Source organism: Strigops habroptila, chromosome 2 (genome assembly GCF_004027225.2).
Source record: "Strigops habroptila isolate Jane chromosome 2, bStrHab1.2.pri, whole genome shotgun sequence".
Lineage (NCBI taxonomy): Eukaryota > Metazoa > Chordata > Aves > Psittaciformes > Psittacidae > Strigops > Strigops habroptila.
The window spans coordinates 95,588,963-95,661,051 of record NC_044278.2 but is presented as its reverse complement, the minus strand read 5'-3'; the positions used below and the strand labels follow the sequence as shown (position 1 = coordinate 95,661,051).

General features: G+C 42.8%; 3 long non-coding RNA genes across 4 annotated transcripts; 2 read left to right on the top strand and 1 right to left on the bottom strand.

Annotated features, from left to right (window-relative positions):
* Window positions 1–20,425: 20,425 nt before the first annotated feature.
* On the bottom strand, window positions 20,426–48,536 carry LOC115602838. Its single transcript, XR_003989720.1, has 3 exons — window positions 48,240–48,536; window positions 24,767–24,931; window positions 20,426–20,488 (listed from the first exon to the last, which is right to left on the bottom strand). It is a non-coding gene; the product is annotated as an uncharacterized LOC115602838 (long non-coding RNA).
* Window positions 34,367–39,419, top strand: LOC115602827. Of its 2 annotated transcripts, XR_003989719.1 has the most exons (4): window positions 34,367–34,618; window positions 34,844–34,967; window positions 36,204–36,847; window positions 39,320–39,419. It is a non-coding gene; the product is annotated as an uncharacterized LOC115602827 (long non-coding RNA). The 2 variants fall into 2 exon arrangements; XR_003989718.1 differs by lacking the exon at window positions 34,367–34,618 and having other exon boundaries at window positions 34,656–34,967.
* A 6,685-nt stretch (window positions 48,537–55,221) lies between the features above and the next one.
* Window positions 55,222–56,146, top strand: LOC115602818. Its single transcript, XR_003989715.1, has 2 exons — window positions 55,222–55,292; window positions 55,871–56,146. It is a non-coding gene; the product is annotated as an uncharacterized LOC115602818 (long non-coding RNA).
* Window positions 56,147–72,089: the final 15,943 nt, after the last annotated feature.

Below are 72,089 nucleotides of genomic sequence, written 5' to 3'. Positions count from 1 at the left end.
CAGAATGAAAATCAATATCTGAGAGCTTTGCCACCCACACCTGACAGGCAACCTCCCTGGTTCAATGAGATTTTAATGTAAAGGAGAAAACACACTAAGCCCACTGCATCCAGATTGGTGTTTGCTGGACTCCTGAAGTCCTATTGCTAAAGAAATCCCAAGATTCAACTATAATTGTGCTCTTTTTTGGTTCCCAACGCGCTTTCTATGAACCAGCATGGGATGGAAAGAGGACCACTGACTTTTCAAGCTTTTATTCAGTGTGCTGGAGACAAGCTATTTTTCAAAAAATGTTCACAGCCGGGATTGCTGTGCAGTCCAGGGCTAGGACTACAAAAGAAAGCAGCAAAGCTTTTATGGGAAAGTCATCAGCACAGACCTGGAACTCAACAAAGAGCAGCAGCAATCATGTCTTTGCTCTGGTGGCCTGAAATGAAGGTCCAGCACCAGAAAGCAAGGAAGCCCAGACCTTGTACCACAGAAAACAAGATCCCTTTGTGCTCCTTCACCCGGCAAGGACCTGGATTTCCCCATTCCCCATGGAGCCAGTTCCTGAAACAGTGGTAGGTTGACATCGGTGAACAAAGATCTGAGACTACACTGCAATAGGAGCTCACCTAGGGATATGCTTGCCTCCACCAAGACCTATGGCCACTATTTGTCTGCACACCCATAGCAAGTGGCAACTTAGGTCAAAATGGGCATTTCCACCAGGTTGACTTTGGGGAAGAAAGAGCAGCAAGTCCTGCTCATGTCAGGCTTCCTCTTGAGCCAAAACAAAAAGGTCCTTGTAAAGAATAACTTCAATAGCCCCTCGCTGGTTGTGCCTATGTGCACCACAGCCTACTCCAGTTTGGGATGCTAGATGCCCAGTAGAACTCTCAAAGAGGGGTGAGATGAGCCAAAGTGCCAAAATAACACCTCTATGCAAGCAAGCCTGCATTCAGTGTTAAGGCAGCTACGTTTTGCAAGGGGAGGTTAAATGTATGGGAGGAGGTTAGCCTGTATCATAAAATGTCAGGAAGTTTTTTATACAACCACCAGAAAAAGCCTTTTTGGGTTTGGTTGGTTGTTTTTTTTTTACACCTACAGAGTCTATACGTTGTCTTTTAGACGCCCCAAAAATTCCCCTTAGCACTTTTATCGTTCAGTATCACTCCAGAGTTTAGTCAGCCAAACCATACCCTTTTCCAGTTAGATGAATTGCATCTTGAAAACAGCACAGACACTAGTATCACATCGTCCTAGAACTGAGCCACATGTGAAATCTCTATCCTGTTTTTCTACAGAGATGAGTAAGACTTTCCTGTGTAATTAATATACGATATCTTTCCGTGTATTTGTGTAAATATATAGAACAAAGATACCACTGTAAAGATAACAATTTGCCAAAATGCTTTTCACATTCTTTCAAATGTGGTTGTTTTATTTGAAGTTTACTGCATTTTAGTCATGTTTTGACATTTGAAGAATTTTCAGTGAAAATAGACCTCGTACTAATAACAGAACCAGACATAAAACTCATAGTAATAAGGAGTAGCAGATTTACTTTTATTTACTATTTACTATTATAATCTTAAACAACAGATTTACTATTTATTGTATACATTATTATTTAATAATGTAAGAGAGTATTTGAGTAAAATGGAAATAATTCTAGTATTTTTTTTATGAGGTAAAAAACATAATTTACTTGCACATATTTAACAGTAATAGTAATTATCATGATAAATATTTTTGACAGATTATGCCACTTTCAAACATGTCACCCTCTTAAAGACAACAGATCTACTTCTATGAACAAGTCCTGGGTATTGCAAGGAAGGCTGCGGATTCTCTAGTGACACAGAGGTGAAGAATAATTTACAAAGACATAAGATAAAGTCCTGACTGAAAGAAGCCTAAGTGTTTAGACCCAATTTTCTATTGTCCGCTAGGTCGTTATCACTGAGATCTGGATGGAATTGGGAATTCTGTCAGTCTTGGATTTTATCCTTAATAATCCAACAATTAACTTCAAACAATCAAGCAGACCAAAATATTCAGTTTATCAAGTGTTTTTACAGAATAGGGGCCGCCTCATGATAAGCTGAGATATAGGACCTTATGGAATTTCATGCTCTTGACAAACAGTGGGATAAAATTGTCACTGATTCATGAGCAGCAAATAAGGGGCATAGAAAGAACAGAATTTGCAGAAATATGGACAACCAGCTTGATCTATACCTGTTGATTTTGGACAGGAGGCATTTGTTCAAATGAATTAATTTATAGTGGAAGTCTTTTCCTCTTCCCTGGGCTTTCCTGGAAGTGTGATACTTCAAACCTCTTGCAGCAATAGCAGGTTTTTCAGCAACATCTGAAGCTCTGCAGCAGGGGAGGTCACGGGGAGGCTGTTTGGCTGCTCAGTGTAGTCAAGCCACGCTCAGCCAGCGAGACGCTAACTCAGCACCACTGCTCTGAGCACGCCTAGCACAGACCTGCCTCCTCTTCCTTCCCCCTTTTAGCCATCCCTTGTGCCTTCCAGCTTGAAGTTTTCATATTCAAAATAAGGCTGCTTGCAATTGCAGCTGCATCTGCAGTCACGACGACACCTGTTCCCAGCAGTGCGAACCCTTTGCTTTCTGTTCTTTGGGTGGCCTTTTGCAGAATCATACAGCCCATTTATGCCCCCTGGTTTCTACTGTCACCCTTTGCTAACTGTAGGACACATTAAAGTAGTGTATTTTATTAAGCACAGCTTTCTATTAGCTCTAAAACCTGAGCAAAACAGTTGAGAAACGTACCATTACTTTTGTTCTCGCCCTCTCTTCTCACCTTCTTGGGATTCATTTTATTCTTCATTAACAGACACAGACAAAAACCGTCTGCATGCCCGATAGATGCAGCCCATGTGTGCCAGCAGGTCACCATGTCCCATAGCACACTCCAGCCACGAGTGCCCCATCAAGAGCAGGTTCAGGCACAGGGGTTAACTGGATCTGCCGGAGAAGCATGATGTGGAAAGGCAAAGAGAAAGGATATCTCCTGGGAAAGGTTTGGGAGTTTGATTTTTTGTCAGCTTTGCTTCGAATAATTAGCACTGCTTGGGAATGCAAGCTGTGCAGTGAATAGGGAGTTGTCTGGTTACACACACTGAGGTTTGCTCCACATCTGCCAGCAGCATCCAAGATCCCACACAAAGCACTGCTTTCCTGCACACAATGAGGGGCTGTGGCCCTTCCATGAGGCTGGACCCTGCCCTAGGGCTGGGCAAAAGTGCAGCACTTTCCAGGAGAGCAGTGAGCAGGGACTAGCTAGGGAACAGGTAGGAACATGGAGTGCCCACTGTCCTCCTGCCACCCAAATATATTTCATCATCTGTCACACTTTGCCCGTGCAAAAAGGTCAAATCCAGAGGAAAAAGCAAAATAAAAACCGGCCATTTATTTCAGAAAGGCAGATCTAAATATTTTCTTTTCCCCTTCTCCCCCACCTTGGCACAGCCACATCCTCAGGGCAAGGGTGAGAGTAGGGGTCCTGTGTAGTGGGACATGCTGCAAGAAGCATGGGCACGACACAAATATCTTCCCAATGAATGGCATCTGCCCTACTCGCACCGCACCATCGCACAGTCAGATGTGCCTGTGTCATATGGAAACTAGGTTAAATGAAAGGGGTGTAGCTCTGTGAACCTTCACTTCAGCATTGTTTTGCACCTTCTGGGTCAAGACCTGAGGGTTTTGGTCAGTTCTGGTCTGGATAGGAGTAGGTCCACAGGAGATTTGCCTGAGTAAGAACTAAAGTAGGAATTTGAGATTTCAGCTGCTGTGAGGGAAAAAGACGCTTGAAAAAGAAGTTTTATCAGCCTAAAAGTGCTACTTTGTGTGTTTTGTAGTGGTTTTAGCTGGCACACCAAAGCCAGCCTTCCCGAAGAATGCATTGGAGCCTCAAGCCACAAAGCTGCTAATACCCCACCTTTCCAAACACTCCGAGTCTCCCTGTCACGAAAATAAAGCCCGACTTAGCACATTGTGCTGTGAGCAGGTGATTGTCCCCTGCCAGTGCAGGCACAGTCCCTATCCCTTACCCCCTTCCTCCCTGGGCCAGTAGCAGCTCTCACATCCCCTTTCCACCCAGGGACAAGGACCACCTTCCCCAAAGCCTCCAGGGGCATGATGCACTCCAACATTAAAAATACCATTGCGTTAAAAGATGTGGGAGAGCCGTAAGCAACCTGAATCATAACTCTGGGCAGGTTACTCATGACTAACTCCTACACGGGCCAGATCTTACTCAGCAAACACGGGGCTGGGGCCTAGGCTATGCTTTCACAAGCAGCTCAGCCCACTGAGAGTGAAAAAAGTGTTTCATTCCTTGTGGCAACAAAACAGTAAGCAGCTTTCTCTGGTGATATCGTACCCACCATGCTTTCTGCATTCGCCATTTACCCGGGGAGAGAGGACTTGTGCAGCCCTGGGTCCCTCTTTAAAAGGAATATTGCCCTGAAAAAGGTGATCTAAAGTTTAACTAAACAGAATTTAATCTAAAAAACTTACAGTGTTCCAAGCCAATTTGCAATTATTAAACATCATTATCAATCCATTTTGCTCTTCAGACCATCAGGAGATACTCTCCTACTGACTTTCACATGGTGTGTATGAGCTGGGTCAGTAAGTTGATTTACGCTGTCTGTAAATTTAAGTTTTGTTACAGGTGATATATTTAAATGCTTCTTATTCGTGCTGAATGCCGATGATGTTGTGTTGCGGTATTTGTTGTTCCATGTGTATCCATCTGTAGTATGGCCATCAGCACCGATTTTTCTTTCCTCATCCAAACTGTGCCTGCTGATACTAGTGGCTATTTAAAAACAAGCCCATCAGCAGATTCATAATATTCTTTCACCTCTGTTTCCTTCTTTTTTTTCCTGAAAACCTCCTCCTAAAATGCTGTTTAATACACCTAGAGAACAGCAGAAAATTAACATCATCCATTTGTGTTCAAAGCCCAAATACCAACTGAAAAGATTCTGAGATATTAAAAATTATGTTTACAATGTGATAACAGCATTTTCCTAGTGTGAATGGTACCGGTAATCATAAAAGCAAACACCTTAGGCCATCTCTATTGAGCACAGCTTACAGTATTGGTCCCAGGGGAGCGCGAGTACTCCAGTGCTCAGCGGAGGAGCTCTGGTGTAACATATCCACTGACCTGCACTTGAACCTACCACTTGCTGTTTTCCTCTTATAATCTAAATCTGGAAATGTGCTGTCTGGTCAGTAGCGTACTACCAAATCATTCAGCGAAATGCTCTGGATGCCATAAAAGCGTGCCTGTGCTTGCAGCGCCATAGAAAACCAACTTGTAAAATATAGCCGGAGCACGGCTCACAGCCGCCACCGGTATCACAGGCAGCCCATGTGCTGCTGCAGAGGCACCTCTGTAACGCAGCCAGGCAGCAGCTGTGTGCATTGCAGACATTGCAGGCGGTGGGTGGCTGTCTGTCTGTGTGCTCAACAGCTGTCCCCGCCGACACGCCGAGCCAGCACCCGGCCTCTCCAGAGAGCACCCCGTTTGCCTCAGCCAGCACCAATTCCAAAGCACCCCATGGGAGTGGTGCCACTGCTAGCACACATCCTCCTCAGTGGGGTCTGGGGGAATGCGGCCACCTCTGCCAGCCTCAGGCACAGGGAGAGCCCAGTGCAGCGTTCACCTCTGGATAACTCGATCGGCTGCCACAGCCGTCTTTGTAATAAATGACTGCAGACACCAACTATTTAGTGGACAGATTTGTGTTCAAAAATACCGGGCAGTAAACTGCAGCTTTGGAATTTTGCCCTTTTTATTCCCCAGCCCTGAAGTTTAGTTGAATCCATTCACTTTGGTGAGCCCACACGTTTGCTGCCTTTCAGCAAATCCTGTGTGTTGACCCTGGTTGTGTTAACACGTGCATGTTTATGACATTTGTAAAGGATGCTATTAATCCCTCCACAAACCTTCTTACTTTATGCCATTTGGTAAGAAAAACAGAGTTTGGTATTTGTTACCAAAAAAAGTCCAAAATCTTTAATTTCCAGGTCTATTTGGCCTACCATCAGCAGAGGGATGCTCTTGGCCATGTTTGCAGAAGCCCCCAGCTCACAGTGTGAGGGTGCTGGGGCAGACCAGTATCTCAGAAACATGAACCTTCAGAACTGCATCTTCTCACTGCAGTTCAGAAACTGCTGTAGCAGCTGTAGAGACCACCAAAGGCTTGGATGGCAATGAACACTGAGGATGCTGGCAGCCGGAGGGAGCCAAGTGCGTGACCTCACCTAAAACCGCCTGAAATCACTCTGTGTCTTTCAATTGACTTCAGTGATCTTTGCCTCTCTCCCCGAATGAGTAACAAGGATCCCCACAGATTAGGCAAGTGAGATGCATGCACAGACAGCCATACAGTTTTAAAGGTGGTTACTTATGTTTAGATACTTTAAACTTTCTTGAAGAGGCTGACATGCTCCATGAGTCGTCATGGGTTTGCTTCTGGGGTGTTTTCCAGTTTCATAGCAAAAATCCCCACCAGCCATTTCAATCACTCCTAGGAGAAAGGAGTATTTTTCAATGTAAAGTGGGGTTTTTTTCAGGCTGTATATTACATTGATACTTAAATAACATTAAGCAAACTGTTGATTCTTCTTAAGCTTTAATGTGTCACTTTTAGAAAACTTTTAAGCAGAACCATACATTTTGCTCATTCTGGCTAAAATACTGGATTTTTTAAAGCCATACAATATGCAGGAGAGCACCAATTGTGCAAGCAAAACCTTCTTTATCCTTCCCAGGGTAACTGGATGAGCTCTACCGAAATTTCCATGGTGATGCGCTCTGGCTGCAGAGGCAGGGCTGTGACTGTTATGGGCATGGGAGGTGACAGGGCTGAGCACACAGACATCTGAATCTTCAGGACTATTTTGGGAGTGCACAAAACATGAATGTAGGGCCTGAGTTTAAAAATAGCTTCTTCTTTACAACTGAAGCTCCAGCTCAGGACACAGGGATTGCAATGAAGATTGCAATGAAGATTAAACAGCTTCAATACAGGACTTGGAAACCATAGCTCTAAACCATTCCACAACATAGTATCATAGAACCATAGAATGCTCAGGGTTGAAAAGGACCTTAAGATCATCTAGTTCCAACTACCCTGCCACGGGCAGGCTTAACGTCATACTGAAGAGGATTTTTCTAGGCTTGGGAGAGCAAAAGAAGATGGAAAAATGAACGGGAGTTGTAAAAATCATTTTCTGTTGGATTCTTTGTTGTTTTTTCACATCAAAAAAATTCATCCTCCTTCTTTCAGCTCTTCTCATCTGGCAAAGCAGCTCTGCTGCCTTCAAAGAGGGGCAGGCACAGGTGAAGTATCAGGGCCAGTTGGACAAACCTTCCACATTGCCAGGCTGAGGTCCTTTCTCAGCTATAAGGCTGCTCTACCTTATGCAGAAATGCTGTTTAAAAGCAAACTGAAAAGGGGAAAGGAAAACTGAGTTGTACAAAGAATTTCTGTCCCTCTTGCTCCATCTGACCAAGCAGAATGGAGAGGCAAGCAGAAGAGAAAACAAGCTCAGAGGATTCTCAGCAGATGCTTATCTGCTGCCTCAAAAACCCCTTGTATTTCCTGGTGCACCAAAGACACTCTCAGAGCTCACATCCAGTGGCAGCACAAACACCATGTGCCTCAGCAAGCCTGACACTCTTGCACAGCATTGTGATATTAGAGTTGCTCCACTTAGGTAACAGCAAACAAAAAGCACTGGTACCCACACTTCTCAGCAGGCCTTCAGGGCTTGGCAAGGGGACATGGAGCCTCTTCAGGACCTCTTTATCCTTTGAAGAAACCGGCTAAGAAGCCAAAGGAGACAGGTAGATCTGTTGTTTCCAGTGCGGCTGTGGCCCAATACTAGAAGCAAACCTAAATGATAAACTGCATATTGCATGAAATTATTAAATCTTACACTGTATAAAGAAGCGTATGTTAAGAAATGTCCAGAAACAGTTATTTTCATTACCCACTGAGGACCATCTATTCAGCAACTGATAGACTTTGGAAGTTGTTTCATCAGCACTTGCCAGACACCCACTTCTCTTATCAGACCTCTGCTCCCAGGGAGCGCGGGCTGAGAGAGCTCTCCTATGCTCACAACTTCTTGGATCACAATGAAATCTTTATATTTACAAAATCTTTATTAGCCTCTGGAGGCCTCAGATAAAGACAAAAGACCATAAAAATGTCCATAGGAGGTCAGACCAAAGGTCCCTCTAGTCTAGTATCTAATGCTGGCAATAGCAGATGCCTAGGGAAGAGTACAAGACTAGGGCAAGCCTATAATAAAACTTTCATGATATATTCTGTCAACCTCCAGTGATTTGGAGGTCAGGGACTTCCTGACCCAGATATCGTATGTTTGTGTTTGAATGCAGAGAAGGATTTGAACCTCTATTCCAAGCATTTGAATGCTACGGGAAAAAAACACTTATCCCAGCTGGTGAGAGAAATCAGTGTTCACTGTAAACACAGAGCTGGTGGACACAGACCAAAAGTGCATTTCCAAGCCCAAGACATTACCTCTAAGCAAACACTCAGCCTTCTGAGGCCAAGCAGCATCTTTTAGCCTAAAACACTCCAGCTGCTCAGCATTCCCAGGGCAGCACTCACCCAGACCCCTTCTTCCGTCAAGCTGATCACCCAGGAGAAAAAGGGGAGGATGAAGAACTCTTAGCAACATGTAGGACCAAGGCATCCAAAGCCTTCTCATTAAACAATTCAACTAGATGCTAAAGGTTTTTCCCAGGAGAAATTATGGGTTGGATAGGTGTTTCCTTCAGGCATCGAAACAAAATGATATCTCATACTGGAATGTGGTGGGCAAGTGAATCATTTACTGGCCAAGCACAGCTATCCCAGATGGAGTTAATGTAAGGAAGTAGTTGTGATGTTGAAGTCAAGGGGTTATCATGGTGGCCTGGGCGCAGGCCAGATCATCGGGCAATGCCCATGCAGTAGCGCGCATGTGCTGATGGTGCCTCAGGACAAAATGCTGCACATCATGAGCTGCAGCATTTGGACCCAGGTCACCAGGACAGATATCACAACAGGTTTTGGTAGCAACAACAACAAAAACAAGCACGGGTCCCTCCGCCGCATGAAAGTCTGCACAAACATTCATTCCCCTGCAACGTTCTGCAGGGACCCTGCGCTCACATGAAAGAACAAGTGCACTTCAGACATACTCCACTTTTCTCTGTCAGCCACCACATCCCCTATTGAAATAATTTCCTGTTTCATTTTTAAGATTGCTGCTCTCATAAGCTGTTGCTGGGGCAGGGGTGGGGATGGGAAGGTGGTGCCTGACTGGAGAGCACAATAGCTGGCTGGATGAGAGGTCAGCTCAGCTACTGCTCCGTGAGGCAGTGCGGTGGCAGAGGGAACGCCATGAGGAGCAAGGGTTGGATGCTCATCGCTACATAGCATGTCTCCTGGAAAATCAAGGAAAACAGGCTTGATAGGGCACAGGGAGAAAGCGTCATCAATGTTTTGAGTACAGAGTTGATGTTTCAAGGCCTTCTGGTGGAAGAAAAAAAACCAGCTGTGTGGGACAAAAGTACCTGTTTGAGGTTGAGTTTCTGTAACTAGAACAGAGATACAACACACAAATCCAAATTCTAGTATCAAGAGCTTGCACAGCCATCCCCTCTCCTTATGGTAGGCATAGCAGAAAAAATGAAAAAAAGGGAACTTCAAACCAAAAATGGTGCTAAATGATGCTGTTAAGCTACAACAGCTGCATTATTGCTGGTGTTACCTTTGCCTCTGGGTCCCAGGTTCATGTTCCATTTACACCGGGACAAGTCCGTTGGTCCACTATAGCCTCCCATTGTTTTTTTTTATTTGTCTTAAAAATGCACAGAGTGAGTGGCAGTTTGAGTGAGGTGAGGGTCAGACGGGAAGGCAGGACTGAAATTAGCAACAACCCAGCTGCTGGAAATTATTTTGCAGGCTCTGGAACAAACTACTCAGTTTCACTTGGGGCCACTGTGCAGCACAGGATTGGCCCTTTCCACGGGGCTGGCAGGAAGGACCAGCGTCACATCATGGGCACAACGAGAGAGGGGGAGGAGGATGTGTTTTGGTGCAACAAATTGATTTGTGGAAAGCCAAGATTTTCGCTCAAAGGAACTTTTTAGAAATTCACCAGTAATCCCTTTCCAAAGCCAGAGAAACTACAAAATTCAGCTTTTTTTTCTTTTTTATGCCAGAACACAAGTAATTTTCACGGCTGTGAATCAGAACATCTTCATTCTTGTGGCATGTTTTTCACTTTTATGAACACTAATTTCACTACATTTTTAGAGTGGTGACTTTAGCCACAGCGTGGCTGCTGCTAAGTTCCCACGGCTACCAGTAGGACTTTTATGTGGGAAATCTGTGGGCAGCAGGGAGCCTCCCTGTTTGTATCAATATGAACTTCCCAAGCACATCAGACTGACATTTTCTCAGCCCAAGAGCCGGAGCACACATGCTCTCACTTAGAGCTCTTCTCCTAAGCTGAAGGACATGTGTGATCATTTTAATTCTGACAGTTTTTCTAGGAGCCTTTTGCACACACAGAAGTCCTGCGCAAATGAAGGTTTTTTTCTTTTCAGCCGGGCGAAAGCCCAATCCTACAAACTGCTGAGTGCCAGTTATAAGGCACTAAAGGACTCAGACAAACCCCAGGAGATGCAGGAAGCACCCTTCCAAGCAAGCCGGAGACCCCGAGCACTGCAGAGGAACCCATGTTCCCTCTCCACCACCAGAGATGGGGCTGTTGGTGCTGGCAGGTCATCATCGGCACAGCCGTCCCGCAAGAGTTTCCCAGCCTTTCACTCAGTGGCTACGCATTCCAGAGATGACCAGACACATAAACACATCTCCTGCACTTGCATACTGGAGTGCTTTCTGCAGCTGGGTATTAAGTTGAAGAGCACATTAAAAGCATATATATTATCTCCCGAAACTGAAAAATAAAGGCTGATTATTTTTTGTTCTCAGAACATAAAAATGCAGTGGGAGGGCAATGGGTGAATTGTACAGCTTCAGCTTTATTACAGATAATATATTGCAGGAAAAAATCAGCTGTGGCGAGACACTGTGTTTAGTCAACGTTTAGAGAAAACACACAACCCACAGACATGACAGGACCATGCTCAGTGATTCTAGCTCACTACTGCTTCCTATTTGCACGACTGCAACCACATTAACTGTGGAAAGTTTTCAGGTCCATAATCGCTAATGATAGACATCCATACTCAGGAATGTGAGGCACTGGAAAGCAGGGAAGCAGAAAACCTCGCTCAATTTTTATCACTTCAGTCACATCTATCACTTCAGTCAAAAAGGCTGATTGTCAGTGAGAGATGCTCCAGCTTTGCAAGAGCTGAAGCCAAAGGAAATTTCCAAGCCCTGATCCTTCAAAAACCTCATAGCTCCCCACTCCCACACTCCCAAAGTCTTCAACTACTTTATGAACCCGTCCTTTGGCAGCCGCTGCAACTTTCATTCCTTGTACCTGGCTGCAAGTGAAGTCCACATGACACTGCTCTGGGCATATTCCTCAATGTCATGCCATGTGTCCCACATGAAGACAGGAATATTGTCAGATATACTGCTCTTCAGCTAGCAGTGAGAAGGTCAACATAGAATTTAGAAGGCTTGAAATGGAAAAGAAAATAAAAAGCTGAAGGTACTTTCACTGTTGTTGCAGCCAGTATAGTCTAGGGCTACAAATGTGGTGAGGTTTATGGAAAGAGGTAATACCTTTCCTGAGACCAACAGATGCATCTAGGGGAAAAATAAGATAACCTTCCTCTAGATCTAAGCTATCACTGCTGGGCTTTAAAGTTCTCCAAGTCTGACTGCTAAAACCTGGAAACTGTTTCCCCAAGCAGAATAGGGCCTCCCCAGCCACTCACTAAATGGTGACTTTAGAGATGTTACATTTTGGCAGTGCTTTATTTTAAAGGCCCAGGCCAATGAGATTTTTCTTTTAGGAGGAGGAGCATTGCGGAGCGCACAGCAAAATTCAGAAACTGGGAGGTGCACAAGGAAGATTTACCAGAGAAGGTTTGTGTACTTCTCTGACATGAGGGCAGTTTTGTAATCTGCCTGTTAAAAGATGCACTGAGCCATCTGCAGTCTCAGATAATGAGACCAGTAGCGCATCCCCAGGCCTGTTTCAGTCATCTTTCAGTGTAAGTCAGAAAGAGAAACATGTAAAGACATCACAGCTGGGCAAAATCCTGCTGAAAATACTCGCCTAAGGCTAGTGTAACCACTAGTAAAAGAACACCCAAAAGATTTCTCTGTTGTCTGTAACTTAGTCCCATTTTGTAAGGCAGTTTCAGTGTCTGTGTGTGCACATCTGTGCCTTTTCCCTTCGAAAAGTGGCTGAACTCCCTGGCCAAAGGAGCCAAATGTGACAAAGGTCTCAAAGTCACCAGCATTTCTAAAAGCTGAATGAAAATAATTGGGCAAGAAGAAGAGAGGCGATCCATACACAACCTCTACAAGCACTCGCACTGAAAGCGGGGCTGTGGTATGAACCTGTATGTTTTTATGCCCTCCAGCACCCACTGTAGGGGGGATGATCTGTAACACTTCAGTAGGAAAAATGGCTTCAGCACCAGTTTGTACTCACCCATTACACAAATCCATCGGGCTTCAGTGGTCCTGATGTTCAACTGATTCCTTACTGACATTAAGAGCATGTTCATTTGCAGGGTACGGGGCTGGAGATGGGGTTTTGCTGAGGACCTCATGGCTTCACCCCATTGAGTCTGCGGGCACTCTTTACTGACTCCCTGGCCTCAAATGACATCAATCCCACCAGAAGCCTGCAGGCAGGAGGCATGTGTGGAGGTGACCTGAGTGTCATGCTGGTGAGAGGGGCTGAAAAATGAGAAATGTGCAGAAGAAAAGCAGAGAGCAGCAAAAACAGGGCAGAAGATAAGATGGAGGGATGCAGGAGGTCAGTACTTTGGTCTCATTCTGCAAAACTGGTAAGGACTTTTTGGTGTCAAGTCATAAGAAGGGAAAGTGGGTGGCTCTAGAAACACAGTAAGAATGAGATTAACTTGCCTACCAAATTCTCAGTCATCCTCCTCTCATAACCACTGCCAGGAAGTATGAATAACCCATCTAAATTTAAATAGAACAAAAAAGAAAATACTATACAGTGTGACTCGACCACGAAGAAACCATGAATTTGCTCTTTTAATAATTAAGTGACCCAGTAAATTTTCCAGAGCAACGATCTCTAGTTCATGGAATAAAGAGTTATCTTCACTGCCCATGCATGCAGAGTGTGCTGCATTATCTGCCCAGATAATTGCATCATTTTGCCTGTTTGGATGAAATTATGTTTTGTGAGAGTGACAAAGTAATTCCCCATGCCTCAGTTATTTTTCTGCTTAGAAAATACCATGCAAAATTATTCCATTCATGGAAGAATTATAATGCTTTAACTACCTACTTGCTCATATTTTGTAAATTATAGAAGCAAAAAAAAGTTCATTGCCACTGCCAGCATGAGACAAATATTTCACTGCATATGACTAGGGCTGACAAAATTTCCACCCCAAATCCTTTTGAGTTCAGCCTGGGACATGACTTACAGACTTCTGTTTTAACTTTCTGCTGTGCAGAACCAGTGTGTTCCTACAGCTCAGCTAGCGCTGCATGTGCTTTGACCTTCAAAACCAGATTTCTAGATCATCTTCACCCTTGGACCTTTTTAATGCATCCACTTCACTGAATATGAGAAACACCATCAATATCTGTGTCTCGAGAGTTCTCCACCAGGTAATTTCTGAAATGTAGCTCTCTGGGAGCTATTTGGAGAAAGACTTCACCGCTTTTAATCCCTTGCAGCACAACTGCTTCACACACGCCAGTGAGAGTAAATACTGTGCAAAATGAGTAAAGGTGGCAGGAGTGAGTTTGCAGGCAAAACGCACCATGAGTCAAACTGTCCCCCAGCCAACACATTAAATCATGCTGATAGAGGTGAGATTGCATAAATGCCATGAAGACGGCTTCAGTTCATTAACGTCTGAGAGAGTTTTTCTCAGACATGAGTGTGGTCCCAGATCTGAAGTCCATTAAAGCCTTGAATCATTCCAGATCTGGCTTTGAGGAAGAAGGGCAGTTTCTGGTGTTGACTGTGACTGCGACTGCATGTATTCAAGCAACCCAAGTCACTGAATTTTCAGCACTGCTGCAATGGAAACAAAGAAGGAAGCAGAGCTGAAGGGACTTCTGAGAAATGTTGCAAACCAGTTAACCGGACAGGAATTGAACAACCTATTAAGCAATATGGAAAGAGGCTGGTTCCTAGAGATATGCCACATACAGCCATTTTGTTCATACAGCGTCTCTCAGTGCTCCAGTAATCAGATCCATATATAAGTGTTATGCTACTGAACAAGAAAAAAATATCCTTTAACAATATGTCCATAGATTAAAAGCATAATTGAAGTAAAAAATTGCATTTGTTGCTGTACCACTATGCACAACAGCTTTGACTAAAAATTAATAATGTATTGCGTACTGTGCCTACATACCGCATCTCAATGAGTCTAATTTCACGTTAAAATCACTAGCCTTTGCCTTTTATCAGATAGAGAAAAGGGAAATTAGCACTCTGTCATGTTTCAGAACAAAAGTATGAGCTTTGAAGTTCTGCATTTGTGAAAGAAACCATCGTGGCCTGTTAAAACAACCTTTTGGTACTGAAAAAGTTAACTAATTTTGTTTCGCCAATAAGTTTATCTATGATCAGAACTGAGTCATACAGAAAATACTCCTACAAGATCTGACCTTTTACTTGTATCCCACACTGAGATAATATTATACTTAAAATGGATATCAATAAGAACTTTGTTTTAAAAAGTATATTTAAAATAAATTACTTTTAAATAACAGAAACTGTTTTCAATTAGCCCTGTTAAAGGAAATCAACTAGAAAGTTATGTATGCTTTTTTATTTTCTTTATATAAATTATACCCAGGAGTCCTATGATAGCAGCACTGTACAAACTATGCACTACCTTTATATTTATTTCTTATCAAAATAAACTTAACAAATTAGATTTGTTTTTACAGCACTTTATATCCAATAATGACAATGTTGTATTGGTCCCAGGATAAAAACAATGAAAGTAGCAGCTGAATGGTATTTTTATTAAGAGTTAACAAAAATGTCTTATACAAACAGAGCGTATAAAGAAAATTAATTCCATAATTCCTCATGATGAAGGCGTCCTTCTCTTTTTTCTTTTTTTCTCACAATATCAATCTCATTTGGAAAGATCATTCTGAGGGGAAAACTTTAAGTTTTAGCATGACTTACTCAGCAAAATGATATGGCTGAACTTAAACATTGCTGACTGCGAGGATTTAATATTAGGACCTGGCAAATGTTTTGATAACTTAATACTTTTTAAAAGAAAACTTGTTTGTTACTAAAGATTTTGGGAGCCCAGAAGAAATATAATCTAAAAAATAACAGAGAGCACTAAAGATCCAAAGAGATATTTCTTCTTTTTCCCATTTTTTACATTTCCTCCACCTTGAACTGGTATTATGCATACAATACATGCTAGCATTTTAGAGGCCTTTTTATTGGTGGCAGATTCAAATATCTCTGAGATATTCACAGTACAACTCAGCAAGAGTCCACGTTTTCCTCCAGAAGTGGAAACATGGCAAGGCTAATAGTTTGGGGTTTGTTACTAAAAATGAGTCCTTACACAGAAAAAAAAAACCAAAAAACAAAACAAAAAAAAAAAAAAAAAAAAAAAAAAGGGGGGTGAAAAAAATTAAAACATTGTTTAAAACATGTGGTTTGCTGCTATTAAGTTAACAGGGGAAAATCTCATTACTTTTAAAGTTAATTTTATTTTGTGGTGGGATTGTTTTCTAGGCTGAAGCAGATTTTCTCTTAAGCAGAGCCTCTAATCCTACCTTACAATCTTCTGTTCAACAACTTACTCTCTGCTTGGCCAGATGTATGTTTTAAGTCAAAGTGCTGAATTAAAAGGGAAAAGAAGAAGAAAATGAACTTTTTCCCACACGTGCCTCTAGGGCTGCAAGGAGGCACTCGTGTACCATCTTCTCCAGCTTTTGCTCTGGCTGGAGGAGTTTTCCAATAAAGATCTCGGGTTAAAGGTGCTCTTTGAGCAGTGCTAACAAAGTTTCAACCTCTAATGAAAGATTAGATCCTGCTGAGGGCTCTGATGGGGTCAATTAGAGGTTGCACAAATTCTGATGCCAGCTCCATGCAGGAAGCACCATAGAGAAGCAGAGGTGTAAGACAGGTGTAACACGGATGGAGCCGTTGGAGCCATGGGTTCTGAAAATCAAAGTGGCCAAACAGAGAAGAAAATAGAAGACTGTAACGGTTTCTAGTTCAGGTTTCTTTTCAAATTTTGGAAGCATCTAATCTGACTTTTCATTGAGGCTATAATGATTTACAATAACTAAGAACCAAATCTGCAATTTGAGAGGAAAACAAGCCCAAGGCAGAAGCCTTGCTTACAGTCTGCGTGCTATATATGCCTATATATATATATATCCTACTTACAAGTTACTATGACTCAAATCTGACTCTCGTGGTTGAAAATACCAGTGCGATTCAGAGTCATCTAATATTTGTGTTCCACCAACAGCCCAATATTTTTTTCAGTTACATATGTTCACACCATATAAAATTTGTTCTTGTGCAGACGTGAGCCATTATATTGTAAATTCCACTCACAATAATCCTCGTGCAATTCAGCCTTTGAGCTGTATTTCAAGATACCCTTAAACCTTCAAACTCAGTCATTCCCCTTTCACTCTGCACTTTCCTAGGTACCAAAATTTTGACATATGAATAAGCAAAGTATAAACACCACACACAAGATCACTGATTATCTGATGATTTTTTTTTTCTGAACATCACTCTAGCTCTTCTCAACAAAGTTGCTTAAGCCTGAGATCTACATCTAGACGCTGACTCACTTAGCTCCACTGCTGCTATGGTCTTGCTTCTCCCTCAGTGGTAATTCTGGAAGCTGGGGAGTTCAGTCCCTCAATATTTTGGAGAGAATGAAAATGGATCAGCTGCCCAGCAAACAAAGGAGCCCTGACCAGTCTGAACTCATACACACTCAGCAATGACTGCTAAAAGTAGCTCTGTCTCCCTGCAGTTCATAGGTTTGTTTCAAGCCAGTTGCACCAAGCTTTAGAAAAAGTGAAAGCACAGCAGAGGGCTGCTCATCGCTTCACTGTAAATAAGAGTACCTCTGGAGGAGAGGTCTGATCTTCAAAGGGCATGAGCACCTGCAGCTCCCATACCAGCTCGGAAGAGCAGCAGGTGTTCATCATCTCTGAAATACCACGCTTTGAACTTAAAACACATGAATGCTTGGATAACCTCCCAGATATGGGGTGACTCCCGCCATTTAGAGATTTAAATAATTAGTTCAGAGCTGGATACAACTATAAAACACATACAGACCAGGATTGGGGTCTTCCCCCAGTCCCTTGTTTTTCAAACAAACAAAAGCCAAATGTAACCACCCTGCGACTGAGAAAATTTCATCTCTTGGCAGATGTCTGAAGTGTCAGCTGAGATGGAGAGTGAGACCTTGCTTGGGCAGAGGGTGATGATTTAGAACTGCTGTGTTCATCTGTTGGTGTAGTGAAACCAACTCATTTTTGACATCTCACACATGTACAATTGAAAAGTGAACTTGTAACAAGGGCTTATTGCAAGAGCTGAGTGAAACTAGCTTGTTCAGTTTGCAGAGTTTTTGTGTTAACCTTCTTATGTTTTGCTTCATACAGTCCTATACCCCAGAAGTTTTGCTTTGAGTTATAGCTTCAAACAAAGCAAAACTGATTGTAAACCACTGTATTTTGATTTTTCATGTTGAAACTGCATCTCTCCCAGAAAGTTTCAAAAGCCAAAGTGCAGAGTGCTGGTAGCCTGGGGTTTAGCTCAGCCCATGTTCAAGCTGTCAAACTGAGGGTCAGAGACAAGCTTTGCCTACATGCAGTGATGCTGAGACCTGGCTTTTCTGTGCATGTCTGCCACGAAACTCCACAAAACCACCTGATTTTATTCACATAGTTTCTTCCAGGAGTAATAGGCGAAGCCATTCCGGAGTTGTCAGATTAAACTAACATTAAATAGTGGCAAATTAGCAATTGTTATTTTTAATAAATTTGCTTCCAGCTAGGTCCACTAAAATTGTTATAAACATTTGCTTAAACAGAAATCCAGAGAGACAGATAGCACTATTTAGTGCTAAATGAATGCTGTTTGCTTACCTTTATCTTAACAGACATGATTTGTCAGAAGCAGTATGGTAGTGTCCAGAAACACCTTCCTGAAGGAAGCTTTGAAGAAACACTTACTTAAACATACTTTTATCCTTTATTTTATCCACTTCCCACATTTATTTTCTTAGCAGCCCATCAGCCCAATGGTTAACACATTGGATTATCATTCTTAATGGCCACAGGAAACCATTTCTGTCTAATTTACAACAGCACTTATTATCATATTTCCATGGTCATCATTTAACTTTCCACGATATTAATAACCAAGACCAATTTTACCTAGCAAGCAACCTAAACCCTCTAACTTGACAAAAATATTGCATGCTTATTTCTCTTTCTAACCATCAAAGAAGGTCACTACGACTCTGGGTATCAGCATTTTTCCTGAGTGATTCACTTACACCAAGAAAACCCTCTAGACATATATTCCTCTTTTGAACTTCAGCTTAACCAAGAGGATCAACAGGTCCCCTTCTCTGTGGGTGGTGATAATGTCAGTACACCACTGCCCAAATAACCTTTCTCTATAGGGAAATGCTAACATTTAATTCTTTAAATTTAAACCACATGTATTTTGGTCTCATAACTGCACTCTGTATTAACTGCCTTTTGTTATTAATTTGTATCACTAAAACTCCTAATGAAACCAGTTATTTAAAATTGGAAGTGTTATGTGCAGTAGACATCTAAAATTCACGTATGAGCTATAATACATCAAAATATTTAAATAGTAACTAAATATTTTACCTAACCATGGTAAACTCATTTTCAGAATTAAAAATGACACAGCTCTGCATATGTTCAGTGTAAAGCTGTGTCTCAGAAGAGCTGTTCTTTTTAGCCCATTTCAGGAAACATAAACAATGGCTTCCAAATGGTTTCTATCTTTTACCTTCATCTTATTCAGAAACAAAACGTGTCATTAAAGTGCTGTCTGCATGAGACCTCCACCTAGAAAAGCAAATTACGTATGGGTTGACCACATCCAGTTTTCCTCCTGGTACTCTCTGGAAGAGGCACTGCCACTGTATACATTCTTTGCTCATACTGCTGTAAGGTGACCACAAATATACAGCTACCAGTGGAGTAAAAATGTTGGTATTTGGGACAAATACTCAGGGAATTCTTGTTCAAATGACACGAACCACAGTTAGGATAAAGTGCAACAGTTTCCCCAAACTGAATTGTTCCTCAGTAAAATTTAACACAACTGCAAATATTAAGAAATGCATAGATAGATTAGCTCTAAAACTGCAATTACATTAAAAACTAGTGGGGGTAGAAAGACTGTATAAAATTTGTAAGTATTCTCTGTAATGTCTGGAAATGAAACAGTTTATTTAATGTTTACACATATGATTTAGATAATATTTACATAGTTCTATACTTATAGTCATTATTTTAATTATACATTTCACGTTTCATCATATAGATGTCTTAATACATATAAACCGTAAACCTTTACGTTGCAGATAGCAGAGTTTAGATATAAGCACGTTATCTTTTGAACAGCATTTTTTGAAACATGTACCACCTCCCAGCTACAAGTTCATGCTGCCTTTTTTTTTTTTTTTAAATCTGAATTGTATAGCTAATTCCATAAACTACATCTTTCACTAAACAGAGCGCACTTTAGTCTCCTGGACTAGAATTCATAAACGCATTTTCCCACTCTGGCTGGGGAGCTTACTGGGCCTGCTAAATCATATCAAAAATAACAGTCATCTGAGATGGTTCCAATAACTCAAGAGGTATTCTCTGGGCTTGGTCGCAAATGTCAGGGTGCTTAGGTTGTAGCTCTCTGAGGTTTCCCATAATGCACATTCTTTCCAATTTCACAATCTTTCAATTAATTCCCAGTCCATAAACTTTTATCACATGCCCTCGTATTTGGTAAAAACATTAAAAATGCCATTATACCCTTCTTAAGGGACAAACCATTCCCAGTTCTCTGTAGGAGCCTTCCTCCACCTTCATTCAGGCTCAGATTCCCAGCAATCAGTGAAATGAATGACACCAAGAGGGTATCTGTTCCTTGTTTCAAACCACCACTGCAGCCATGCCTTGGGGCTTCGTCCTGAAGAAGCTTGATAAAGACTTTAAAAAAAAAAAAAAAGAGTACATGAAAACAGTTGTTCTGCTTCATTTGCAAATTATAAAATTAATAGGGTACACTACTAAATCAGATTTTATGACTGCTTTGTAAGTGACCCACTATCTTGCATTTTTCTGTAACAATTTCATTTTTTAAACTTCTACAAAAGTAGTCCAAATTCCTATCGCTCGTAATGCTAGTGACTGATTAAAAAAAGTTCATGGGAAAGTGTTCTCTATTTATACAATCCTAATTAATGCCCATGGTGAGCTTTATCCAGAATTTTCTATCTTTCAATAGGTTTAATTTTATGTATTTTATACATATACAATGTATAATTGTTATATATTGCATACAAAAAAATTGTTCTTTTTATAGAGCAATTGAGTACTTCTGAACCCCACATTTACAATTCATATATAACTACATTATCTAATATATTCACGGTTTTTAACTTCCCTCTGATTCAGCAGACCATCAAAAAAGGGCCTGATTAACATAGGTTTCTAATTGCCTATGTAATTAATGCAAGCATTTCACTAATTACCTCTATCTGAGTTCCCTGGTACCTGAAATTACTGCTTTCTTCATTGAAATTAGTTTGCTGCATCATGCCTGAAAACTGAGGAATTAAGCTTACTTTTGCGAGACTCTCGACAGTTTTGAACATCAGACTGCTATGCTCCTGATGAAAAGCCCCAGATTTCTGGCCAGGACCTTTCATGGCGCGTACCCTCAGCAAGAGCAGCTCCCAGCTCACACACAGGTTCAGCTCAGACACCATAATTCAAAACAGATTCTTGATAACATCCCATTGAACACAGTAACTCTGTACTTGTTAGACACAAAATTACTTTCCTGCCTCTATGTCTTGTTAAACTTAAATAAAACACCTCAGATGGAATTACCTTCACAGCTGTGCTATCTTTAATTTTGTTAAGCATTTGTAGAGGCATATTATCTTTAATATCACTTATCTAAATGACAAATTCAACTGCCTAAAAGAAGGTACCTAATGTCTGCTGGAATACCCTGGAGTATACAGGGTATCTATGCAAGGCTGGAAGAGATGATGTGGGACCTACAGGAGACCCACACCTTTGAACTGGCAGTGAGAGGCCAGGTGGGATCCCTAGGGGCTCTGGAATGACACAGGTCTGTGTTTAGACACATGCATTTCTTCTAAAATTAATAAAACACTATTGAAAACTAAAAAAGACAAAAAAATTTTTATATTATTTCACTTAACTAAAAACATGACAAAAATTGTAAAAACTCCAAAGAAATGATTTTGTCTAAATCTCATACCTTACTGCATAAAAACCTGTTAGAGATCATCACCATTTGCTATCTAGGTCTTATAAAGCACATAAGGAACTGGTCACATTCACAATACTTTTATACTTTCTAATTTCAAATTTTAGTATACCACTACATTTCCAAAGTTAAATACTCAAAAAATCAGAAAATGCTATTGCAGGTTTCAAGCAAACCCAAGACTACAGCTTTTAGCTATTTTAGAGTGAAGTTATTAATTCTAAATTTATATACTTTTTTTCCTCATTCTGCAACCAAGTGCTTGATACGCGTCACAAGAAAAGCGTTGTGACATTGGTAGTTAAATGACGTCTTGAAAAACTTATGGCTGACTACAGTACAATCATTTTACATCACTTTGTTGGGATGACAAATTCTAAAAATGCAAAATTAATTCCCACTTGAAGGTGCTCCTCACAGCCAAGCCTTGGAGCTTGTTCTCGTGTTTTTCCTCAAGCAAATTTCCCTTTGATTCCAGGAAGAGTTTTGGTGGAGCATCATATCAGAGTAGCAAATAATCCTTTGTAGTAACACTTCTAGAAATGGCTAAAGAGAAAATAAGCCTGGCTGGACTAGTCAACTGGAAGACGACTGCGTTGAAGGTTCAAGAAAAGTAGATACAGCACTAAGAATCAGGTGAAATATTTCTAGTAGAATGTGAAAGCTGTTGCATTAATATCGTATGTAAGGCACTTATGAAGGATGCACACTTCTGCTTGCTCTTGTTTAAAAACAATCAATTGAACTTAAGATAATGCTGGGGGATGTAAAACTAAACTTCTGTCAGAAAACTGAGCAAATTTCATTAGTTTGGTCTGGGATCCTCAAGCCCAAAGTTCCCAGCTACATGCTGATGCAAATGGTAAAGAACCACATGGGCCCCACAACCCCTCCAGCCCACAGCCTGCTCCTGGGGAAAGGCAATGTTGGGTGAGATGAGACATCCTGGCAGGCTATGAAAGGCACATTGCCCTCAGCCTATCACCTCTGGCTTACTGAAAACAAGCCTGAAAGACAGTGTCATTGATTTTTCTAAATACATCAGCATGGAGAAAACCACAATAAAGGAGAAAAACCTATTTCATATAAAAGGACTATATAGACGTGTGGGCCCTGGATAAATTTAGGCTGAAAGACTTAAAACATTTATAGTCATCAGAGCTGTGGTGGGTTGGAACAAACTTCCAGTAGGATATAGGGTGGGCAAGACACCTTCTGCATGGATTTTCACTGCCAAAAGACTAGACTCGGTAGACCAAGAGCCCTCAGCAATGAACCAGCAGGACCTTGGTTCTTTATAACTCAGCCATAGCTTTCTCACTGTGATTATGAGACCTCAAAAAGAGTCTCTTCATATTAAAGGAGGCTGCAGCTAATACCCAGGTGGACACTTAAAGGAAAACATAAATGTTCTAATAGACATTAAAATGATTATGTGATTATTTTCTGCTTGAGGCTTATTTATGGAGTAGAAAATGAAATACTACTTTTGGTTACTTTAGACTAAGTCCTAAGCAATTCTACCAATTTTAGTTGCTTCAATGAGATTACTTTAAGTTAACCTTGAAGTAAATTGAGATCTAAATTCAACATATTAATTCCGTGTTTCCTTTGGGGGAACTAAAGCCAAAACCCCATCATATAGATTAATGAATACCATTGATTTTATAGTCATGGGGGGGCGAGTAAGCAGTGGTGAACGTGACACAGAGAACAGTAAAAAACAGAAGACAGCTTTAACTAGACACTGGTTTGCTTTACCAATCATCTGCCCTTTCTTGGCTATACATCAGGATTACACACTGTACAAAAATTAATGAAAAATGCAGACCAGCCAACTTTCTTTTGGTTTTTATTTGGAGTAGAGTATCCTTCAAAAGCTATATTTTAAGCAAACATATTTTTTTTCTTCTTTGCCACAGCCAAATTCTCCAGTTCAGGAATTTACAATATTTTCCTTTTTCCAGAATGACACCTGCTGGTGGGAGAAGCATGGATGAATTGCAGATACTTTATAGGTTTGATTGCAGCTAACCTGACATATTCTCAGAGCATGCTCAGCACCTGTGTCCTGGCAAACTATTGAAAATAAGGATTTGGAAACTGTAAAGGTGATATAAGGAGTATCTTGTAAAAGCAATAGTTTTCCAATCTGATTTAAAACCCTCCCATCTTATGCAAAAAGCTGCTGAGCTGCTTCAAGCCCTCAAATGCAAGTAAAACCAGCTGCTAATGCAACTATTGGTGCTTAACACCCCAAAAGATTAGCATCTCAAAGAGAAGTATTGTGCACATGTTCCTGACTTGGTTTAGGAGGACATAGCTAGGAGAGACAGAAAGCAAGTTGTACCTTTGCCAAAACTGTGACAAATACTCTTCAATACACTATGCAGCATTAGGCTCTGTAATGGGCTTCCATATTCATAGCACCTCTGTTGCCTGGGTCTATTGGCATAGCCTCCCCTCCAGCTAAACTGGAGCCAGACTTGAGATCTTGATGCTTTCAACACATTTACAGCAATATTTCCAAAAGTGATTTCCAATGCTAATAACATCCTCATTAGGAACACAACTTTATTTCCTCTTTCTGAGATGCCAACCATCTTCTATAACAGCAAGCTGAGGAGTAGATGCTCAGGACCCTGAAGAAAACCCTGTAGTTGGACTCTAAAATATCTAGAAATATGAATTATTGAAGCTACTCTGGGATATTTTTGAACATTAACTTGTGGTAGTTTTAATAAATCGAATTTTGAGAACTGTATGTTTTAAACATGACTTGCAAAGAAATATTTGCGGGAAAAAAGATGCCCACTTACAAAGAAAACAGTATTAGAAACTCAATTCAGAATTAGAATTCAAACAATTCCTTCTAATTATTTAGAAGAGCATAGGCAAATATACAGATTCAAATGTGTTCCCTTTGGGTTAATTATTAATATATAGGTATTGCTATGGCATACCTCACTGTAACATCAGAAGGCAAACTGTCTTGTTGATCACAGTATTCAATGGCATTAGGCTGCAACTCAAGAGACTTGGCTTCTATTCCTCGATTTGTCACTGGCCGCCTTTATGGCTTTAAGCAGATGCATAGCTTCATAATTCTATTCCTTCAATTCTCCCATCTGTGAAAAGAAGATAACATTGCTTTATTATGATAGTTAAGTGATTGATTTCCAAAGATTCTTTTTTATTATTTTTGTAAATGCAAACATATGAAAAGGGAGTACATTGCTGTAAACTAGTAAATACAAGGCACATAAGACTATTTCAACAGATAGTTTAGATCTGGAGAGTTTCTTTAAACATATTTCTTGTGAAGTTCATCAAAACTTCAGTCCCACCTCTGGTTGTACATACTTCTGTTTATAGAGTCCTTGTTTATCACACATGATTGGGACTATCAAAAGCTGGAACCTTATCATAACTTCAGTTTATCCTCCTTAACCTCCTGAACAAAGCAATGACTTCATAAAGAGCCCAGCTGCATCCCAATGTCTTCAGAGTGGGACCTCAGACCAGGGTAAGCACTTTGCTGAGAACAGAAGCAGGCTGGAAGCAGAAAGACTGATATAATCCCTCAACCTATGATAGCTTGGCCATCCCCACAAGGTTTGAGCTAGCTGAAAAGCAGATAAAATTGCAGAAAAGATGCTTGTGCAGATTATGTTCCTACATTTTACTGCTGGAGCCTGAGGAGACTTACTGAAAATGTGTTCTAGGAGTGTCTCCTTGAGCATGTCATTATCAACAATTGACTGACAACTGTGCTATAATCCAGCAAAAAGACACTTCTCATCCCAAAGTGATAGCACTGCTTTTCTTGTCAGAGTAAAGGTCAGCTTGAGTTTTGAGCTTAGGTTACTGCTCACCCTTAAGTAGTCTTTCCAGTTTTTAATGCCATACTTGGCAAATGAAATACATGCGTGGCATAGAAAAAGCCTGGGATTCAAACAAGCCTCTGCACAAGGATGAGAGCTCTGAACTTGGCTAAATTTGGCAGAATTTTTCTGCTCCCTCAACTCCACTTATCTAACTCACATGGCATGGAATAACCTTGCTGTTGAGATTACCTTCATGTCCCATTCTTTTTATTTCACCTAGGACATTCTTAACTTCAAGCTTTTAAGCCTTGCTCGCCAAATCATGAGATATGCATCATTGCCACAGACCCATCCCACTTCTTACTAGGGAGCTACTAGGAAACTGGTTTGGATTGAAGCACTGCAACTACAGTCTTTTTAAGAGCTCTCATCACTTCTGGTAATGTGTTACCAGCATCATTTCCCATAGAAATGGTCCCATCCTTTCCTCCATCAACCAACATATGCCCTATGACCAACTCATCCAAACTCCCTTAGCTGCTAAGCCATGCTATGACCAAAAAGGCTCCTCCTCAAAGGCCTTCTGGCTTGAGCTGACCTCCCTGGGGATAGCCACGGGCTCTGCAGAAATGATTTCCAACATCAGAATTAAGCATTACTTTAAATTGATCCACACGGAACAAGAAATAACAATATATCATGCCATGGTTTAATTTTCTCACTAGTTTTGCATGCGTAGCTTTTCCTCTGCATGATGGACATGCTTTTCTTCCTCCTGTAACCAGCTTCCTCTAGCTTCGGTTGATTCTGTACTTCAAAGAGTACTTTCTTCCCCAAAAAGATTATGTCCTTATCTTTCTCTCTTTTGTATCAAGTTTTCTTTTTTTGTCTTACCCACATAATTTCTGTATTTGTAAGGGACTTTATCAGCATGTACTTTTTTGTGGCCTCTCTCAGAGGATCACAGAATCACAGAATGGTTGAGGTCGGAAGGGACCACCGGGGGTCATCTAATCCAACCTCCCTGCTCAAGCAGAGTCATCTAGAGCACATTTACTCAGGATTGTGTCCAGATGGCTCTTGAATATCTCCAGGGAAGGAAACTCTACAACCTCTCTGGACAACCTATCCCAAGGCTCAGGCACCCTCACAGTAAAGAAGTTCTTCCTCATGTTCAGGTGGAACTTCCTGTGTTTTAGTTTATTGCCCCTTGTTGTACCACCTGGCACCACCAAGAAGAGTCTAACCCTATCTTCTGGACATCCTCCCTTCAGATACTTCTATACATTGATCAGATCCCCCCATAAGCCTTCCCTCCTCTCCCCTCCTCTCTTCTCTTCTCTAGGCTGAAGAGGCACAGGACCCTGCACTTGCATTTGTTGAATTTCAGAAGGTTCTTCTCTGCCCACCTCTTCAGCTCGTCTAGATCTCTCTGAATAACGGCACAGCACTGCAGGGGATAACAGCCACTCCTCCCAGTTTTATACCATCATCAAACTTGCTGAGGAGGCACTCTATCCAGGTCACTGATGAGTAAGTTAAACAATACTGTACTGACAAAGGTCAAAGTATTGACCTTTGGGGAACACCACTATAAGGGAAATTCCCCTCCTTCCAACTGCAGTCCTTTGCAGCCAAGTCAGAGGGAACTGCTTATTTCTAGGGTGCAGTAACTGCTTTGGGCTGCACATCGTGCAGCCACTTCTCAGTGCTCAAGTATTTGTCCCACAAGGTTGTATACCAGGTAACTTATGTTTTCTGAATGTTACTTACCCTATATTGGCCTGAAGAGATCTGCAAGGCCCAGGTTTGCAACCGGGGAAGTGTGCCCATTTCTTCAGAGCACCAAAGGCTGGTGAGTGCTGGAAGTCCCTGGTGCGCAATGGGCACACGGGGACAACACTAGGAAGTGAAATGCTGTGTAGGGAACCAGAGCTCCTGGAAACCTGGACCAACCCATCTGTCTGTACTTCTGCTTGTGGGACAGATCTGAACGCAGCCACAAGTACACGCCGCTCTCACCACACTTGAGGAAAGCTCACAGTTCTCTTTGCTAGGCAGGCAGACTCCCTGCCCAGACCATGGGGCAGCAGACAAGGAAGCACTTTAGGAAAGGTTAGTGCTATACAGGAGTTTGACCCCCGAATATGATACAGATCCAGAACCACAAGAGTTCCTCTGCACAGAGAAGTAAGAAGGTTCCTGAGTGTTGCATATTTTTGTATTTCTATTTTTTGCATTGTATTTTTTTCCCTTCTACACTGTTTCCCTTTCTCTGAGTTGTCATTTTACAATCCTACCCCAAACACCAGAATGACGTTTATGGTTTTCCAACTAAAAACATATGCTTTCAGCCAAAATGTCATATATTTTAAACTCTGATAAGAGCAAAACAAGAGAGAATCCACACTGTGTATGTCTTCTGCATCTGCACAGGATTGCAGACTGCACAGGGTGTAACATCAGACCATGGGGAAAAAAAGCACAACTACCTGACCCAAAACAGCAGGTAAACTTAATTAGAGAATTGCTATTTCACTACTCTAAGCCTCCTCATGTGTAGGTAGTTAAGGTCTGGCGGCCGGAAGATATCGCGATGTACGGAAAGAGAGAGCCCCTCCCTAGATACTCTCACAAGCCCCATAGCATGGAGAGAGGAATTGTGGGGCAAGGCTGGGCAATACCATAAAAGGTAAAAATTGTTAACCTGCCCTCTGATTGGGTCAGCACAGGTACTTCCGTGTGGCCGAAAGGTATAAAATGCCTGCTGTTGTTTAATAAAACGCTATTTGGTCATCCTCCATATTGGTGTCTGTGATCTTCTAGCCCTAAGCCAGGGGTTGGCTTAGTTCTGCAAGTCTTGGCTGAAGCAACGCAGCAACACTCATGTCCCCCCTACTTCCCTGTTTGTCTTCTTCTTCTCAGAGAAAAATATTTTCTGGGGACATATCAAATATGCTGCTGCACCATAGCAAATTCTTCACTAAGATGCAGAAAGGTTAGATTTTAAAAGATGTCACTCTTCCAGCAAATCAATGAATCAGATCTCAGATTTGCATACCATGTTCAAGGGCTTCTTATTTCTTCTTTCTTTTCTTTTCTTTTCTTTTCTCTTTTCTTTTTTTTTTCTTTTCTTTCTCTTTTCTTTTCTTTTCTTTTCTTTTCTTTTCTTTTCTTTTCTTTTCTTTTCTTTTCTTTTCTTTTCTTTTCTTTTCTTTTCTTTTCTTTCTTTTTCTTTTTTCCCTATTTGCTGTATTGAAATTTCTTTCCTTCAAGAACTGTTTAAAGCTTTTCACCCCAGAGGTCAAATGAATAAGTCTGCTCTTGTCCATGTGACTCTCTCGTCCCTTCTTACACAGAGAAACTGTGTTCTTGTCACATGGTCCCTTTCCTCCTTATGAGACATTCGCACATATAGTTTCATACACATGTTCTGCCTGAATTCTGGAACAGCAACCCACTCCCCTGAGTGGAGCCCATTAACTGTCCTGAGCACTGCTGCCCCATCCGCTGGTCATCTGCCATTTCCATACCCTCAGGAAGCCTCCAGACTGCCCTGGTGCTAGACCACCATCAGTTTATCCAACACAGATTATAGTTCATCTTCACAGGATCCTCTCTTTTTCCCACATTTTTTTTCTAGATGAAGAACTGTTTGGTATTTCTATCAAGCTCATTTCATTTATTTTTACTTTATTGCTACATACCCTGCTTTCTGAGACACAGCTTTCTTTGCTGATCCCTCTTTTTCCTTTGTCTCCATTACCTATCAGCATCTTTTCTGTGATAATTACCCATTGAATTAGATATGGCGCCTTTCCCAAAACTACTTTTTTTCTTTTGCTTGGGAGGTAGTTTTCTCATAAGAAATTTTAAAAACTCTACACCTCCTCAATATTTCAATCCCTTGTGTCCTTAGTCTGGATTACTTCAGTAATTAATTCATGCAGTTTATCAAAATTTTCCTCTTCAAAATCAGGAACCTTAACTGCAGTCCTGTTTCTATCGATTCTTCTAGTGTGAACACAGTAGACTTGTGAGTACTTGTTTCAATGTTTCTTTTGTTTTTATTCTTCCATAGAATCATAGAATCAACTAGGTTGGAAAAGACCTTTAAGATCATCAAGTCCAACAATTACCCCAGGACTGCCAAGACTGCCACTAAACTACATCACTGAAGGCCTCATCTACACATTTTCTGAACACTTCCAGGGACAGTGATTCCACCACTTTCCTGGCAGCTTGTTCCAATGCCTGACCACTCTCTCTGTGAAGAAATTTTTCCTAATATCCAATCTAAACCTCCTCTGGTGCTCATGGGGCCATGGTGCTCATCAAAACTAAGTCTAAAATAGGACTGGTTGAGAAGTCATTTGGTGAAGAGGTATTTCATTTACCATGTTTATGGATACCCTGAGAAATAGGTCCCTGCTTCACAGAATCATAGAATCCCAGGTCAGAAGGGACCTCAAGGATCATCTGGTTCAACCTTTCTAGACAAAACATGACCTAGACTAGATGTCCCTGCATGCTGTCCAGCTAACCTACATCTAGGAAGGCCATGTCTCCCATAAAGACATAATTTCCAGATGTTCTTTATTTCTCTATACTACAGAGATCTCTGTTCACATCTAGATGATAAAGATTAACTAAGGACTACAGCAGCCATCTGGAATGTTCTCCACAGGTTCTCTTTTAACTAACTTTTCCCAAAGTAATTTTGACACAGACACATTTTGTGTTAAGCCAGCAATAACTACTAATAATTGCTGCTTTTTTTTTTTCCTAAGGGAGAACTTATGACACACTGTTTTTATAGGAAAGCCAGCATACAACATTTCCAGCTGACTCCCAAAGCAATTGCATCATTGGACAGCACAAACCCCAGGGCTGCTGGACTCCTGGCTGCCCTAACACTGGGATACCTCAAAAAAAGCAGCCACCTGTAGATTAGGAAGCCATGGGGCTGGGTAGCCTGAAGGGGCAGCAGCCTGAAGACTCAGGAGGCTTGGGAAGGGGGACTAAAAGGTCTGATCTTCCACCAGCCTGGTAGGAGGCGAGGGGAGGAAACCAGAGAGCTGCTAGCCCATCACATGGACAAGATGAGCTGGTTATGCTGGGGCACAGGGAGACTTGGAGAGGAGGAACCAGAATTTACTCTTTAAGAGGTGACTTTACCCACTTTGTTATTTTCTGCCACACTGGTGGTCTGATCAGCCCATCAGAGACCTGAGGGGTGGCTGGTGGGGGCCATGGGGACAGTGCAGCAGCCCTTCATCTCAGCTCCCCCTGGGGCTTCAGTGGAGCTGATGCACCCCAGGGACAGCATTTTTACCCCACAAAAGTGGCATTTTCCAACTGAGCATGGCTGCATCCAAAAACTTTTTATGAGCTCTTGTCCATAGCATGCTACCAGATCCAGTTACCAACACAATATTTAAATCTTTCACAAGCATTAAAAATGTGAAGCAAGACCAGCATTTCAGCCACCAAATGAGCAATACCTCTGAAGCAGACTGAACAAGAAGTTTGTGAGAATTTTTGTCTAGCATTATTTACTACTATGAATTACTTACAAGATCTTGCCTGTTCAGACTGCTGCACTTGATAACTAGCAGAAAAAAAGCTGAATTTTGGGGGTCTTTTTTGTTATGGTGTACTCTCACTCACTCTCACTAACATGATATGAAAATGATGCCTGGAATTACAATAGCGTCATGGAAACTTTCTACTACACTTCAGCGTACCTTAAGGGAAAACATGTACATATGCACTACAGATATTATGTGCATTTCCAGGAACCTTGTCAAAATTGGTCACATGGAAAAAAACAAGTCAATTAGGAAGAAAACTGCTTCATCAACTTCTTCCGTTACTCATACCATAGGGCAGATGTAAGGCCAAAACCAAAAGTGTAATTTTCAAAAGCCTTTTGAAAATTTGGCTGGATTTCCTGCCTTGTCACCTTCGTGAGCCACACAGAGAATCAGCAGTCCGTGATCTTTTGAGAAGCAAAACACCTAAAGTAGTGACAGGTTTCAGGATTAGGTCCAAACACTGAATTGTTTAATTCAAGAACAAACCACATTGTACTTTGCTTATGCATCTGCAAACAGAATAGGATATGATGAAACAGAACAGTCTCCTTGTGGTTTTGTGCATATCATCGTTGCCACTTTCATAATTAGAGGACATAGAATACCATTAAAATCAATCGCAAAGTTCCCATTGACTTTAGTAGCTGTAAACCAGGTATTAATATTATGCTTTTCAGTTTTCTTGAGGTTTGAATGCCTCATAAAATAAATTTACCACTGAACTTGTAAGTGTACACTTACAAAGAGACCTCCTAAGGACTCCCTGAAGCCATATTTTTAAATGCTGCTATTCATTCAGTTTATATCGGACAGATTAAGGGACTGTCAAACAAAGGTGCATAGATCAAGAACAGCAATAAGAAACACTCAAAATACATTTCAGAAATATAATTCCAAAAATCATTCAACATATTTGACAAAACAGACTTAGAAGAGAGTTTTATATTATGCGACTTATTTCACAAGCTCAGAAAACCCTATCTATTTATTTATCTGCCTATCCATTTCAGTGATCTGTAAATGAAAACATGTACAGTATATGCAGCAAGGTTTTTTTTCCAGGAATCCTTTCAAAACCATTCAAATAAAAATGCAAGAGAAGCTAATTGAGAAAGAGCAAAAAGTGAGGGGGGAGAGAGATTCTAACCGATGGGAAGTCAGAAATACTACCATCCAGAGCTGACATGTTCTTCTAGAGAGCTATGTGCCCATTGGGCATAATTTTTGATCTTGCAGACTTTCCACATGTAAAAACTCCAATTGACTTTAGTGCAAATGAATGAACTGCAGGATCTAATTAAGCCTGTTGAGGTTTGAGAAACAATCGCATATGCTGCCTGAACATTTCCATGAATTTCAGAGATTTTCAAGATAGTTTGCCTCATTCGGTGCCAAATAATCATTTATAAATAATTATAAGTATAACGTGTAAATATAAATAGAAATTGAACATCAGATGATAAACAGATATAAGGAACCAACAATTACCTTACCTGACTTGATGAAAGCATTATTAAATCTAACATCATACATGACATTACCAAAGAAAGAGCTGTGATTGATGGATGACATTTGCACAATCATCTTGTCCCAGATACTACTGGCACAAGCAGAAAGGCATTTTTGACAATAACCACTTGGGAAACGTTTGCCCATTACCAAACAGGAGCATGGTAGAAGAGGAAAGGATACTGTCCAGCTCTCCAGAGACAAATTCAACTATCTTAACCTGGAGACCTTGTTTTCTTTTTCTGCCATGCCCTGCTTCATTCAGAAAATACCTTGTACCTTCGCAACAAGTGAACTAGAGTTCTGCAGTTATCATTCACCAATTCTCAGTGCTGCTTCATCTCCAGAGCAGACTTGTGCTAGGGAGGGGTGAAGGGATGAAGCCATGTGAAAAAAACAGTGCAATCACAAAACTAGAGTCAGTGTTTCAACACAAAAGAGACCATTCTGTTATTCTTAATTTTAGGATACTTGTCCATGTAGCTTGAATCTCGATGAGGTGTTTTGCATATGCTTGATTTTAAGAACAAACTAATAAAACCTGTTTCCACTATGTGCATCATGCCCACAGAGATCCATCAACTAGGATGGTGGCTTCAGGCCCACACAGACTAATAGAGAAATACACAGCAAAGAATCACAGAACCATGGGAATTAGATCATAGAACATGGAACATTAGGTTAGGAAGGATCTCAGGAGCTCACGTGATCCCACCCGCCACTCTGTAAGACTAATTTCAACATTAGACGTGGTTGCTCTGGACCTTGTTGAGGTTGTCCAACTCTCTACCTGCATTCAGGCTAATGGCAAAGAGGAACTATGCTGAAAGCTTGCCAACAGCACATGGATGAAAACCTTTGGGAGTCCTGAGTTGTATTCCAGCTCAGGAGGGCCAGGCTCCCTACTTAGTTACACTGAGTAACATCTCTGCAGCTCAAACTAACACCCAGGGACAATACTACACGGGTTGCCTCTGGTTTGGCCTCTGGTGCAACCAGCTCAGTCATTCTGTGAAGACACTGTATGGAAAGTCTGATCACGGGAAGGAGCTGTACAAGGCGGAGAAGATGAAATCTGGAAATATTTGCTGTTAGGCTTTAGAAAATCTCTGTGGAATATTTGGTAACCGTGGTTTTTTCCATGTCTTGAAACAGTTGACCAAATTTGAAAGGCTCTGTGAGTATGGCAAAAGGCACATACCTGACTCAAAGGCAGAGAAAGGTCTCCCTTTGCTCCAAAACCTTTAAAAATACAGGGATAAAATTTTTCTTTTTTTTTTTTTTTACATAAGCAGAAAAACATATTTTTACTAGCCTTTTCCTTATAAATAGTTCAATCACTTTTCAATTAAAAAAATTAAAAAACCTAGAGACTGACATTGAATAAAAATAAATTTTTCCCAAATACGTTAAGTTTGGTAAAGCTCTGAAAAAAATGAAAACAGAATCTTATAACAGGAAGTGTTAGAAAACCTTCACCATGGGCAGAGCTGCCCTCCCTGCCTGTAATATTGTTTGTTAAGTGCTCTGGAATCCTTAGAAGCAAACAGAACCACATAACTGAAGCTGCTAGACTGCATTTCTCTGTTCCCCATTTCTGTTGCAGTTTCTGTTAACTGTTGTTCTAAACCGCAGCTGGCTGGTGGGAGCACCAGTCAAGTATGTTTTCCTCTGGAACTAAACTGCAGGAAAAGAAAAAATTCTGAATATGCACTGCATCAGGATTAAAGACAAATTCTGAAGTTTGCTTCCAGAGAAAATGTTGGTGCATTCAAACCCTATTAATGTACAGCGGAGGGAGTGCCAAAGGACGAGAGCACTCCACAAATACAGCTGTGATTCCATGAAGTCAGAGCAAGCAGCTCCTTGCCCACAAGATGAGGTAACTAAGAGATGTAGTGTAACAGCCCACATAACACAAACGGATCTTGCAGCTATCTATCTAGGCTGTGAGGCCCCAAAACTAACACTATGAAACGTATTGTATGTATAGCTTTTGTATTCAGCTTGGATTTTATTTGTGGATTTTATTTGGCAGTTCTAACTCCTGATTTTTTAAAAGTGTTCTTTCTACCGTCATTATTATTATGGGTTGTTTTTTTCTGAGCTTCCAGTACGCATCATCACTAGCTGGTAAGGGATCACCGATGAGCTCTCCATCCTGTCATACCCAGAAGAAAGTTTGCTACTGATTTCAGAGGAGCAAAAATTTCACCCCACAGGAAATCAAGGTAAGTGGGAAATAATACTCATTTCATCCTATTAAAAAAAAAGCTCACACATTTTCAGGATCTCAGTCCACAGATATTTCCTTTTTCTGTCAGAAAAATACAGTTGGGAGGATATGTAACATAAAGCACAAAAAAGGTGCTGTAACACAGGGTGAGACAAGGGGGCCAAAGCTGTAAATTCCTTCCATCGACATGGTAATCTGTATTTGTAAAAGGCCAATACTGAGAAGGCAGTGAAAACAGAAACATATAACCACATCACATCATTCCACTGCCAGAAACATTCATACTAATTTCCACCATCAAACACACAGTATGATTACTTAAAGCTTTTTTTTCAACCAATCTTACTTATAAAAACAAAATCCTCAAGATGGTATAACTTCACATTTTCATATTCTGTAACATGAATATACATCAAATTGGCAACAATCTGCACCTTGTGTACAAGCCTCCTTCAGGGTCACTAACATGGAATCAACTCCTTGCAGTAAGTAAACACTTATTTTTCTTGGGGTTTATGTTAAAATTTGAAAATTAATCTTGCAAGTCATTTTGAACCAGCAAAACAGAGTTGACAAAGCAAGCACTGTAGTGATATCTTTTATTAGGCCAACTTAGAGTTCAAAAATATGCAAGTCTCTTTGACCACACACAAGTTCATGTATGCAGAACTCCAGGCTGGACCAATAAAATGTATTAAACTACTTGCTTTGTCACTACACTATATATATAGTATATAGGTATATAATGCATATGCATACACATTTTGAAAGTCTTCAGAATAAACTGTTCATTGATAGAGGTTTAAAATAACAATTCTGAAGGACTTCTGTGGATTGACATGTAAGTTTGCTATATATCACTGGGTTTAATGAAGAAAATTTAGCAGCACACAAACCAAATCCTGCTTCTGATTTCTAGTGAGGTCTAATTCCTATTAAAAACTCATGACTTTTAGTAATAGAGTTAGCACCCATAGGTTCTTTGCTGCTAAAAATAACAATGGTAATACCCAGCAAAGATATAGCACTGTGTTTTTGTGTTTTACATCAAGTGTTTTACAAGGAACAATACAGGGAGTCCGTAACCTTGTAATAGGTATGATACATCAGGATGCTATATGCTCTAAATGGATGTCTCTTCTGCATAAGAATTCAAATGTTTCTAATGTTACTACATGTCCACAACAAGGTGTGTGCATAATCCGTTCACCTCTGCTTTTCATCCCACAAGCATTTAAACAGATCGTCACCCAGTTCTTCAGCGGCACTCAGTCCACAAGCCTTCCACCAAGGGAAGAGAAGGGATGGTTGTGGGAGCTACATGCAAAGAACATATCAAAGAATTACAGTATGAAGGCAACCACTCTTCTTTCTTCATGTTCTGGCACCTGTGAAACTCCTTCTGGGTGTTTCATTAGGAGTGCAGTCACATCAGTGATTGCAAGCTGTTCTTTGGAACAAAGACTGAAGAACCAGTGTCCTCCAGGCCTCTGTGCCACCAGCACAAGTACTGCTTCGTGACTATCAGTGATCGTGTGGTGTTTCTACAGCCTTCATCTACTGGAACTCTGCAGTAGATGCTGTGCACATGCTGTGGCAGTACTTTGTGCTCTAGTTGTACATGCCTTGAGATGGGTTGGTGGGTCTAACCTGATAGCATCAAACATGTCTCTGATAAAGTCTGCTAACCCATTTTTCATGAGTTTGAACTTGATGCTACGTCTTTTTAGATTTGATCCTGAACAACAAAGGCTGTTTGAGACCAAAGAGCATCACAGATTTGCAGAAGAGATTTCTCTGGCTAAGGCAGTACATTCATGAGGATCAACATTTTGATCCTTCTACTGGGGAACTGGGTCATGGGAGAAAATATTGGTAAGTGGATATAATGATTAATAAGAAACCTGAAACCACCTTTAGAATAAATTTAAGATGTGGCCTCAGCATTACCCTATTCACCTGAAAATAATATGGAGGATTAGACATAAAAGCTAGAACTTTATTTATCCCTGAGCTGAGGTAATGGCTACTAAAAATGTGGATTTCATTGAAAGATGATTTAGTGAACATGATGACAGACACTCAAACATGGCTCCATTAAAGATAAAAGCAACATGCTCAAATCTCATGAGGAGAGATTTTTTCTTATTGGTAGAGAATGTATGTCAAGACCTTTAGAAACCTAGGAACCACATAATGAGAAAATAACAAAGAATCAGCACTCATAAGTGTCTGGCTGAAGTTCCCACTAAATGGACTTTGATAGATCATTTTTAACTGACAACAAAGGCATCAGAAGGATTGCCTGGATTGTAGCTCCTCACTGCAATCTGTGATGAAAAATACTTCCTGTAGTCAAATGGAAAGCTAAGGAGACAACTTTCTCCCTAGAAATATGGTTTGTTGCACATATAGAGTGAATCTAGTCCAGAGATACCATCTAAGAATATCAATATCGTCAGGGGCAGAAACAGGAGATGTAGATATAGTATCAGACAAAAATATTGGGACATTATGTTCCTTGAAGATGCCAGCTTTATCAATGACTGGGAAGATACTGAAGATCTAAATACTAAAGTTTGCTATGCTTTTGCTTCTGAGACTTCAACCTCCACTGCCTGTTGCAGCGCCAGCTGCAATGCACTGGCTTAGTTGGCCTCAGTGCTCTGTGTCTTTTTGCTGTTTGGTATCAATGAGGGTGACTGAAAGGCTGGCTAAGAGCTGTCCTCCCTTTCTCTGTGGGCCTCAGTGATCACTGACTGCTGCTACAGTACCGGTCTTCTGGAAACCCTGGTCTTGGGTGCAGCTGATGACAGTGGGTGGCCTCAGCCCTGTCATTAACAGGGCATTAGAAGAGAGAAACAGACACTTCTAACATGTGTTTCTTCTTATCATAAAGTAAATGCCAAAACCAGTTTGGATGAATAATTCCCTGGAATTACCTCCTCCTCTGCATTAACCATAAACATTACCAAGATGACATGCTTAGATACAAACATCCATATTGCAGACATCTACATTTAGATTAGAAGAATCCCACCCTAGACATCTGCATTTCAGAACAGTAAATTGGTGCCTTATGGCACAGATGCACCTAGGAGGTGATATTATCATCATATTACAGTCTTCCACATTACAAAGACTAACAATTTTGACTCCCAAGTCTTCTCTGGGCATTCACAATGAATGTTAAACTGCACATTTGGGAGGAATGTGGCCTATTTCTCAAGAGCAAAACATAGATTATGGCTACCATGTCATCCTTCTTTCACACCAAGCTTAAAGCCTGGGAATTTCATAAAGCTCACCATTAAAAGAAAGCGCACATATATTAAGTACTGTTTTATTTATCTGCCAACAAACATCTGCTGTAACAATAAATATAGCAATGAAGTACAGGAGTAACAAACTATCCCTAATACGTCCAAGGATACACTAAGGCTGATTTGTTCTTTGCCAAGGAACCAAAATGTAGAGATATGCAGGGTTTGGGGTTGCTTTTCACCCCTGGATGGAGTCCTGTGCAGAGAAAGTATATGTTCCATGATTTAACAAACTCAGAGAAAAATAAGCTTTTTCTGTTGCTTTGTAACAAGATTCCTCCATAATATTTTCATAATTAAAAACTAGAAGTAGGCAGGTGAGAGGCAGAGCTGTTCTATGTGAACAAAGAGATGAGAAAGAAAGGCATAATTGAGGCTCCTACTTCCAGTTCCTACTGCACAAGCTATAAAATTACTGCAATGTCTTTCTCAGAGAGCTTTAGTATGTTATTTCAGATTGTCTCCCAAGCTAAAGTAGGCCTACAGACCTCCTTTGATATGTTTACACTGAATTAACATCAATTAATGATGAAGGGTACAATGAATTATCTGTTCAGCTGAACAAATGAGGATGCCTACATAAGAGTGAGATGAACCGTCTCTAAGCTTCACTGATTGTATTGACTAGTTTGACTACAAAGGCCATTTAGACACCCACCTCACATGTGGACACCTACATTTACCCCAAAGGTAAATATCTAAAACCTCTCCCAGGTCTCACAACTCACTGGCAGATAGGTGAATATTCCAGACGAGGTTAGTAATGAACTAAATGATCTTAACAAAAGGGAGAAATGCTCTGAAAACAATAGGAGGCAATTCTACTGAGACAGAATAAAGCTCTACACTTAGGGAGCACATGAAGGATGGGGGATGATAGGCTAAGAAGCAGTTCTGAGAAAAAAAAAATAAACTAAAGATTAATTAACAGTGTAATTTTTTTATGAAAAAAAGCAGTCATAATATGATGGGATATACATCTGACAAGGCATATGAAGGAATCCTTACATTCTGTTTGGCACAGGTTACATTACCTCCAGTTTTGGGCACTGCACATCACGAAAGATGGAAAATAAAAGCAAAGCTGCAAGAATGCCTGGAGATCAAGAAAATAAGTTATTCTCAAGCCATTTCAAGTCAAGATCCAAAAGAGGTAGCAATGGGCTTAACTTGTAGCAAAAGAGATTCAGGTTACAGATCAGGCTTACACACGTAAGGTGCACATGTCAAAAAGGACAGTTTTCTAAAATTACTGAAAACTAGAGCGAGCAGCCTTTTGAGGTTCTGAACTTTTCACTTTTGGAGGTCTTAGAAAGCAGGTTAGTGAAATATCTGTTAAGGAGAACATAGGTTTATTTAATCTAACTTTGCCTTGGTCAGAGGGAAGGAGTAGATTGACCTCGATCTGCTCTGGCACTGCCTTCTATAATTCTTTGATAACAACCCATTTTAGAGATACAGAAGCAAAAATATGACTTGCCTACATGCATGACTACAAGTGTGGCACATCCAGAATTAGGACACTGTGGCTTATCTCATTCTTTTAAATAACACCAGCCAGTAATACTGGCATATTCTTAAAAAAAGAAAAAGAAAAAAAAAAAAAAGAAAAATCTTTTAAATAGCCACATTTTTAAAATAGATCATAGAATCATAGAATAGTCTGGGTTGGAAGGGACTTTAAGGTAAAGATCATCTAGTCCAATCCCCCTGCCATGGGCAGGGACTTCTTTTACTAGACCAGGTTGCTCAAAGCCCTGTCCAACCTGGCCTTGAACACTGCCAGGGATGGGGCATCTACAACTTCTCTGGGCAACCCGTGCCAGTGCCTCACGACCTCAGCATAAAAAGTTTCTTCCTTATGTCCAATTTAAACCTACCCGATTCCAGTTTAAAACCATTGCCCCTACCCGATTCCAGTTTAAAATCACTGCCCCTACCCAATTCCAGTTTAAAACCACTGCCCCTTCTCCTTGTCACTACCGTCTCTCTCCATCTTCCTTACAAGCTCCCTTTGTATATTCAAAGTCCACAACAAGGTCTCTCCAGAGCCTTCTCTTCTCCAGGCTCAATAACCTCAACTCTCTCAGCCTTTCCTTACAGGAGAGGTGCTCCAGCCTTCTGATCATATTCATGTCCTCTAGACATCTTTCATCTCCCCTGGACCTGCCCCAGCAGTTCTGTCTGTCTTGTACTGGGGACCCCAGAGTTGAATGCAGTACTGGAAGGTGGAGTCTCACCAGAGCAGCGCAGAGAGGCAGAATCACTTCCCTCAACCTGCTGGCCGCACTTCCTTTTATACAGCCAAGGATATAATTGGATTTCTGGGCTGCAAGAACACACCGCCAGCTCATGTCCAATTTTTCATTGACAAGTATCCCAGAGTCCTTCTCCGCAGGGCTGCTCGTAATCCATTCATCCCCCAGCCTGCACTGATACTGCGCGTTGCCCTGACCCCAGGTGCAGGACCTTGCAGTTGGCTTTGTTGAACTTCATGAGGTTCACATAGGCCCACTCCTCAAGCCTGTCAAGGCCCCTATGGATGCATCCCTTTCCTTTAGTGAATGAATTGCACGCCTCAGCTTGGGGTCATCTGCAAACTTCCTGAGGGTGCACTCGTTCCCACTGTCCATGTCGCCGATGAAGATATTAAATAGTATTAGCCCCAGTATGGACCCTTGAGGGACACCAAACATTACTGGTTTCCACTTGGATATTGAGCATTGACTGTAACTTTTTGGACACAGACATCTAGCCAGTTCCTTATCCATCTAACAGTCCATCCACCAAACCCATGTCTCCAATTCAAGAGGTAAAAATGTTGCAGGGGATTGTACCAAAGTACTTAGAAAAGTCCAGGTAGATGACATCCATAGCTCTTCCCTTGTCTACAGATGCAGTCACTCCATTGTAGAAGGACTCTAAGTTAACCAATCAGGCACGATTTGCCCTTGGTGAAGGCATATTGGCTATCTGTAATCACCTTCCCTGTCTTCCGTGCGTTTTGATATATCTTCCAGGATCATCTGCTCCATGATCTTGGGTGGCTGGAGGAGAGGCTGACTGGTTGGTAGCTCCCAGCATCCTCCTTTTTCAAATATGGGTGCACTGTTTCCCTTTTTCCAGTCACTAGGCACTTCAGCTGATTATCATGACTTTTCAAGTATATGGATAGCGGCTTGTCAACTACATCAGCAAGTTCCCTCAGGCCTCGGCAATGGATCTCATCAGGTCCCATAGACTTAGGCATGTTCAGGTTCCTCGGGTGGTCTCAAACCTGATCTTCTCTTACAGTGGGAGAGACTTTGCTCCCCCAGACCCTGCCTTGAAGTTCAGGAGCTTGAGAGATGTGGGAAGGGAGATTACCATTGAAAACTGAGCCAAAAAGATAGATAAGTACCTCAGCCTTCTCCATGTCATCTGTCACTAATCTTCCTGTCTTATTTGGAGTGGTGGGAGGAGTACTACTTGCAAATTGAAGTAAGTGCATAACTACATTATTGTTGAATCTGTAAATACTGTGTAATTTCATTATTTTAATGTATACAAATCAGACTCACATTTACAGTCACATCAATTACTTAGCATAATACATATATAGCAAATAGTGATACAAAACTGTGCATGCAATTTCATGCAGTATTTTTGTATCTTTTTAAGTTGCCTGTAAAATCCCTGAAACAAAGATATCAAAGAAAACTCAGAACACTGCACCAGTATTATCTCTGTCATATGTAAAGATCACTTTCATTTTCTTCAGTGACTTCCCTGCAGAATAATGTTAACGCAGACCCAGAAGTATGATCTCATTCTTTGACCTTTTCAAAACAGATGGGCTGGGGGCTCACCATGAAAACTGCAACTTTGCAATCTTCTAACGTGACTGTTAAAACCATGTACCTTCTCAGAAACTGTGCCGACCACTTGCACTGAATTAAGGCAATTTTCTGGCATTATATTTTAATGACCTTAAAAAAATACTTTGTAATTTGTTCTAGATGGCCCAAGCATATACCCACCACTTCCGTGGGGTCCTATGGCAATACTACAGCGCCTTCCAGCAAAGTAAGGAGCCTTCAAGAGGAGGAGAAGTATAAACCAGGCAATTAACATTTTAAAGCCAAGTGTTCTTTTACATCTGTGTGGGCTTCACCTGCCTTTGCTTCTTTCTGCAATGAATTATCATGGTTAACTATTTCTCAGGAGTTCTTACTAAGTTTTAGAATTTAATTGAATTTCCCAATTCAGTTTTGGGACAGACATCCCTACCTTCATCATAGAACTCTGGGAGAAAAGTCTAGCAAAAATGGTGTGTCTGCTAGAGTTGCATACATACAATGTCTCTCCTCTGTGCCTTGCAAAAACCCCCTTCAGAATCAATGTTTGGCAAACTGGGGTTTTATATGCCAAGCCTAAAAGACTAGTCACACATGCTACCAGACTTGCATATTTGTGACCTTATAAATTATCAAGGTCATCAGATCTATCAGATTACAGCAAAACTCCCATGCCATTTTTGGCTTCTGAAACTTCTCAAGCAGCAATGTAGAAGCCACCCGCTCTAGGGTAGGCACTGTCTTCTGGAACTCTATCAGTGACACTCACCATCCAGATCCACAGATACTGTAGCACAAACAGTTTAGTTCTGTTATCAGGTCAAAGACATGCTCAGGATTTGTCCAGGCAAGGAACTTTGAGAAAATTAATCTGGACCCACCAAGCGAAGTGAACTATATGATATTGGATTTATGCTCCGAATAAGTGAATAAGGTGTTTAATACTATTTAGTAAATCTGCATTAGAAGACTATTGAGATTAACTTCCATGTCTCACAGATTGGAGTCATTTGTGCTCTGTGACAGTGGCAGTTTCTTAATACAAACTCCCTAACGCAAGCCTTAAAGCCTTCCTCTTTCTTAAGACTTTTTCAAGGCTAGGAGGGGCTCCACCTAAACCTGCAGTTCTTAACCAGGCAACAAGAGGAATCATGGCAGTTATGAGAGCAGCAACCTATCCAGATTAAAAGATCATGCTTATATTTGGGATTATAACTAGAGGCATTTAGATATTGTACATTTTAAAGGTGCCCTGCCAATATCAAGCTTTCATAAAATTTAGATTAACGGTACATCCCCAGTGTGGAGATATTGCCCCTCCTTCCACAAGAAGTAAGAGACCAGAAGTGATTTGTTATGTGTCTGACTCAAAAAGCAAAAAACGCATAACTTAACATTAGATATATAAAATACAGATGTCTACACCTGGCCTGTCAGATCATGCTCTACACAAATGGGGTGCAACTCCTCTCTAAAACAGACTAGATGAATTACAGACTCAAAGTGCCTACTTCTCTCTTCTGACTATAAAGAGGTGTGATGTGACATGGTCTATGCTGTACACCTGTAAGGATAAATTATATTAATGTGCATCAAGTTTTTCCTAATACTGGTTTCATCTCGGCAAGCCCTGTAAGGATGATCAAGTTAATGACTGCAGGTTTCAGATCTCTGGCTGCATACTGTATTTCACCTGTCCCTCTGCAGGACAGCTTCTGTGCATTGTCATTACATATCTAAATGAAAGTCATATTTTAATGGTTTATTTTTCTCTTGGTGTGTTCCAGAGATCCAACTGTTTTCTTTTTCTTTTGCTACAAAGGCCATCTGAATGTCACTTGGCTCAAACACTGGTGTCTCAAGACACCATAGTCACTTGTAGAAAAGATGGATGGAAAAAGGCTCTAGGGCAGTGTCTCACATCAGATAGCTCTAGCAGTCCCACCGCACAGACTATGGCACCACATCAACCCTGACAGATGTACTTCAGCTTGTGAGTCCCACTTCTCTGGTTTGATTTCAGCCAGGTTGGTGCCTCTCTTCATAGGCAGTGCCTTCTCTTGAGGTCATAGTTTGAGAACTGCTGCTCTAGGCCTCATAAAGGTTTGAATTAAATGTATACAGTCTTTTCTGGATTACTAGGCTAGGTAGTGACATACTAATCTAGTTTTCTTCTGCAACAGGATAACAGATGGGAGAAGCAGGAGGTGTCATATCTTGACTGGTTTTTATACTGACATGTATTATTCTTCTACCTAAGACAGAGAAACACAGTTTAGAGGAAACTAGCATGGTATGAGTACAAACTGGCTGGGAAGTCATTCACTAGAAGCATTTATCAATGGTTAGTTATTGAAATGAAAGGATGCATAAACCAGGATTCCTCAGGAATCTGTGCTAAATATAGGGCTTCTCAATATTTCTATTAAAAACCTGAATGAGAGAAGATAAATTATGCTTATTCATTACTGCAGATAATCCCATGCTAATAGAGTCTGCCAGCTCACTGGAAGATAGGTTTGAAATTCAGATTATCTTGACAAATTGGAGAAATAGTCTTAAAAGTAGGTGCCAAATCAGTAAGACATACACAGTATACAAAGTCCTGCACTTTCACACTGCACAAATACAGGCTAGGCAAGAATTGGTAAGACAACAGCCCTGTGGAAAGGAGGGAAGCACAGCCAGGATATAATGAACTGCATTGCTGCAATTAAGTGGGGGGAAAACAAAAAAAGCTAACCCCAGAGTGGGACAGCCTTTAGGAAACTTGAGTTGTCTGCTCCCCCACAGCAGCCAACTCTTAGCTGGAATACTGAGTCTAGTTTGAGATATGGCAAAAGAGAAATTGGGCACAGTTCAGAAAAGAGAGAGAAGAATTGTCAGAGGCCGAAAAAGCATGAAAAAGCAAAAGGACTGGCATGGTTTAGTCTATAGGTGACTACAGAAAACACACCAAGACTTCCAACATGAAGGACAATTAATCGTTGGCATAGATTGCATGAGGGGTTGCATCCCTGTGTTGTGGTTTAAGCCCAACTGGCAACTCAGAACCATGCAGCCACTCACTCACCCTTCTCTTACTTCCCTCCTCCAAGCAGGATGGGGAGGAGAATCGAAAAAATGTAAACCCCACGTGCTGAGATACGAACAGTCCAACAAATGTTGGACAACACCCGCCGACTGATACCCAGCCTGACCCGAGCAGCGATCTGCCCTTCCGGGTAACTCCCCCCAGTTTATATACAGGGCATAACGTGCTGTGGTATGGAATACCCCTTTGGCTAGTTTGGGTCAGGTGTCCTGTCTCTGCTTCCTTCCAGCTTCCTGTGCCCCTCCTCACCGGCAGAGCATGAGACTGAAAAAGTCCTCGATTGGGGTAAGCACTACTTAGCAACAACTAAAAACATTGGTGTGTTATCAACATTGTTCTCAGACTAAAGTCAAAACACAGCACTGTACCAGATACTAGGTAGGAGAAAAAATAACTGTCACAGCTGAACCCAGGACACCCTGGATGTCTTTAGGAACAAGCTTCACAAATGGAAAAGACAGAGGGATAGCGGGTCATCAGGGCATAGGGAGAGGTTCAATGAGGTCCCTTCTAACACTGTTTTCTAGAATGCAGTCATTTTGCATCTTCTAAACTTTTTGTTTTGAGTAGTTGTGTTTAGAGTAATTGTGCAATGACCAGCATTTCTCATTCAGCATCCTTGGAGCTGAATGAACCTGAGCTTTTTACTTGTTGTAAATTCAGTAAGTCCGCTAGTTCTCAGAGTTCACTGCACTAAAGCTAAGGCAGTTAGACAGCTTGCTTTTATAATGCTTTCATTGAATAAATTTGCACAGCTGCTACCTAGAGTCTACATTATAGCTCAGCACCACTTTGTTAATTTGGAATCCAGATCTGGTGACTGATTTAGGAAAACAGTTCAGCTAATCCCTAGTGAATAGAAATCCTCAGCCTAAGATTGTATGGCTCACCAGATTCCCACACGTGCAAATGCAGCAGCTGCCTTGCAAAGGGAAGTTAAAATATCAAGCACAAACTTTAGGGGGTTTTCATATGACATGCTTATTTTCCTTCCTCAGAGATCTAGGGCTCCAAAAGGAAAAAGTAGAGACAATCACAAACTTTTCCAGTAGACAACTTTTGTAGCAAGGTGGCAAGTGCATGTATGTATTCTAGAAAGCTCTTTGAAGGCAGCAATTCTGGCAGTAGAACGTTCAGAGCTACTGTTAAAAAACATTATTCTGCCAATTAGCGTTGTTTTGTTTCTTCAATTGGCCCATATAATTAGTGTGTCTCTGCATGTGATATCAGTAACCCACATATTTTAAACTATTTCCATGTAATTGCCTTCTGTGTGATAAAACACATTCAGGCAGAATACTATAAATTGTAATTCCTCAGTGAGAGCGTCTGGGAAGGCATTCGTTGTTATGGGAAGGCCCCTGTGCAGACTGTTTCCTGCCTGATAGGAAGTCCTGGACTGACCCACAATCTGTCAAGCTTTAGAAGACCACACGAGGCCCATTTCTTCACTCAAACTTGGAGTGAGGTGGGCATGCAGCTGATTTTCCTGGGATGTTGAGATAAGCCAGTCAGTCAGACACGTTACAGTATATATACTGTACCTGTTCCTGCAGTAGCCATCCACATTTAGAAATAAATGAACAAATGTAATGAAAGTAACTATTTTAACTATGACAACAATGAAAAGCCATTTCTTCCTCACAGATAAGTCCTTCTAAGTGGCACTGTGTTAGTGAATGGTTCTAGTGCAGCTGAAACTAGTTTCTACTGAAGAAAGGCACAAAACTTCCACCTACCCATACTTGTGAGAATATCCCTCAACTACAATTCTTTCTATCATCGTATTATTTACAGTATGAGTCTTGAGAGCATTATGTACATTGCCCAGTTATACATTGATTTATATATGATATATATATGTCTTAGACCCATGCTTCCCTCTTCTCATTCTTGCTATGCCCTCCCACCCCACTTTTTTTCACTTTCACCCTACTACGCTTTCTTCCAATGTTTCTGAGATTTCTTCTTTTTCCTTCCAAATGAAGCTGTATGGGATTAAACTTGGAGGTTCTTTCAACAGACTGATGCTTCTCTCCTATTCTCAGGAACAAAGAGATTTACTTCTATAAATCTCTCACCCCCTGACAATTACAAAATGGAGCTTTCCCTAACAGTGCAGTGCAGGACACTAGACCAGAAAAGCTGAAATCCCTTCATTAGAAGCAGGATATCATTGTCCAGGTTACTTTCTAGAAAAGGTACATTTACAGGTGCAATGACAGATCTTTGATATAATGCCTAAGAAAAAAATGAGGCTCAAAATCTAAAGCTACTCAGATACTTACCTCCTATTACCTAACAAGAAATATTTAAACAGGAGTCAGATACCCGAGGACCCCAGATGACATTTGGGGATCCAAGCCTATGGTCCCATCCAAGCTCCTCAAGCACCAAGTAATTCAGGATGTTCTCAGATGGATGAGAGTTTCATGTGGAAAACTTCGCCAAAGTTTCTTATCCCAGTGTACTTCTGGACAGTGAATTAGGTGTTGCTCTCCATTTCCCAAAAGCTGTATCAGAGATAGCCAGTGTGTCCTAGAAACAGTTGTGTGTTACAGGTGGAAAGCAAGGCTCTATACAAAGATGTGTTGATTGTGTTATAGTTTTTTTAGTGTCACACATAGTTGAGTCACATGAACTGTAGCAAAAGCGATGCTGCATTTACTAAAACAAGGTAACTATTTTGTGATGAGCAAATACTTTCTGTATATCATTTTATACTGACATGCTCTTAATAACTAACAAGACTTACTTTTCATATAACTTTTATAGTTTTATCTGTCTTGCTTACATCCTTAAGCCATCATGGCTATGATGTGACTATGACATTTTATAAGCATGCTACAATTCTCCATAGTCACTGTAAGTCAGTATACAGAATTGCTGTAATGAGTTCGATGGTTTCTGGACTCCCCAAAGATTACCTTATCCAAATAAGCTTATAAGCCAAGTAGGCAACATACGAACAACAACAGGGTGTTACAGCTGATAAAAAGAAATTTTAAAAATACCTGTTAAAGTGAAGAAATGCTGATCCTAAGGACACATTCTTCTCCTTTAGATGTTTTTCCCCACACCTTTTTGTTTCTTTACAGGAAGAATGACTGCAATATAAGGAAAAAGAAACATATCTGGTACAGTACCTGTAAGGTAGATGCTACCATATGCAGACTTCAGGGACCTAGCCTCTAAAGTAGGATGCAAAGTCCCAAATCAAGTCCCTCTATTTGCTGTAAAATACATGAGAAAATCTGGACTCTCAGAAGAGTGATAAATACTCAGTTGCACATTAAGTCACGCAGAGTGAGGTGATAAAACAGGCTGGGGGTGTGAAGCTTCTGAAATCTGATTTCTCTCTAGAGTTTACATACCTTGAAGCAATGACTCAAAACGAGTTTGAAGTCTAGGCTGGAACCTAGGATCGTCCTTTAGCACTGAGCATTGCTAGTATGAGCAAGCACCTCAGCAGGAGCACTACTATTATGTTTGCCCATTGCAAATCTCCCTGTCTGCAAACACATTTCATTACCCAAACTCTTTTCATTTCTATCTGTGCAGATGTTTATCCATATATTAGCCCTTTAGTACGCTAATCATCGTGGTTACTCTTCCCTGAATTCCCCCAAAGGCACTTGTTACTTTATGATAAAGAAGTAATATTAATTAATCTATTAAAATGAGGAAATATACATTCGGATGTATGCAGAGAAATATTTTTTCTCTATTTACTCTTAATTTACATCTTGATGAGTCAAATCCCCACTGTAGCATTGCCAAGTCAAATAGAATTTCACTGGTGATTAAAGTTGTCCTGCAGGACTGTACAAAACACACATCTTTAATGAATTTGGTCTGCTAAATGCACATGGCCAAGAAAGAATATCTCTAAGCAAAAGTAATGAAGAAAACGTCTTTTCAGAGACACTGGCATTTCAGAGTGCAAGTCATTTTCAATTTCGATAGACGGGTATTGATATCTTTGGTATAATTATATATAACTCTATATAGTAAGTCTAAATTATTCCCCTGGAACTGTTGTCCCACACTCACGGGTACATAACGTACTCCAGCAGCTTTCAGCTTGCTTGGGAGCTCTAAAAGGCCACAGCTGAGATGTAAACATAACTCTACTTTTAAAAAATAATTAAGAGAAAAAGAAAAAAGAAAAAAGAAAAAAGAAAAAAGAAAAAAGAAAAAAGAAAAAAGAAAAAAGAAAAAAGGAATGTTTACAGCAGTTTTGGGTTGGGTTTTGGGGGTTTTTTTCCCCTTAGTTTCCAGCTGATGGGCCCGATTCTGCCACCACAAGAGAACAGGCAGAACGAGGGCTGTTAGCAGGAGCACGTCAGGTCACCACCGAGCTGGGGGAGCCGCCGGGGGTGCCCTCCGGGAGGGGAAAAACCCCCAGAAATAAGGGAGGAAACCACACGGTGCACCGGGTACAGCTGTAGAGGAGCCAGGCGGGGTTGATGTTACCTGCCGTCTTTCCAAGCTCTGGGCTAGATAAGATATGCGGGATACGGCCAACAGGCAGTGGGCAGCCTTGCATTACCGGGGAGTACGGAGCAGCGGCGGGTGGCTGTGAGGAGCCCGGGTCGAAGTGCGCGGAGAGCTCGGTGCCAGCTCCCGCAGGCCGGCCCTTCCCGCACGGACCTTCCTCCGCGGCCGCCCGGAGGGGCTGGGGCCGCGGCAGCGGGTGCCACCGCAGCTCAGACCCTCCCTGGCCCGGGCTCTGGTGCGGCGGAGGTGCCGCAGGCAGCTGACCCTTTCCTTGCCTGCCCCTCCGTGCCTGTCCTGCCTTCCATGTCCTGCCTCCCCCCGACCCAGCCCGGCCCGGCTGCTCAACCCTCCCGGAGCTGACCTCTCCCAGCCTGTCCACGACTGCCCCAGCTGTCCCAGCACCATCCTAACTGTTCCGGACAGCCCCAGACTGTCCCAGCACTGCCCTAACCGCTCCAGCGTTATCCCAGCACTGTCCCAGACTGTGCCAGTACAGCCCCAGCACTATCCTAACTGCTCCAGCATTGCTTGAGCACAGTCCCAGACTCCCAGCACTGCCCCAGCTCCCCCGTGGGGACCCATCTTCCTCCCGCCCGTCCCCCGGGTGGCCTCGGGAGAGGCCGGACCCCGTGTAACACCGGCCAGGCGGCACAAGACAGCGGGGCTCGTCCGGCGCACCCCTCGGTGGCAGTTCCAGAGCCACGGGCAGGGTTGATCGTCCCCCAGGACAGCTCACGGCCACTGTCGCCACGACACAAACGGGAGAAGGAGCCGGGGGCTCTGCGGATGGGACCCTCGGGTTGCTTCGCAGCCCAGCTGTCGTGTTCATAGAGTTACGGGTGCGGGGAAACACCAGCAACGCTCCAGCTCCACCATGGAAGTCCGAGCACGGACAAATCCGCAGCTCGGGGTATCAAGTTTGTAGAAAATGGCCGGACACAAATTTCTTTCGCATTTTCCTCCCGGAAAATAAATAAACAAACAAACAAATAAGCTGGGCCCGGGAGATAAATGACTGTCTGGTGGTAAATACTGACCAGCAGTAGCAGCTGGAGGAGAATCACCCCCACTCCGCCAGCGTTTTAACTACAGCGTTTAGAGGAGAGGAGGGGAAACGCTAGATCTTGCGAGCCGCAACCGCCTGCACGCCACTGGCTTCACTGGCTCCCGTGTCTGCGAGGAAAAGATAAGAGGCTGGTGCAGAGGAACAATTAAAACAAATAATAATAACGAAGAGGCACTAATGACTTGGAAGCAGCCGCGGCCCCGCCGAAGTGCCGGCCCCGGCTGGGAAGCGCAGCGCAGGTGGCAGCTGCGGCGGTGCCGGTACAGCGCCCGGTAGCCCTGCTCCCTCTGCCCGGCCCAGGGCGGGCAAGTGGGCACGGGGGAAGCAGGAGGAAACGAACACCGGCCGCATATGGGGAGAGCCCGCTGCCCCGCGGGGAAACGTGAGGGCAACGGAGAGCGCGGATCGGCGGCACCGCGCACCACAGGCCAGGCGGGGGGCACGGCGGGCTCCCCGGGGAGGAGGGGGAAGGCAACGCCGGAATCCCCCCAAATACAGGCGGTTCGGTTTCAGCGGAGCGGCGTGAAAATGACTGTCATTCACCAACAGGTCTTGAAAGCTTCTCTTGCGTTCCAGGCAGCCAGAAGTTACTTTTCTTGTCATTCCCGCCGCAGTCCTCACGTATTTCCAACACACCGGAAAGTTTCCATCCGAGCAACTTGAACATTTTCCAGTAACTACTCATTTTCCCGGAAGCCAGAACTAGCCTGGGAAACAGCTCTGCAGCGGGCTGCCAGCAGCTCCCCGTCCCGCTCCGCCTGACCCAGAGCCGGGTGTAGGCATGGCTCCAGTGCAGGGATCCCCCACCGCCTCACCGGCACTGCCCGAGAGCAGCACCGGGGATCGGGGGCTTCCCCGGAGGAGAGAGGAGCCCAAGAGAAGCAGCCCCCTCAAGCCCAAAGGGCAGTTACATCTGGGGGGAAAAAAATGAAAAAAAAGGAGGGAAAAAACAAAAAAGAAAAAAAAAGGGGGGAGGAGGAAAAAAAAAAGGAAAAAATAAAAAGAAAAAAAAGAGAAAAGAAAAAAGAAGAATAAATCAAAGAAGAAAAATAAAAGAAAAAAAGAAAAAAACCCACAAAAAAAAGTTGTTGATGCTTTTTTCAGCCATATTCCAACTCTTCCCGACTCTCTGAACTTCTTTACTTCATCGCACCGCTTGACCTTCTGCTAAAAGGAGGTGATTCTTTGCTTATTTCTATATGTTAAATAACTCCTGATGTACCGGGAGAAATAAAAGTACCAGCAGACACCCAACGAGCCGAAGATTTGTGTTTGGTGTTTGTAACGACGGGATTTTAAATTGCTTGATTTAATTCTGCCAAATAAGAAGATAACATAATCGTCTGTAGAGCTCAAACTACCTGAATTTACACCCAAATCTACGCGAAGTTTGACAAGAGACGATACCGATAACTCCGGTGCCACTGAGGCAGGAGAGGGAGTTGGGGGGACACATAAAAACATGGGCTTGAGGACATCCCCGAAGAAAAGGGTGCCCGAAAATGGGGCGCCGAGAAACCTGACATCGAGAGGCTGAGAGGGGTGTTGAGCGTGGCACGAAAGTGAGCCGTCATACTGAGATTTAGTTATCAGCAAGCCAAGTCTTTGGACTGGGGAACGAAATGGGGAGAGAAACTTAATATCCGTGGCTGGGGAGGAGAAGGGAGATCCCCGGGCCCCCGGTGCCCGGCAGGCGCTCTCCGCGCAGGGCATTTCTGGGATGACGCCCCCCGATCCTGGCCAAAGCTCTGAAATAATTAAAGTTAAAAGAAATATATATAAAAAAAAAAATCGGGAAAAAACACAAGTCGTCGCTGGGACACCGCTCTCCAAACCCAGGTTACTGTATTTCGCTAAAGGCTGTCATTATTTGCTGTATGTCCTCCCGCTAGTCGATCATAACGAGCAGGTTTTAAAACCTCCACTAATTTACACAGAACAAAACCACTTTCCAGCCACGCTGGAAAGTAAAAGAAAAAGAAAGGGGAAAAAAAAAAAACCCAAACCTCTACTCAATTAAAAATAACGATTTTGTTCTTGGACAGCTACCAGGTCTTTGCTCTTACCGTCCCAGGGCTTTGATTTAGGCTTGGTAACATCCTGCAAGGCTACAATCCTTCCACATCCATTGCCATGGTGCCCCGCCAGCCCTGCCCCGCCGGGCAGCACGGAGCTGCCCGCAGTCTGCCCGCAGCCTGCCCGCACAGCGGCTTTCATCGCCGAAAGAAACGTGATGAGGCGCACGGGATTCATTAAACCTTGCAAAGATCCAGTTGGTACGAGCAATAAAAAAACACATCCCGATCTTTAACAACCTGGTTGGACATGTTGGGTATAGACAACGGGGTTTGAAGAAATAATGACGAAATTACGCGGCTCTAAACACACCCCAAAAAAAGTTTCCAGAGCGGGGGGGGAAAAAAAAAAACGTCCAAAAAATCTCAGTGAGGATCGAAAAAAGCCCCAAAATCTTCGCTTTGAGGAGCAGAGCACGTCCGTTCCTTCCACAGGTTTCCCAAAACCCAGCCTTCCGAGCCCATTCTGTGGATTCAGGGGCAGCAGGGAGGGGGCTGGCTCCGCCGGCGCCCCCCGGGGCGGGGGGCGGCGGGTGCCGGGGCCGCCCCGCCGAGCCTGAAGGCTGCAGCCCGGGGAAAGCCACGGGGCTCCCGGGGAACTCCCAAGCAATTCCCATCCCAGCGGGACGCCGGAGTCGCTCCCGCTTCGCTGGAAAGGGAGCCGCACGGTGTCAGCCCCGGCACTGCCAAATCCCTTCTCACCATCCCCCGCTTCTTCCCCCTCCTCTCCTCCCGGGCTGTATCGGATTTTTATCTTTTTATTTATTTATTTCGCCCACCCTCAGCACAAACGCCTTCTCCCCCGCCTGTGGCATCTGGGACTTGTGAGTAAGGAGAGCTCTGAAGCGGCGGTTACCAGCGCGCTCTTTCCGTGACACCACGGAGGAATTTTGCGGGTTCTTTGAAATAAAATAAAATAAAACAAAACAAATCAGGAGGGGAAGGCGCTGACTTTCTTTGGCGAGGGTTGGCAGCACTCGCCCGGAGGCGTCTGCGCCACCGTGGCTCGTCCCCACGTCCCCCCGACTCCAGCTGCAAACGCAGCTGGGAGGGAAACGGGGCTTGGCGAGGGGCCACCTCTCCACCGAAACCAGCCCTTCCCCGAGCCCCAAACCCAGAGCCGGCGTTTTCCCGCCCCGCTCCCCGCTGAGGGGCACCGGGAGCCGCTTTCGATCGCTGACTCCAAATTTCGCTGGTTTTCTTAAGAAGGGAGACTGAAATATCACTGTTGAGGGAAAACGCACCGCTGCTAAAAGTTGTTAGTAAAGAGAGTCAAATCATCTCCCCATCACTGTTGGGAAAGTTTCTTTTTTAAAATACATAGGAAATTGGATTTAATTTCTCCGTCCCATTTCGAAATGTGGGGAGTTGCCGTACTTGGCCAATACACCCCTAAAAGTTTTCAAAAAGGTATGAGGAATAATGATGATAACAGCAGAAGCGGCGCTCGGAGCGGTGTGTAACCCCGGCAAACGCCTGACCAGAAAATCCAGGCGCTTGGAGTCGAGTTTTGTCGTTTCACTTTGCTATCAACGGCGTGTCCGTAAATACGAAGTGAGAATTGGGGGAGGAGGCGGCAAGGGAAAGGCACCCACCGCTTCTTTTCCAAAGGCGATGTTGGGGTTTTTTTAGGTCATTTCACTTCGATTCGTCATTTTAAATATAAAAGCAAGCTGGCTGGGTGATTTCCACAGCCCCTCGCCTGGCTGGATCGATGCGGTAACGCCGCGCAAAGATTACTTGAATCAAGATGGTAAAACGCTCTTGGTTCTTCCCCTGGTGCCGAGCGTTCAATAAAAACTCCGGTTAACTGTCCGAGCTGGGTTAAAATATGAGTATTGAGAATGTGGACATTGGGAGCTTAATCGTTGCTACTTTCATATTAGATTACGGAAGGAATATGGAAAGCTGTTTGGTAAGGTTTTGATAAGAAATACAATTTCCTTCTCTATCTTAAGTGCAATGTGCAACACGTAGTAACTTTTCCCTATAAGGCACCTATTGCTCGGTGCAGGAAACAATCGGTAACCCTGCGGAAAATGAAGTATAGCTCGTCAAAACTTGGGGAAAGAACCAACTTTGTAGTCCGTTTAAATTATCTTTTCCCTTCACAGACCAGCCGGTAAACCAGCCCCGAGGCAGACACACTGCTCTGCCCGCAAACCTGGGGGAAAAAACACCCAAAAACTAAAAAAGAAAAAGAAAACTCCAACAAACCCCAACCACCCCAGAAGGCGGAGGTATTCCTGCCGGCAGAAGTGAAACCGTCTCGATCCAGGCGGGTTTATTTGTAAACCCGGGAAGCGGCGGGGGAAGGGAAGGGAGGGGAAGGGGGGCGCCCGCGGGAGCGCGGCCGGAGCCGCCGGGGCCGAGGCTGCCGCTGCTGACTCGGAGGAGCGATGTAGGTCAGAACGAGTTCCCTGAAGGTACCCAAGTTCGAACAATTCAGCTTTTCTTTCAAGGCTCCCAACGTGCTGTTGCAACGTTCCTGAGCGCCGGGGCTCCTGCCGAGGTTCAGCCCCCGGCTCTGAGCGTCTCACCTCCCGCCCCTGCCCTCCCTAGCCACTGCCAGCACACCCCTACGTTCATTTATTTTGTTAATTTTTTATCTCACAGCAGTGGGTTTGTTGTTTTGGGGTTTTTTCTAAAGAAAGCTTGTGCCAGAGCGTCACACTCCCATTTTCTTCTAGATTTAGAGAAGCAGCAAGCGAATCGCCTCCCTGCTCCCCATTCAGCGCGGCTCTTTCCAGGAAGGCTTATTCACGGCTCGTAGTTTGGATCTATTCTTTATTACCACTAGTTACTACTTTCCACCACCAGTCAGTTTCTACACCATCACTTAAAGGGCTATTAACAGAGTTCCCTTTGGCCACGGGTTTTGTGCGCAAAAGACGATCCGTCTTTTGAGCGACACCGAGCACTGTCCGTCTTCCAACTGGGCGATTTTCGTTATTTTCTTTTTTGTTCCTCCTCTATTTTATTATTTTTTATTTTTTCCCCATAGCAGAGCGGGAGAAGAGGAGCCGCAGTCCCCACGGAGGATGAGCAAGCGCCGTGTCCTGTCGCAAGAGCAGCGAAGCGGGACGGAGACCTCGCCGCGAAGCGCGGAGCTGCGGAGAAGAGGCAAGCCCGGGATGAGGGGACGCTCCAGGACAGGCAGGGCATTCAGGGACTGGATTTTAACCCCTCGGAGGTGTCTCCAGCCGTCACCTCCGCTCCCCAGCGCTGCAGCAGGCAGGGGCCGTGAGCGGGCTGGGGACATTTCCGAGGGACTCCCACTCTTCCCCAGAAAAGCATCACCGGGAAGGCAGCCGCTGTCACGAAGCATAACTAAGAGGGGAAATCATCCGCCCATAGAATTCACAAAAGCGAGGAGTGGGGGAAAAAGATAACCCAAAACTCGTCCCGACCGAGGGCTGTATTTCTGCCGGGCGCACGCATGCCCCGTGTGTCCTTCGCGGGTGTTTTGGGGTGATCGCACACCCGGTGTCACGGTCGCGCAGGCTCCCTGCCTTCCCCTTCCCTCCCGCTGCTCCCCAGACCCGGCCGTCGTGCCAGCGGCCGAGGACTTCCCCGTCTAAACATAGACGGTTTCGCCGTCGGAGCAGGAGCCCCGCGGATGTTTCTCCAAGCAGCAGCACCAGCGGCTCCGCGGAGCCCCGAGGCCGGAGCCGGGAGCGCTCGGGCAGGCTCGGGCAAGCCCGGCCCCGGCCTCCGCCCGCCCGCCCGCCCGGGGCACGGCGGCTCTTCCTCCCGGGGCGGGAGGGGCCAGCCTTCGCTCTCAAAACAAAACCCTAAAAACCCCCACAAGACCCGAGTTGAAAGCAAAAAAAACCCGAAGACTTTGTGTGTGTGCTGGGTTGTTTTTTTGAGGCTCGCTGCCCTGCCCGGCCCCGCCGGCGGAAAGCTCCCCCGCCCCGCGGCACCCGAGGGCGGCGGCCGGGGTGCCCGGAGGCGCTCAGGACGGGGAGAGGGAACCGGGCGTGGAGGGGGGGGAAGGTAGTCTAGGCTCAGAACCCGTTTGGGAACCCGTTCCCCAGCCTCGGCGGCGGTGGAAGGCCCTCCTCTGGTGTTTGCAGTTTTCTTTGTTTACATTCAGTTTAGAAACATTGGCCTTCGGCCAAAAAAAGCGCCGGTTACACACACACACCACTCCCCTTAACCCCCCCATTCCTTCCCCAGTTCAAACTTTCACGACCCGCTGGTTGTTAAAATGTTTTTCCCGGATTAACCCTTCGCCCACTTCGGAAAGAAAATGGGGTTGTACGGGTGCGTGCACCTGCACTCGGAGCTCCCAACCGAGGGGCTCGCAACAGGTTCTACCGGGGGATGGAAGTGGAGGTTACCGGCGAGGAGAGACGCGCAGAACCGAGCGGCGCGGCTCCGCCGCTCGGTTCAGCGCGTCTCTCCTCGCTGCCCGCGGGGCGGTGCTGTGCGGCAGCGGCAACCGGGCGGGGAAGCAGCGCGGTTCTCCCCGCCGCCGCTCCGCCCGGTTCCTCCCGCGGTGCTCGGGGCGGCGGGTGGGGAGAGCGCCGAGGCCGCTTGTATGCTGTCTGTCCGTCTGTCTGTCCGTCCTCCCCTCCTTTCCCCCCCCGGCCCGCCTCTCCACCCCGATATCTTCCACCACCACCACCCCCCCTCGGCGAGGAGTAAGTGCCACCGCTCCGCCTTCTCCTTTTCGCAATGTTGACGCAATCTATAAATAGTGGAACAAAAGGACCAACTTCCTCGCAGCTTTGCTGAAACTGCACAAAAAAGGCAACCGGGGGGTGAGGGGGGGGGGACGGGACACACACGGTTATTTTTTGATTTTATTTTTCTCCGGTTAAAAGGCGAATCCTCCCTCCTCCCCCCCTCAACACACACGCTACTGGAAGATTATTTATATTTTTTTTCCTCGCTGTCTCCTATGCTGGCAACGTCCTGCGAGTGGCTATTTTGCTTTTGCACCGATAGAACGGCTTCCTCCCCTCCTCTTCTGACAGTAAGTGCCCTTTAACTACTGCTTTTTCTACGGGGGGGGGACGGGAACGGGAACGGGGGGCTGCCTGCTCGCCTACCTGCCTGCAGCCCCAGAGAGCGGGCAGGAGGAATCAGGCGCTTCGGGGACGGGCGGGGGGCTGTTAGAGGCGGTTAGCGCAGGGGTTGCGCGCACGGGGGACGGCGCGGGGGGACCCGCGGATTTGGACGGGGTGTGGGGGGAAGCACGACCCGGTGAAATAAGGTGATCGGGAGCGGGGACGCTTGCCGCTGCCCGCCGAACAAAAGCTGACGCTGCTATTAAACGGGCTTTTGTTAGGGGGAAGTGTGTGTGTGTGCGGGTGTGTGTGCGCGGGGGGGTGGGGGGAAGAACAACACCCCGCCCGCAGCAAGTTGCCGTGCGGCGGAGGGCACCTTAGACTTGTTTACCGCTCGGCGCCGCGCTCACCGGCGTGTTTACCCTGCACACACGCCTCGGGGCTCCCCCCTCTCAAACCCCTTCCCCCCACAAGGAAGAAGGGTGGGGGGGAGGTGAGCGGAGCTGGGTTTAAAGGGGGGGGGGCGCGCTGAGGAGATGCTGATACGATCACGCGTAAAACAACACACCCCCCCTTCCCCTTTGCCAGTCGGATCGGTGCAAGCGCAGGCAGTTACTGGCCGGAGGGAGAATTACATCATCCCCTGCTCCAGTGATGCTACCTTTAGTGCCGCTACCATGCGCGCAGGGAAACAAGGGGGGCGCGCCTCAACCCCCCCCCTCCCAGCCCCCGGATCGCACGCCCGATCCGGGGGCTGGGGGGGGGGTTGAGGCGCGCCCCCGCGTCATTCACACACACACACACGCCCGCCGACTGTTTACAGCGCTCACACAGGCGTATTGTGACGTCGCATGATTGACAGCCCGCCTCACCAACGGGGGGGGGCCGCGGACCCCGACGCCGAGGCCAGAACACGGGGGCCCCGCCTGGTTTGGGAGGGGGGGTGGTGGTGGTGTGTTGGAAAGCCGAGCCTAAGACTAAATACTTCAAAAGTTAAACCGAACTTAGACGCTCCGGTACGAAGGTGGTTTAGGTGCTGCCGATTGATTGGCGTTTATGACGTTTTGTGACGTTTTATGACGTTTCGAGCGCATGCTACGCGGTCGAGAAGCGATTTCTTGCGAGAGAGAGGTGAAGCGTGTTTGTAAACGGGGCAGATGTGTGAAGTTAAACCCCCACCTAAGCCTGGCGCATCCCCTCTGGGAGCAAGTGGGGACACGAAGTGCTGGTTCCCTGCCTGAAACATGCTCCTGGTGGGGTTGGCACAGAGAAAATGCCACATCGGTGGCCCTGAACACGTCATTGTCCAGAGTGGACAATAAAAAGCTATTTTTTATATACACAGATACATATTTAATGAGAAATACATTTAAGCACCGAGGACAAAATCTCGGTTTCACACATTGTCTGCTTCCCCCAGTGTTACTAGTGCAATGTTATAGGGTCAGAAACTTGTTGCAATATGCTACTTGGGGGGAGGAAAAGCGTGTGTTGTGGGGGGTTTACTCAGTCTGTGAAAATATTGAAGTAGTACTTACCCACTGCAAAGTCAATAAATCCATATCACACTAAAACCAACAAAAAAAGTGTTTTACAAACTGATACGTGTCGAGAATTGTTTGCCAGAATGCAGCAGGGTAAAATTATTACTAAAAGATCAGCATTTACTCACTGCAAAATCCAAGGAACCGTGAAGCCCTGTTTAGCAGCACACACAGTTTTTCATGTGTTAATGGTTTGGGTTTCTTCAAAGTGTGTTACTTTTTGAAGTCTGGGTGTTTCTATTTGTGCAGAAAATAGACTGAGAAGCTTTGAGCTCCTACTGTTACAAAAGTTAAAAGGAAACAAAGTTGAGCTGCTAAGTCGGCAGTCTGGAATGAGTCAATAGTATCTCCTTTGTCCTGCTAGCTCTCGCTGCTGTGGTGTATCTTTGCTCTATTTCCTCTGCACAAGCAAACGAGCATTTCTACCCTCGGTGTATTTAATAGTTTGACTTTATAGGTCTCCTGGCTTCTAAATATTCTAACCCACTGGTAAAACTCAAGCGCGTCTGCCTTTCCAGGCTGTATGCAACAGCCGTGATACCGTCAATGACAGTACGCTGCTCACTTCTTTAACCACGTAGATACTTACACATTTTCCATTATCTATAATTAATGGGGCAAATTATTCTTGCTTTGTTGTAGTAAGCCTTCATAAGGGAACAAATAGGCCTTTTTAAAGTATTCCATCACCTCTTTTTACAAAAACAAAAAAAAAAAAAAAAAAAAAAAAAAACCCCAAACTGAAAAACAAACAAAAGAGGCTGGGACGGAGACACGAAGGAGATGTAACTCCCCCCTCATTTACTTGGGGATTCCCTGGGAGTCTCAGAGGGCAAGGAGGTAACATAGCTGGCTTTTACAACAGGATCACAGGTCCTGACACAGGGTCACCGAGAATGTATGCTTCGCTAGCCCTGTGTTCCAGTTTTGTTTAGCTGGTAGCTAGTCCCTTGAGGGATCAATGTCAACTGAAGCATGCTAACTTCTACAAGCAATGGGTTGGCCAGTGACCGAGAGCTCTAACTGGCTCCTGGAGGGCTCCCTAATTCTGCTGTGCTTGGAGCTCGAGTGCTGCTGCCAGGCTGCTTCTGCAGCTCGGGAGCTTGTTACAGAAAGAAATCAGAGTGGTGAGAGTATAAAGCAAACTGCAACTCTGTCCGTTTTCTGAAAACAAAAGGTGGGTGGGTGTAGTAGGCGATTTGGAAAGGCAGCTTGGGTAGGGACGTGGCTCATAGACTGAGGCACAGAAACTGGAACCAACTCCCGTCACTATGAGCTAAGTTTCTGTGTACTGCAAACCCACTTCGCTCTCAAATTCTGGCCTTGGGGTCAGTATTAGTTGCTCAGCAGATCTGTCACACTCACAGAGATGATAAACAACTGTCAGTTCAACATCCCACATGTAAAGGTACTAGTGTTCAGCGAACAAATTTGCAGCATACTTTCTTTGTAATATATGTATGTCTTACATTAATCCGTTAAGAAAGGAGGTACATAGATATGTATGCACACACATGTATCTTCTCACACTGGTAGCCCCTTCTGGTTTAGCTATCTAACAGCATTGGAGACTAGAGTTGGGTTACTACAGCGCAAAGAAAAGTGAAACTGTATTAACGCACTGGGAGGTTGAAACCCGGATTTTAATATATGCTGTATGTAGTTTTCATTTATTTTTATGTTACAATACAAAGGCTTTTCAGGTCTGCAAGATCAAGATAATTTTTGTTTGTTTGTTTTATAAAAATAAGGCTTGTTTACTACTAATTTTTCTAAGTCTGCTTTTCTTTTGATTACCTGAATTACACAAATGAGTAATTTGGAGCATGATCATCTGACTGACCATCCCTTTCCCTTTTCACACTTGAAAAAGATTACCAGTCTACTACTGCTGCAGTATTGTATCTGTGACGGTTCTGACTGTACCATTTGGTTGTCTGATACTTTTAATTTTTTTAATGTAACTCTGTACTTCAGCCCCACTTCTTTTAAAAAACGCAGCCTCATAATTCCTAATGATAACAAGCAGTTTTCTCTCATGACCGTAAAGGCCTGCGTTATGAATTTCCACAGCCTTCATTTAAAACTCTAAACACGTTTCTACCTTTTCAGTTGTGAAGGGTGTTACTAACTTACATTTGGAAATTTGACTGATACAGACAGCATAGTCTTCCTGGTTCTCCAAGCAAGCAGTTCCAGTGTTTCAGCTTTTGCACAGTAGCACTTTAACAAGCAGCAGCCATGCATAACTAACAAGACTGCAAGTCCAGTTACTGCTTTTTAGAAGCCTGTACCCAGCTCTTAAGTTATCTGAAATGTCCATTTTATATTGTTGCAGCCATATGTCAAAACTATTAACAGCAGGAAAGTGCAGTAGTTATTCACAATGGATAAGATACGGGGGGGGGGGGGGGGGAAGTTTTAGAAATGGAGCCCGAGGCACAGGAAGAAAGCAGCACAGCTCCAGCTATCCTTTTATAGTAACTGGTGTTTTATGGAAAGTGGGAAAGAAAAGAAAACTCTCTCTTCCTTCCAGCAGCTAGCCAGTGATAGCGTGACCCTTCTAACTGAAGACTGATAGCATTCTTGGAGAAATCTTTACGCAGGTTTCATTTCCACTATCTGAGAAGAAGTACTGTTTTCCCCAGTTCCTTCTCTTGAACCTTACTTCTGGATTGTGGGTCTCTAGCTATACTGATGGATGTCTAACAGAACAGTTTTCAAGTTTGGCATTAATGCTTTATAAAAAGTAATACATTTTTCAGAATATTTTGAAGTACTGTAGTAGTTTTCATGAATATTTTCTACATGTACAGTTAACATTATGAGTACTGCATATGTATAGATGATATTAGTTAATCAGGGCATTACTTTAAAATGTGTACATAATACGTACACAAGATACACCTCACACAGACTAAAGAAGTGCTCTCAGCTTGGATTACAGCTACAAATAAATATTTTGTAAAAGATGAATGGAAGTTAGGAAATCAGATGAGAAATATGTCCTTTAGACTGCCCAAGGAAGCAAAAAATAAACATGCCGAAAACTAGGCAACACTAGCTGGCAAAACAGAATATCGAAACCACTGTACTTTTTCAGGACTCTTAGTATCCTTGTTTCTGGCTGAATGTGATATGTGCATGAACATCCTTTCTTATAAAATAATACATTTCACAGAGATTCCACTGTATGACAGTGTACTGATTGGCTGTCACAACCACTGACTAAATATTAATTTTGGTAGTCTTTCCAAGTTAAATCCATGAACTACTATATCTGGATAACTTCTAAATCCCTACCCACAAGTGAAACTCCAAGAAGCTGATTTCCTGACTTGCACATTGCCCATGTTTGTTTGGACAGATTTGTTTAGTAATTTACTTCAGTTTATCAATTTTACCTTTTGTAGTTGGTTGGAAAAATGTCAGATGGTCTCTTTTGATTTGGAGTTTACTCCATTTTTATTTTTACAACACTAAACACTGTGATAAACACTGCAGACTAACTAGAAGGAGCTCCACATTAGTGCAATCACTTTGGTTTCGTAACTCCTACAGATTTTTATCCCTTACAAGCTATGATTTACATACCAGTGAGGGAAAATGAAAATGAGGGGGAAGCTCATTATAACCCTGTAAGTGTACTTCTTTTCTCCTAACACGGACTAGATTAAACCTGGCCTATGTCACAAGAACTGTGAAGGGTGAGAGGTCCTTCCTCATAATGGTCATGCACATTTAATGCTCTCTTCACTCAACAGAGAAAACCAGACCCAAAATGGGAAGGAGGATCTGGGCTACCATTCTTTCACCTTTGCTCCCCACCCCCACCCTTTGAGCTGTAAAGAAAGGATCAGGTTGCACTATTTTAAAAGCTGGAGCAGTATGCACACTTCCTCACATGGTATATTGGAGAGCACGGGGAGAAAACCTCTCCCAGAGCTCTCTGCAGGAGCATATACTACTTCATAATACCATTTACTCAGGACTGTGGCTTCTCAACAGAGCAGAGTCTTCAATTATGAAAACTTTCCCTGTAAATGCACAATATGTTTAGGGATGTATATAAATAAGAATATTATTGAATTAACTTACCTTTGATCCATGGTTTTGAAAGATTCACACTTGATGCAAGTCATAAAAACCAAACTATCACGATAGCTCAACACTACAGGTAAGGTAGACCTGTAAATAAATGAAAAAACAAAACGAAACAAAACAAAAACATTTAAGTGACTTAGCATAACTTAAATAAACTGGATTGATTAACACATTAAAGAATATAATTGCTCTCTCTTTCATCCTACCATCTGAGTGCAGATTGCTAGTTACTGTTCCTACAGACATTTAAAGTTAAATCATAAAGCTGATGTTAAATCTATATCAAGATGGAAGATGGATGGTGTTTTGGCCAGGGTTTGGAAATGAGAGCTGAAACTCGGGCCATAATTCTGTCCCTGGCTTAGAATTTCACCAATGGCTTTTCGATCCTAACATAGGGACAAATAAAACTTTCCTACCTCTCACTGCATCTAAGAGACAAAATAATGGTTACAGGATGTCCCAAGGCTACATATACTAAGGTTACAAAAAGTCTAAATCTAAGATCTGAAGTAAGTGTTTAGCAACATTTTGTTTAACTGTGTCTTTGTCTTTTCAAAATACAAAAATCACAGTTCCAGAGGCAAGGTGCCTAGTTAGCAGTGCCTACTGAATGTCAAAAGGCTAATCCAGCTGGGAAGATCCCTCTTAAAGGAGTTCTCATGCTGTATGATATCTCCACATAAAATAACCAAAAATTACGGTGATTCAAACCCTCACCAGTCTCCTATATTAAAGACCTGAATGGGAAAGGGTACTAAAAGCCCTCATATGTCACCCAGGGAAGGATCTTTCTGTAGGAACTGTGGAAGGAAGCCATAAGCCTCCTCCTGCTGGAACAGGGGAAGTTTCAGGTGCAGTGGGAGAGTCTGAATAAAGCACTGCAGAGATGCTGGGCTGTGAGTCAGTGGCACTCAGAGGCTATAAGAGCTGTATCATGGTATCATCTGACAAACGGCCCAACAGTGAGAAGGTACAAATGCTGTTTAATCTTGCCTCAGCCACTTCTATTTGAGCTCTGTTAGTTTTAAAAGGGACAAAATCACATACCAGGCTTAAAAAAAAAAGTTTAGATCTTTAGATAAAAAGCTGTATATTAGATCTAGATATTACTATTGTAGTTGTACATGATTTCAACATACAGGTATTTCTTTTGAAAGCAAGAATTAAAATAGTGACAGGTTGTGTCATATGACAACATATTTACAAGTAGTAGCAAAACTGTCTTTTTCTCATGCATAAGATCCATCATTCTAGAGGGAGAGCCTGCTGGAAATATGCAAGAGGCACATGAAAGGAAGGGAGGGAAAGATAGGAAGTTCAGTGGAAGATGCTGTGTTGGATGACTGAAGTCTTCATCAAATAAGAAAGCAGTATCCTATTTGCTTTCTGATGCTGTGTAAATGGATGAATCAAAGCCCACACATTCTCTTGCAAATCATGTCCCAGGGATTCCACCTCTCTATGCCCCTGAGGTCATGAGTGACCATGTACTGGCCCCTGACAGACTCCTGCCGCCTTTTCTTTAATACAGCAAGCATACACCTCTCTAATCACCTGAGCCCATGAGTGCTATACACCGCACACTGCCTCCCTTTTAAAAATTTATTTTAGCAATCTATACCTCAAAAAAAATTCATATCATCTTTTACATCTCTCTACAGCCTGAGCTGACACGTGTTAAGGTATAATGAAAACCATAAAAAGATAAGGTTATTTCAGGGAGAGACCCAGCAGCTTTACAGGAAAAGGAATACTTTATTTCAAAGCAAATAAAACCTTTTTTAACTAAGAGAGGCTCTTGTTTGTATTATTACTAAAACTTTTGCCGAATGCGGAGGAAACAGTAACTGCAGACCATAGTTCAAAAGGAAGTTCTGCTACAGGACAGGCCAAAAAATTGAAGTTCTTACAGTGTACAAAATATGCAATCAATGCTGAACTTATGCCTTAAATATCAAGCTGTGAGTGTGGACTGCTCTTTAATAAATCCAACAGCCTTAATGTTGAAACCTATACAAGGAGATCATTAACACAATAGCATTCACCAAGCACAAAACTGAGATATTCTTTCACTGAAACGTCTCCAGCTCTAACAAAGCCACCATTCAAAAAACAACAACAACAAAAAAGGCATTTCAAAGACCACTGTACTTGCTGGCCGTAGACTGATTCTTGACTCAAAGACAGACATCCGCTAGCCAAAAGGAGTAACTTGAACAAAGGAGAGACTTTCAAGTTTCAGACTTTCAAGTCTGAGACCTCTAGTTTGAACTTATCTCTGTTTTCACACATCAGTAGGTTCAGTGGAGTTAGAAATATCCAGTATGTGTAATGAAAACAATCTCTATCAGTGGATACAGCATGAACATGATAACATATGTTTTCCAAGCCTAGAGCAATTGTCAAGCAATTACTATTTGCCAAGGCAACACACTTGATAGTCAGGGTCATCTAACCGTAGGTCATCTCTCTCTACCTTATTCTGAGGCAGGTCTCAGCAACTCAGCTGCTCAGCTTTCTTTAATGTGCTCTGATCATAAGTTGCAGACGCAGGTTTCTCTCACTACACGCAGTGAGAAAGCGGAGGGAGGCAGAGGCAGCGGCAAGGGGTGCAGTTACCACACCACGATGGCTCATGTAAGCAACAGCTGCTGGGGTTTTGTTCCAAGAAGAAGGAGGGCCTGCGCAGGTCAGAGGGGACTCCTGGACAACTGATTATTAACCAGGGCTTTCTAAAGCACTTGCAAGGCCCATATTGTGTTTGTTTAGGACCCAGAACTACAAGTGCATGTTATCAGCAGACTGGGTGGATTGGTTTGTGTCTCTGAGTTACATTACCAATTCTAGATACCTTTCTCAAAAAAGAGAAAGGCCTTCTCTTACACTATTTTAGTCCAGTTTTACACTTCCTTTTTTTTCCTTCTTCCTTAATTTTAAAGGCCCTTATTCAACAAAATATACCCTTTTTACAAAATATGATTCTTTTTGCTATCCAGGTTGTTATTTCACACCTATACAATTTTTATTTAATCATCTATATAACTGACCTCTGATTCTTAACTTTTACATTTTATGATAGAAAATTTAATGGCTTTTCTTTACCACATGATTCACTCTTCCAATTATAATTTGTAAACTGTGTGTAGATGGAAAATGGAATTCAATTAAAATGTAGCAAAAGAGCACTTTATTTTTTATCAGTTAAATAGCCATAGATGTACACAGCATGTAAGAAAAAAAATTATCAGAACATACTGTACTGAAAACTGGTTTATTCAACAAGGACTAATTGCTGCTGGTTGGTGAACTTAAGCAATTGTTTCTGGTCAGCATGACCTTCAAGACTTTAGAACTAGTACATCTACATCCTGTCACAGCTTTCACTCAGGGACCTGATGAGCAAAAATTAAATTGCCTGCTTTCTCATCTCTCGGTGGATTTTTCAATTTTGAACATACTAGTCATTAATATAGAGTAGATGAGCACATTCAAAGAGAATAAGAAAAAAAAGAAGCAGCAAGTTCAGCATTCTGTATGTTAGAGTTCCAACTGCTCTGCCAGGGACTTCTATCCCTTCAGCGGTTTGACTTTCTCAAAAACTTTGGCATCAAAAATGTGTTGCATAGTATTTTTATTGTGTTATTTTAAAATACTACAGTAAATTTAACCTTAATACTGGCTGCCTTACTTCCATACTTAATTTTAAGTGGTCTTGTTAAAAAAGAAACATTTAATTGAAACACAGCGTACATGTAGAAGTCATTAAATATATATTAATCATTCCAGGAGGCCACACAAGTAATAGAAAAAAGTTGATTCCTTCCTTTCTGATTTATCAGCCATTTATGCTATAGTATATTCAAAACAGAACAGGTTCCTACTGTGCCTGCTGGTGTACATACAAAGTTAAAGAGACAGAGCCCTGGCACAGAGGTTTGCCTTCATTTGCTCAACACCTGAGGTGTTAACAGTAAAAACCCAAACAGGAGAAGCTTTTTTTTTTTTCTTTTAAAGCCGTGGCTGTTCAGGTGCAGATTTACCAGCAGCAGGAGGCAGAGGGTGAAAGGATGTTATGAAGGGCTCTAGATCCAGCCCTGTTCCTCCAGCCCTTCCTATTCCCCTTCTCCTTGAACTCTAGCTGTGTTCACCTATGCCTGTCTATTGAAAACTAACCAGGGAACTGAACATTAGCATCAAACATGTTAATCTCTCTAAATACAGAGGCTTCCCATTGAATTTCCTTGTCCTTGCTAAGTGACTTAGGAGGATAACCCCACTATTAGGACAACTCCCCAGGTTGAAAGGAAAAGAAGGAAAGTTATTTCTGAGAATGTCCAAAGGTTGTGATCCTGGCTTGCTGAATTTTGGAACATGACTTACAGATTTGGCATTACAGATCTGTGGATTTGATTTATTCACTTAACAAGGATCAGAATGCAATTCCGCCACCCAAATTACTGTGATGGAAACAACACTATCCCATGGATTTTCTATTCATTTTCTTGCTCTTTTTTTTGGCAGGCTCAAAGATTTCCACTCTGTAGTAAAGAGAATATGACGGCCAGCATAAAGAACAAGAAAAGTCATTACTCAAAATTACAGTGCTAGCAACAAGTTTCTAAAGAGATAAAGATGAATAAAGTTTGATTTAGGTAAGGGCATGACCAAGTGAGGAAAAAGAGGTGAGGAAGAGGTATTTCATTATCATGTGTCATAAATCTTTGAAATACCACAGATGGTGTAGCTAGCAAAGCTGACAGTGCAGTAGGAGGAATGAGAACTATTAAGGTTGGCTGTAGTTGATTGAATTTAAAGAGGGACTTTGACTGTGAGTAGGCCAAGATTCATAAATAAACCTTATTTTAAGAATACAAGAGAGGTCAGACTGGTTCAGGCCAGGGATACACTTGGCCCATTTACCTATCTCCAACAGCAGATATAAGCCAATTCTTATAGAAGTACTCTCTCAGAGAACAGCAGGACCAGGACAAGCACATTGATGATGCCCATGGGTTCCAGCATCTAACTTTGTTTTAGCTCAGGGGGTTTCCTGAGCCTGACGTGCTTTGTCTAGTCAGTGACCTTTACTAGATCTCTCTTCCAAGGTCTTGTGCAGTCTCTCCCTAGATCCACCTGAACTGTGTCATCCAGTCTGTCTTTAGGTAAATAATGTCATGAGTGTACTACCCATGAACATATTAAACAATATAATTTATTGTATTATTTGTTTTGAACCTGCCTACTGCCAGCTTCATCTGACGCACCCTCTTTTTTTATTGATAGAGAAGGCGAAAATTTTATCCCTGTCCATCCTTTTCACATGTGATTTTAAAACATTTATTGCTGTTTTGAAGAAGTGTCAGGGGGGTGCTGTAAATAAAGTCACCGAAGAAGAGTCCATTGCCCCTGTGCTGGAAATCTATTTCTTAGTTCTGCCAATCCACCACCAGTTTGCCCACTATCTGTGGCAGATGCTGAAGCTGCTATTGCACAGAAGTCCTTCCAAGATCCTGGGGAATTGGAAGCTTAGATGAGCACATTCTGAGAGAGCCATTCTTTTCCACTGTTAGGGAAGATGCATTAGAGGAAAAGATGCAGTCATGCATATTGTGCTCTTAAAACCCTGCTGGTCTTTCTGCAAGCAGAATCTAAAAGAATAGTAGGGAGTGGAAATGAAGAGAAGAAAATTTGCCAATCCACAGAAATCAGGCCCATTCTAAGAAAATTACTTGCTAATAACTAAAGCTCAAGGAATCAATGTAAACTTCATCTAAAAACCAAAGCAGAAAATTGAAGATAAAGTAGTTCAAGCTTCCTCTAAAGGAGGAGGGCATTGTTTCTAGAGTTTGGCCGTAGACCTTAAGTAGGCAAGGTTAACATCATAATTAAAACAGCAGAAGCTTGTGAGAGTTTCCTATTATTTCAGTAGGAAACCCATGCAGTATAATCCCATTTTCCCCTGCTATGTGTTTTACAAGGCATGTGAATATTTCTCAAGCAGACAGGAAAGCCTAGCTTCTACTAGTAAAAAATTATACAGATAGGTAAGACAAGTTTCCATTCTTAGGTAGAATATAAACAAAGGCTTTCAGAAATCTTTCCATAGGTTAAGGTGCATTGTATCCATGTACAGAGATAAGCAGCTATTGCAGAAAAACGCACTTGTAGAGAAATTATGTAAACTCCAGTTAGTGTCAAAGCTATTAAACAGTCCTGTACTATTGAAGTAGAAGAGGCTAAGGGAGACTGATGATGCCAGGACACACAAACGGAAAGTCTTTTTATTTAGGATTGTGAGTAACTCTAGTTAAAGTGACTCTATTTGACACAAAATGATCTGTACTGTTGCAAAATAGTTTCTGTCAGCAGATTTCACCCAGGCAACGCCCAGTCTATCAGCTATAATCATACTGGGTTTGGCTGCAGGATCTGATTATTATTTCGGAAGAGTATGTTTAGCTAAGCAGGTAAAAAGACTGTACTGAAAGTTTCACAAGACACAGAGAAAGGCACACAAACTCCGTGTTATTAAACAGATAAACAAATTTTTTTCAGGACCTCTCATCATCCCTCTAGTTAGAATGGGACACTATTTGCGTCCATTATGAACAAGCACATATTTAGGAGTTTGAAAAGGGCAACTCTGGAAGACAGGTCATTGCTGTTGGTTCCCTGCTATGATGCTTAGATATGCTGAAGATTAGAAAGGCTCAGAACCTCCAGCATTACCAACTATAAGCCCAAATGTTGCCTAGTTTTGACTGCCTTAATTCGAAGCCATATGTCACCTAAAAGTTCCCGAAGATAGTCTTGCCCTTTACTGGCTTGTTGATAGAACATATAATTAATTATCCCTTTGACCATCAGCACTTGTTTGGTAAGTCCCTGAAAACCAAGCCCAAATGTACTTTTTGTATAAGGCAGAGGGTGCTGACTCTGAGATGTTTATATAGAGACAAAGCATTCCCTAAGCATCACAGAGATTTTGAATGTGAGCAGATCTCTATCTCTGAACAGACCTGTCTGTCACCCAAACCCTTGGTATATTAAGGTATGAAGATGACACCGTTTGTTCCAAGTTTAATCAGGAGAGGACTTCTTCGTGTACCATAAACATCTGATGCAGCATGTATCAGGTAGTTGCAAAGCTGTGGTTCCAGTAAACTTTGTGCTCAATGTAGATAAGGTACAGAATGTTTTGTGAGAGACTATAAATGTTGAGATGTTTTCACTGATCGTAAAATATAACTTAGAAGCTGATTTAATTGTCCTGTTACTGTCTAGGATCTCTGCTCAGGGAAGTAAAATGCTCTGATGACGTATTACACCAAAATCATACCAAGTATTTCAAATCAATGTTGCTGGTTTTATAAGTCTGAGAACTATTGATCATATAGTTTTAGACCTGTGTGAACCAAATCAATCATCTTTTGATGTACTGCACTTCAGTCCTTTATCTTCTGACACAGGCTGTGATGATGGCTCCTTTTTTTGGGAAGAGGCAGAGGGAACAGAAAACTAACAGAAAATTCCTACTTGATTTACAAGAACGACTGAAGGGTACCGCTCTGTAACATAGTCAACTGCTCCTGTGAAGAATCTAATGTCTTTTCTCTGCTGCATGGACCCCTATGCAAAAATAGACATCTTGCAGGCTGGCAGTTCAAAATCCCTGAGGATTAGTGATTGGTTAGGAGATTATGGCTACTACTCCAGTCTGAATTTGAAATAGCAAATGAAAGTGCTGAGGCACTGATAGTTGACACTGAACTGCTAGCCCCCTCACCCTTCCTGTAAAGTTGCAGATACAGAAAGCGCTGTCACTGATTTGTAATGGTACATTTGCTTCTGCAATCAGTCGTAGAATGGAATCTATTTCTGGTGTTTATTGTTTCTAATAAGTTGGAGAGCTTGTAGAGAGTAAGAGAGAGAAAAGCCACGAGACCAACAAGTCACTCAGCACTATGTACAACACCATACCGAAAATACAAAGACAATCACTGCTATCAGGGTTGTAAACACACAAGGCACTCAACACAAAACTAGTCACTATCAAGGTCCCTGCAGGGAGCAGGCAAGGAATAAAATAGGTCTTTTCAGGTCCTGGACTTTAAAATACATTAATCAAAGACACGACATATTGCTGATGAATCTTTATCCCTTGCTATGTGCATGGGCAGCAACTTGTGCTGGGAATCACACTACTCTTGTCCTCATCAGACTTCCCTGCCAGTACTAGAGGACCCTGGTAATGGATATGTCCAAGCAGCTCAGAATCATAGCTTTTAGGATACTGAATAAGTGTCACTGTCTTAAATCATAACTATAGCTTTACTTGTGGAATTTAGAAATAGATTTATTTCTGTTCAAGGGAAGCCTTCTCCCTCCCCTGCTGTATGTTTCTTCTTAGAAAATGTTACTATGGGACATGTTGCGCTCTGAAATATCACACTAGGGAAAATCTTAAACCCCAGTAACTTATGACTCCTTTATCCATATCTAAAGAGATATATTTAGTATGTTAACTCAAACTGTATTTTGCTAATGTCATAAG